We start from the raw sequence: 71,519 nt of genomic DNA, 5'->3' as shown, positions 1-71,519 counted from the left end.
TGAAAATTGGAAGAAAAATGAACAAAAATTCACAAGTTATATATGTATATGTAGGTAGGTGTACTTCTCATTCAGTAAGAAGAGTCCAAAATCAACGTTTTAAAGAGGAAGGTTGATTGATTATAAGAATAATGTGTTAGGTAATTAACCGATTACAACTGTAAGACCAATTGATAAAAGATGCAAACCGCACATCTTGCCAACTGGGTGCAATATGAACATTATTTGGGAAGGAAAAGAGAGAGAGAAGAATTTAACCAAAATCCAAGTATAGACTTAACATATCCTCATACATCACAGTCTAAATCTTGAATTGCCCCACTGCTCAGGCTAAGCCCAATGTCACAGTTCATCTCTGCAACCTTTCTCTTCTTCTTAAACTCAAACTCTATCCCCCACATCTTCACCAAGTGCATCTTCGCCGTCAAGCTAGCATGGCTGCTGAGCTTCAGACTCCCCGAACTGATCTCACTTCTCAGTTTTTCTGAAGCATCCGACCTTGCCGCCACGTTAGATTTCAGCTCCGTGGTCAGTCATTCTTTTCTTTTCCCTGGCATCAGCAGTCCCCTCCCAAATCACACTCTCCCCTACAATCAAACCATCATGGCTGAAACTCAGGGTGGTTTTCTCATACTTGTAGACTCAGTTTGTGTTCTTGATCATATAGTGGCGGCAAGGGTCATGTTGTAGGATGAAGTGCCTAGTTTCAGGTCTTCAACCGTGACTGCTCTAGTTTCGGAATGAAGCACAAACACCAGGACTGCAATGATTTGGAACAGAGCAAAGACTGCAATGTATGCATAAAATTTCTGCCTCTATTTCCGGCGAAGCTAATCTGATTCTGAAAAATTGGGTGGAACCTTTCTCATCCATGGTATCAATGCTAAGAGAGCTTTGGATGGTTTTGTGGGACATTGACTGAGGAAAGACTTGAAGATGGATCGATGATTTTTGGGCTTCTCCTGTCTTGTTCTTACAAAGACTTTTTTGACGATGCAATCAGGCCCGAATCTATAGGCAAATTGAATAGCTCATTGTCTCAGGGCCATAAAATATGCCAATTCAAGGGGTCCATAAATTTGAAAACAAAATTACTATTTTGCCCTTGTGTCAAAATGACCATTTTGCCCCATATAAATCTACCCCCCCCCAAAAAAAAAATCTGTAGAACACATTAATTTCTCTGGAAAATTCTCTCTCCTCCTTTCTTTCACTCCTCATCTCCCAAAAATTTAATTTTATAGTTTGAAATCAAGACCCAACAAACATATTTAATTGGGTTTAATTATTTATATTTTATTTGATAATTTAAATTTATAAACTCAATTATGATTAATTAGAATCTCTTGTAATGGGTTATAGGTAACTAGGATTTTATGCATTTATTGAGAAAAAAATACTCGAACAACTTGATTATATAAATTTGATTAATACTTTTGTCTCCAAAATTACAAGGAGAGTAGTTTTTAATTGGTTAGTTAGAAAATTTTTGATTTTATTTTAATATGGTATGAATATTTTTTTTATATTTTATTATAAAAAATAAAATTTGAATGTCTATTATGATTTGGGGGTTATTTTTATATTTCGACTCGGGGCTCCAAAATCTCAGATACAATACTGGAATCAATACCCCGTTGAATAGTGTTTCTTTCTTCAATACGGAGCCTGACAGGATTTTTTGGTTCAATAATGGTAATTACTATGACAATTAATGAGAGAAGTTTCTGTTAATTTGATGGGTAGAATTGGTGGAATCTGCATGAGACACTGTTGCTTCCTAAAATATTCTTACATGATTAGGGAGCATTGCAAGATAGGGTGGTATCAAAATAAAATTGAGATACTTTTTTTATCAAGATATGAAATGATCAAGATAAGGTCGGGAAGCATTCCAAAATTTTTATCAGATTGTTTGTTAAATTTTTTAAAATCCACTGATAATCGTATTTTTTTTTTCCATGTATTTATTAATACATATGATAAGCACCAAGATAAAGATTTTTTTACCAAAATATCTCTATTATCAAATTTATGATTAAAATAGTATTTTATGATTAATATGAATTGTCAAAAAAATTAAGATTAAAATTAAAAATAATATTTTATTTTTCAAATTCATTTCCAAAAATAAATTTAAAAAGAGTTGAAAAGAGTTAAATAAAATATATATAGAGAGAGAAATTTAAATTTTAAAAATCAATGAAATGAATAATATCATTTAAATTTTAAAAATTGTCAAAACATATAATAATTTAAAAATATATTAAAAATATTAATTATAAGAGTTAAATAAATAAGATTTTTTAATAAATTTAAATCTTTAAAATACACTAAATGGCATTAATTATCTTACAAGGGGCAGATAAGTAATTCAGTCTTATCTTGAAAGAGTAAGATAAATTTATCCGAGGGGGGAGGTCGGATAAATTTATCTTGAAAGGGGAAGATAAGAGGTCACGTGAGATCTTTTTCGGAAATGGTCAGATAAAGTTAACAAACACGTTGGAAATACCAAACATCCGAAATACTTCTCATATCTAACATTTTCTCCCTCTTATCTTGGTTAACAAACACCTCCTTAATAAACAATTTGTCTACACAATTTCTTTTTCTTATTTAAAGATTGAACATGCAAAGCACCATTAATTGTAAGTATACAAAAATTTATATATAAAGTTGACTTTGGCCAGACTTGAGTTCTGATGACGTAAAAGACTACTATAAACTCATATTACCAAACTAGTTATTGGAGTTAAATTTCTTTTTCCTCTTGCTCATGTTATCAGTATTCACTCGGTGAACTTGTTATGCAAGCATGGTAATCCACAAATTAGCCACGTCAACTAAGCACATTAAAATTTGCATGTAGAGGTTTATCACTCCCACTCCCGCCAAGGTTTAAAACTTAATTGTAAAAGAGACCACAACTTTTTACCACTATGTGAACCCTTAGATTGAGTCCTATTGTCCTTTTAGCATGTCGCAAAGCACTCACACCAATGATCAAGTCAATAAGAACACTTGCATCCAGAGCATCGGTCAAACGGTCAGATGAGTAATATGTCAGTGTCAATTAAGTGAGTTGTAAGTTTGATTCTCATCCTACATAAGCCCCTATAAGAAAAATAGTTTTGAACGACGGAATTTAGTAACGAAATTTTATCATCCTAATTAGTGACGGATATTAGTCGCTAATTTTTTCCGACAGATTTACGACGCTTTATTCCGTCGCTAATATTTTTTGAATTTAATGACTGAATTAGCAATAGAAACCCAATCACTAAATAATTTTTAATGTTTTTAATAAATTTTTAAATTTAGCGAAGGAATAAATTCATTGCTAAAAAATAAAAAAATAAATTAAACATTAAAAACTTTAGCGATGAAAATTATTCTTCGCTAAAAATGAAAAAATAAATAAATTAAAAATAAAAAACTTTAGCGATCTGTCGCTAAAAAAGAAAAAATAAAATAAAAATAAAAAACTTTAGCAACGGACAAAATCTATCTCTAAAAAAGAAAAAAAAATTAAAAATTAGAAACTTTGGCTACGAAAATTATTCATAGCTAAAAAATAAATTAAAAAGTTAAAACATGAGTGATGGAAGAAATTCGTAACTAAAAAAAGAAAAAAAAATTAAATTAAAAATTAAAAACTTTAGCGACAGAAATTATCCGTCGCTAAAAAAATAAATTAAAAATTAAAAAATTTAGCAACGGAACAAATTCGTCTCTAAAAATGAAAAATAAATAAAAATTAGAAACTTTAACGACAAAAATTGTCCGTTGCTAAAAAAAATTAAATTAAATAGTTAAAAGTTTAGTGACGAAAAAGTCCGTCGCTAAGAAAGAAAAAATAAACTAAAAATTAAAAACGTTAGTGACGAAATAAATCTGCTGTCAAAAGAAAATATATATATATATATTAGTGTCGACGTTTGATTTCGGCCGACCGTGATTCGTTTTGGGCCGCGGTGAGTCAATCCAAAAATACCGAGAAGGAAGGAAGAAAACCCCTCCCCCAAAGTTTCAAGCGTGTACACCAGAATCTTTTACGTGGTTCGGCCAGAACGATGCCTAATCCACGGCCGCCCTCTGATTATTCTCCCAGTGGCGGTATCTGATTATTCTCTTTCGTCTTTTTTTTTTGCCCCTCATGGTCTCTTTGATTTCCATTTATCTTGAGGGGCTTTTACAATCTAGATAATATATAAAAATACAGTGTTTGTATAATGGGGGACAGAAAGTTCTTACCCCCTTCGCAAGACCGGGAGTGGGATCCTCATTACGAGAGGCATGGGCTGTTACAGATAAAGTGATCGGACCCTACCTCTGACTTCTCAGCAGCTTTGCCACTCATGCGAGCTGGAGGTTTTGGGCGAGCGACCTGGATGGTCCAGTGATCTGGAGGATATTTCAGGAGCTCGTTAGTCGATTGCTCCGAGCTCGTTGGGGGATTACCGAGAACTCGCCATATGCTCGCTTTACGAGTTCCGGATCTTTGGTGGGGGCTGGACCTTCCTTGACGAGGTCGTCCGGGCCTTCTTGGCCTTGGGTGATTGGGCCGGTCTATCGGACCGAGTCTGGCCCATGCGGGGTGATGCGGGAAATACATATAACATAAGCCCCCCAGTTCGCGGTACGATCTTCGTGCTGGGAACTGACGCGTGCCAGCTGTTCTTCCATCCCTCCGACTTCTGTCCAATCACCTTAAGTCTCGTCGTTCCACGCAGCACGCTTTGTCGGCAGCACATTTAATGCGCGCCCCCTCCCCATTTCTGCGCATGATTACACTCGTGGGACCCACAAGCTGTTGTGCGGCCGCTGGATGCGGAGCATGTGATAAGTCGTCATTCGATCCGACGGTTGGGATGGACCAGGCCGTCAGTATAAATAGTGGGGAGTGTCCACCCGCTTCTTCTTTCACGCTATTTTGAAACTCCCTCAAACCTTTGCCTCCTTGCTTTCTCTTTCCTCTCTCGAGGCCTCCGTTATCGCCGTGCTTCCAGACGTCTGCCGTTCTTGTCCGGTGCTTGGTACGAGTCCCCATTCAGTCGTCAAGCGCAGCTTTTAGGTAAGTTTGTCGTGACTTTCTTCTTCTTCTTGTGAGGCCGTCCACCGTTGGTTAGCCGTCGGTGGTTTCTCTGGCTTCGTCGATCGATGTCGTTCTCATTTTTGGAGAAACGACATGATTCGGTTTGTCGTTTGCTGGGCCTTTGGGTCCAATGACCTTAGGATTAGCTTTTCATGGAACACCGGGCTTGCGGCTGCAGCCCCTCCGCCCTAGGCGGTACCCTTTTTGCGAAGCGCTCGGCCTGGAAGACCTAGGGGACGTTTTAGGGTTTTTTCTTCTAGTTTCTTGAGGTCTGGTTCGCGACTTGCGACCTGACTGTTCTCTCTTTTCCTTTGTAGATGTCCGACCAACACCGTGGAAATTCAGGTCAAAAGCGCTACAATTATATCGTAAGAGAAAACGACACTTCGAGCTCCGAAGATTGTCTCATTATGGAGGGCCAAAATCTTGGGGGTGCGAGCTCGGGATGCAGGGAGGTCGCCGTCCCGACCTCTCGGGAAACCGAGCTGAAGGTTTAAGATCAGATCGCTGGTGGGAGTGCTGATCTTGCGGTCTTCAAGAGATTCTCGTCCAAGGCCAAGCTTCACGAGGTGATGACTTGTGCTCAGGAGTTTTGTCTCCCCAGGACCTGCCGAATATATATCCCTGCATCGAGCTCCCATGCAGCCTACCCGCCAGTCAATTTCATAGCTATTAGCCCCCAACACCTCGAGTCTGGCTTTAGGTTCCCAATAGCTCAGTACCTTATCACCCTCTTGAACGACGTCAAGCTCGCCCCCTTCCAACTAACACCGAATTTGTATGCCCAACTTACTTCTTTGGCCGTTTTATTCCTTATAAATAAACTTCCTCTCCCTTCGCCAAAACTGATAAGATTTTTATTTTCTTTCAAAAACGCCAAGGACGGGCTGTATTACCTGGCGGCTCGTCCTTCTCCGTACAAGGCCGCCCTTCCTCAGGGTAAAGCAAAGGGGAAGTCCAACGTGGGCGATTACAAGTCTAGTTGGTTCTTCGTGTCTTGCCCTTCCCTTTCTCTACTTAGGAATTGTAGCTTCGCACTGACCCCTGGTAAGAGAAGATGAGCTCTCACAAATCTTTCCTTTGTTCCGAGAGTGCTTGTTTTAACTTGCTCATGCTTTGATGCAGATTTTGGGGGGAAGAAACTGATTTTATCGGCCGAGGAGACTGATATCCTTGGCAAACTTGTGGCTGCGGAGTCGAGCTCGGAGATTCTTGAACTTTCGGACGAGCTACTTCACGAATACGAGCTCGCCCCTCCTCTTGGCACCGAGACTATCGAGGGAGATCATTTCAAGGACTTGGGTGCGGAGGTTCTCTCTTCCGGCTTACAGCTCGCTGAGACGAACAGTTCAAGAGGGGAAGCCGACCAAGACGATAATATGGTTGATCTCGAGCACCTTCAACCGAAGCGTCATAGGGCGAGGTCGAGCACTACGTCCTCCATAACCCCGAGCTATAGCTCGCGGGATGGCAGGTCGGAGCAGCCGCAGCCGCAATCACGCCCCCAGCAGCAGCAAACCCAGCAGTCGTGGGGGGGGCAGCAGGAGCAGCGGCAAAGAACACTGCCCCGTCAGCCCCAACAGTCAAAGCAAGCTCATCTGCAGTTGGGGCATCGGCCCCCTGCCTCCCGAGACCATGGTTCGAGTGGAGCCCGTGGGAAGGAGGTCGCAGTGGAGGTTCGAGACGCTCCTGCTGCCAGCTCGAAACGGAGATCGGACCAGCTGCAACAGGGGGAGGATATCAGGGCCAAACGGGTCAGGGTCCGTGAGAAGGAGCTGGCCGTGGAGGCCCTGCCAGGAGGGGTCTTTGTTGGTCCCCTCCTGGATTCCGTGCCCGATTTCCTGGGTCCGAACTCGAAGCCCCTTGACGACCCGAAGTTAAAGGGAATCCCCCTTTGTGATTTTGTCGCCCGTCACAGCCTGGTGGTAAGTAGGAATTCTTCGTACCTTGGTTTCTTAACCTACTTTTTTAATGACCTAACATTTCTTCTTTTGCAGACTTCTCTTGCTGCCGTGAAGCTCCGAGCTCAGTACAAAGATTTTGAGGAGCAGCTTCAGTCGGTGAGCATGTCCCGTCAGGCCGAAATAGCGAAGCTTGAGGATGAGAAGAACGCCCAAAAGGCCGAAATAACGAAGCTCTCGGACGAGAAGAGAGATCTCCAGGTCGAGCTTCTTGCCACTCAAAAGGAGGTGGAGGGTTGCTTGACGCGTCTGAGGATGGAGATCCAGAAGAATAAAGATCTCGACGAGGAGCTTCGCAGGTCGAAGAACATGTGGGAGCAAGCCAACTCTGGGCTCACCGGCGAGCTAAATGGAGCGAAGGCGGAGTTGCGGAGAGCTGAGGAGCGACTCAAATCAACCGAGGCAGAGCTTAGGGCGGCGAAGGAGGAGCGGACACGGGCGGATGATCGTGCCGTCCGATGCGAGGAGCTTGCCAAGAGGACCATTGACGATATAAGGGCGGAGGTCGGAGAGCGGATGGACGCGGCTCGTAGGGAGACCAGATCCGACACCTGCTCGGCATTTCTGTACACCCTTTGGGTGAACCATCCTGAGATGGATTTCTCCTTCTTCGGTGCGCAGGCTGTCGAGGAGGTGGCTCGGTATGCTGCCGAGGCCGCGGAGGATGCTGATGATGCCAATACCCTTGACTCGTTTTTGGTCGCAGCGCAAGCTCCTCAGGTCGGGGCCGAGCTATCCGGGGTCGCCGCAGCTCAGCCTAGTGAGACTGCCAAGGAGCCTCCTGTGGAGGTTGCCGAGGTTTTCCCAGCCGGGACTGTCGAGGTCGATCTCCAGCCGACCATACCTACTGAAGCTCGCCCTGTCGAGGTTGATTCTGCAGAACCAAACGCCCCTCTTAGCTAGGATTCCCACATGTATTTTTTTTTTTTTTTTTTTTGTAATATGACCTTCATCTCATAATAAAAAATTGGCATTTTGTGCACGTTGCCTCAGATTTCTTCGCGAATTCAAATTATCTCTGATGACGATTCTTGAATCATGACTTGAAAGTAACTTCTTCACGGTATAACTTGAAATTTCTTCAACAAAGCTCCCGTATTTTTGAAAGGTCCACTGATAAGGAACTTTTGAGTATGTAACTTGATAATAAACTGTTCGAACATAGGTCCAGGTAGATCCGGAGTTTTATCAGCTCGTAGACTAACGCTCTTTAACTAGCTCGTTGATGATAGTTGTAATAATCAGCGCGAACACTCATACCTAGGCAATTTCCAGGAAATCCCGTTCGGCATATTTTGACGAAATAACGAGAGCCTTCCCGAGATATATGTAAAGTCGGACGGCCTTGTGATCTTGTTTAACATGCGGTGGCTGAGAAGCTCGTTATAGGGCGTGTGCCTGATAGGTCGCGAATGCTTTATTTTTAGCCAAGTTAAGACGGACCTCAGCTGATAGGGTCCAATACGCAAAGTTTGCTAGGGTATGAGCTTATGCCATGGCCTCGGCCGGCATGTTGAGGCTTTAATAAGTTTTCAATAAATTGGGAGCGAACACTCAGGTAGGTCGCAGACCATGGCTTTAAGCCAAGATAGGAGGACCCCAGCTAGTGAAAGCGCAGCCTGTAGCACCAAGTTATATGTTCAGGCGGGTCATAGAGTGACCCCAGCTAACACACCATGGCTTGTTATTTCGTTTGACTTGTACGGCCGGGATATGTGTCCAGGTAGGTCGCGTTACGTCCTCAGCTAACACCCAGTGGCTTCTACAAGTTTTATTTGAACTGAGAGGGAACACCCAGGTAGGTCGCAGACCATGGCTTTAAGCCAAGATAAAAGGACCTCGGCTAGCGAACCCAAGCTCGGGGTTACTTGTGGAAGTGGTTGCTCAGTAGGTTCCAAACCATGACATAAAGTCAAGATGATTGGTTCTCAGCTCGCAAACCATGACCTGAGGGAGGGACCAAGGTGAATGCTCGGTTAAGCCGTTGACCGTAGCGCCGCGGCTAGGTTATTTAGGCCTCAGCTCGCAAACCATGGCTTCTCGACCCCTCGTTACGGGGGCATTCAATCGAATACCAATAAGAATAAAGTGTAATGAAAGTTCATAAATTCTGACCAGAATCATGAAAGTCATTCGTAATGAAAAAGACGGAGCATGGGCAAGAACGATTACATTTATCTGAAGTAAGGACGAAGGTGTTCTGCGTTCCAAGCTCGTGGGAAAGGGAGACCGTCCATGTTTGCCAGATGATATGCTCCGTTATTCAAATTTTCTTTGATGATAAATGGACCTTCCCAGTTAGGCCCTAAGGTGCCATTGCTTGCCGCCCGTGCTCCTGGTAGTACTAGGCGTAGTACCGGATCTCCGACGTTGTAACGTCGGATTCGGACCTTCCTGTTATAGTATCGTGCCACTCTTTGTTGATAAATGGCGATCCTTACGCGAGCTACATCTCATGATTCCTCGAGCAGGTCCAGATTAGCCGCCAGTAGCTCGTTATTGCGATCTGAGCTGAAGGTGGCCCTTCGGTGGCTGGCCACTTTATTCTCAGCGGGGATCATAGCCTCCGACCCATACGCCATTGAGAATGGGGTTTCTCCAGTGCTGCTTCGGGCTGTTGTTCGATAGGTCCATAGCACTGTTTGCAGTTCATCCACCCAGGCCCCCTTTCTAGCCTCAAGCTTTGTCTTCAGGGTCTGCTTGATTATTTTGTTGACTGCTTCGACCTGCCCATTGGCCTGGGGGTGATCAACGGCGGTGAAACTCTTTTGAATCCCCATTGACTCGCAGAATTGGATGAATTGCTCGCTGGTAAATTGGGTTCCGTTGTCCGTTACTATTTGCTGTGGCACTCCAAATCTGCAGATTATGTTATCCCATGTAAAAGCTTGTGTCTTCGCACTGGTGATCTGTGCGAGCTCTTTGGCCTCTGCCCATTTGGTGAAGTAGTCAACTGCCACTATGGCATGTTTGCATCCTCCGCGAGCCGTGGGCAGCGGCCCGATTAGATCCATTCCCCAAATGGCAAAGGGCCAAGGGCTGCTCATCTGCTGCAGGTAAGCCGGCGGAGCTCGTGGAACCTTGGCGAACCTTTGGCACTTCTCGCATTTCTTGACCGTCTCTATGGCATCTTGCTTCACGATGGGCCAATAAAACCCTTGTCGGAGGGCCTTTTGTGCCAGAGAGAGTGCCCCTGCATGATTACCGCAGTGGCCTGCATGAATATCTTCTAGCACAGACTGGCAATCGGTGCCGTCAATGCACCTCAGGAGTGGGGCTGAGAATCCCCTCTTGTACAGTCTTTCATCGTAGATGCAATATCGGGCGGCTTGAGCTCGCAGGCGACGTGCTTCCAGCTTGTCTTCCGGTAGTTTCCCGTCTTGCAGATATTCCAAGATGGGGGTCATCCATGAGTTTTGGGGCACCGTGATCAGTAGCGTTTCATCTCGTTGTTCTGTGCTCGGGGTGGCCAAAAAATCGACAGGTATGTCCCCCAAGAATTCTGCGTCCCGGGCAGTTGCTAGGCGAGCCAGAGCGTCCGCATGAGAGTTCTGGGAACGGGGGATTTGATGCATTTCATATTTTTCGAAAGTGGCTAAAAGTTCGCGTGCCTTCTGTAAGTATGCTGCCATCTTCGTGTCTCTGGCCTGGTATTCTCCCCGTACCTGGTTGACAACTAGTTGAGAGTCGCTGAAGATCTCCAAGAATTCAGCTCGTATTTCCTTTGCCAGGCGGAGTCCTGCTAATAAGGCTTCATACTCGGATTCATTATTGGTGGCTAAAAAATCGAACCTCAGGGCGCAGAGGATTTTGTGACCTTCGGGGCTTATTAGCATAACCCCGGCTCCCGCTCCTTGTTCGTTCGATGATCCATCGACGTATAGTTCCCAGGACGGTCCTTTCAGGTTTTCCGGCTCTTCGTCAATTGGCCCAGTAAACTCGGCAATGAAGTCTGTCAACGCTTGACCCTTTATCGCCGTCCTTGGTTTGTACTTTATGTCGAACTGAGCGAGCTCAATAGACCATTTTAGTAAACGGCCTGAGGTATCCGGTTTTTGGAGGATTTGTTTCAATGGGTATTTGGTCAGGACTTCGATCTCATGAGCTTGAAAATAGGGTCGCAGCTTCCTTGACGCCACTATTAGACAGTAAGCTAATTTTTTGATTGGTGCGTACCTTGTTTCTGCATCGATTAGGCTTTTGGAGACGTAATAAATGGGGTGCTGCACCCCTTCTTCCCCCCGAACGAGGGCCGCGCTGAGAGCCTGTTGGGATACTCCTAAGTACAAGGTCAACCTCTCTCCCTCCTTAGGTTTGGCGAGCAGTGGGGCCCGTCCCATGTACTCCTTTAGTTGTTGGAATGCGAACTCGCATTCTTCTGTCCATCTGAAGTCTTTCTCCTTTTTTAGAAGCTCGAAGAACGGGGCACACTTGTCAGTTGCCTTTGAAACGAAACGGCTCAGAGCCGCGACCTGACCATTGAGGCTTTGCACCTCCTTCTTTCTTATAGGCGACCTCATGTCGAGCAGAGCCTTAATTTTGTCTGGGTTGGCTTCAATGCCTCTGTTGTTTACCATAAACCCAAGAAATTTTCCAAAGGCTACACCGAAGCCGCACTTGAGCGGGTTGAGCTTCATCCGATATTTCCTGAGGACTCCAAACGTTTCTCTTAGATCGGAAACGTGGTCCGTCACTTGCTCGGATTTTACCAGCATGTCGTCAACGTATACTTCCATGGTTTTTCCGATCAGTGTTTCGAACATCGTATTGACCAGCCTCTGGTAGGTCGCGCCAGCATTCTTCAATCCAAAGGGCATGACCTTGTAACAATAGAGCCCCCGATCGGTTATGAACGAGGTGTGCTCTTAGTCCGTTGGGTTCATGGGGATTTGGTTGTAGCCTGAATAGGCATCCATGAAACTGAGGAGGCGGTGACCAGCCGTTACATCCACGAGCTGATCGATTCTGGGGAGGGGAAAGCTGTCTTTAGGACAGGCCTTGTTCAGGTCGGTGAAGTCGATGCAGGTCCTCCACTTCCCGTTTTTCTTTTTTACTAGGACCGGGTTGGCCACCCAGACCGGATAGTGGGCTTCCTTGATGAAATTATTCGCCAAGAGTTTGTCCACTTCTTCTTTAAGAGCGGTATAACGCTCCGGAGTCATTGGCCTCCTCTTCTGGCGCGCTGGCCTGTAGCCTGGATCTACGTTGAGCCTGTGTGACATGACTTCTGGGGCGATTCCCACCATATCTTCGTGGTTCCATGCGAATACATCAAGGTTAGCTTTAAGGAAATCTGTAAGTTGGGATTTTACCTCGGGGGCTAGACTCTTGCCTAGCTTGAGGTGCCTTTCCTCGTCTGCCTCGCCAACTAAGATATCTTCGAGCTCTTCCATGGGACCGGTGGGCTTTTCGCAGTCAACCTCTCGTGGATCCAGGTCCTCTCATCGGCCGGTTGATCGCGGGCCGACTTTTGCGATGATATTTACTTTCTTTCCCTTTGCTCCCATTTTCAGGGCGTCCTCATAGCAACGTCTTGCGAGGTGCTGCTCGCCTCGTACACACCCTACACCGTCGGGGGTCGGGAATTTCACCGTAAGCGACCTGGTTGAGGTCACTAGATCCAGGTCGTTCATCGCCGGCCTTCCGAGTACGACGTTGTATGCTGAGGGGCAGTCAATTATTAGGAATTCTGCCAAAGTAGTGGCCTGGCGGTTCGCATCCCCGATGGTGAGGGGAAGGCTGATCCGACCGACGGGAATCACTGCGTCTCCCGTGAACCCATAGAGTGGCTCAGGGGACGAACTCAACTGTTCCGGTCCCAAACCCATCTGATCGAAGCATGCTCTGTACATTACATTTACCGAGCTGCCCGTGTCCACCATTATCCTCCGCACTTCGGAATTGCCGACCTGGGCTCGTATAACGAGTGCGTCGTTGTGCGGCCAATGGACGTCTCTGGCGTCTTCTTCCGAGAAAAACATCTTCTCTGGGATTGGGTTACCCCTAGGCTGCTTCGCGGGAACCGGCTGTTCGCTCGATCTCGCTAGCAAGACATGGTTGGCCTCTCGTATGTATTTGTCGCGGGATTTGTGGGAGGAACCAGCGAGGTGGGGCCCGCCATGGATCGTGTAGATGGTTCGTACAGCCGGTGCTTGGTCGTCATCGGTGGGAGGCTGCTGCTGTACCGGCGGCTGGCTTGGTTGATTAGTTGGCCGCACCACGTAATCTTTCAAGCGACCTCTTCTTATCAGATCTTCGATGGCGTCCCTTAGGGCCCAGCATTCCGAGGTGTTGTGACCCGCCTCGTTGTGGTACGCGCAAAATTTTTCTTTGTTTCGGAATTTGTTTGGGGTTCTTAACGGGTTGGGCTTCCCGAATTCCTCTTTGTTCTTTTCGATGGCGAAGATCCTTTCTTGGGGGTCTGACAGGGCACAGTAGCTGTCAAAGCGCTGTGATCTATGAGGTCGCTCATCTCCCTCTGCCTTCCGAGCTCGCTTGAACACTTCATTGCTCGAGCGCTCCCCCCGAGCTTCTCTTCCGGCGTCTCCGTTGTGCCTTCTCTTATTCTGGTTGGAGCCCCCAACTTCTTCTCTCGACCCGACGGGCTTCTTCGTCCCGAAGGCGTCTTCCCATCGGATTTCCTTGGAAGCTCGTTCATAGAATTCCCCCAGGTCTTTGACCGGGGTTCGGTAGATGCTCTCGTAGAGCTTTCCGTCTTTTCGGAGGCCGGCGGAGATCGCCGTTAGGATACTTTCATCCGAGGGATCCTCGACGTTGCTCACCTCGCGCCTGAACCTGGCGATGTAATCCCTTAATGGTTCGTTTGCTTTCTGGAATACGGTGGCGAGGTGGCAAGGTGGCGCAAGCTGCCTCCTTAGAGCCCTGTATTGGTTAAGGAACCTCTGTTGGCACTCCTCCCAGCTGTTGATGCTACGAGGCGGAAGGCTCCTGAACCAAGCTCGGGGGATGTCTCCTAAGATTGTTGGGAAGGCGCGACATTTAGCCAGCGAGCTGGTTGTCTGTAGATCCATTTGCACGTTGTACGCATCCAGGTAATCATAGGGGTCGCTGTCCCCATTATATTGTGGCATGCTCGGGACCTTAAACCTCCGGGGCAGGGGTTCGAGCTCAATTTCTCTGGCGAACGGCGTCCTATCCCCACGGCCATTATTCTGGCTGCGGACTCCTTGTTGTTCCTCCAGCTGTCGCACCCTCTGATACAGCTCTTCCACAGTTGAGTCCGGTCCTACTGATTGCTGGGCTTGCGATCGCCTGCTTCTTTCTCGGACTGGGGAACGGTGAATTGGGGACGGATAGTTATCCCCGATATCTTCTTCCGCGGGCGGGTGTCTCTCCTCCCGCGGTTGGCGGACCCTGCGAGGCGACGCCGGTGGGTCGTGGACAGCCCGTGCTTGAGCTTGGGCCAGAATTCTGACCGCGTCAGCGAGTTGCATTACCGTATTCTCCAATGCTTCCTGGCGCTGTTGCTAGTCCCGGATCGTCCCTGTCCCAGTGATTTGGACAGTAGGCTGGACAGGGACCCGTGGTGGTATGCCGGGAGCGTCTCCGGCGGGCGGCGGCAAAGGAGTATCGGCTGTCGGGGCAACGGGTCCTCCATTTGGTGGTAAGTCTCGTGGTCGGTCGTGGTGATTTTCAGGTGGGTCGACCGCCGCCTCGGAACTTCTAGTATGCCTTCCTCTAGCCATGGCTATTGATCAAAGCGGCCCCCTTCCTCTAGCGCCAAAATGTCGACGTTTGATTTCGGCCGACCGTGATTCGTTTTGGGCCGCGGTGAGTCAATCCAAAAATACCGAGAAGGAAGGAAGAAAACCCCTCCCCCCAAAGTTCCAAGCGTGTACACCAGAATTTTTTACGTGGTTCGGCCAGAACGATGCCTAATCCACGGCCGCCCTCTGATTATTCTCCCAGAGTGGCGGTATCTGATTATTCTCTTTCGTCTTTTTTTTTGCCCCTCATGGTCTCTTTGATTTCCATTTATCTTGAAGGGCTTTTACAATCTAGATAATATATAAAAATACAGTGTTTGTATAATGGGGAACAGAAAGTTCTTACCCCCTTCGCAAGACCGGGAGTGGGATCCTCATTACGAGGGGCATGGGCTGTTACAGATAAAGTGATCGGACCCTACCTCTGACTTCTCAGCAGCTTTGCCACTCATGCGAGCTGGAGGTTTTGGGCGAGCGACCTGGATGGTCCAGCGATCTGGAGGATATTTCAGGAGCTCGTTAGTCGATTGCTCCGAGCTCGTTGGGGGATTACCGGGAACTCGCCATATGCTCGCTTTACGAGTTCCGGATCTTTGGTGGGGGCTGGACCTTCCTTGACGAGGTCGTCCGGGCCTTCTTAGCCTTGGGTGATTGGGCCGGTCTATCGGACCAAGTCTGGCCCATGCGGGATGATGCGAGAAATACATATAACAATTAGCAACTAAAATTATAAAATGTGAAATTCATACTTTAATTTCACATTTTAGCAACTAAATTTATATTTTTGACTCAATTTAATTAAATATATTTTTTTTTGTGACAACTTAAATTTTTCATTATTTTGATTACATCTATGTAGTTGTATTTATCTTTCTTATTTTTTACACATTAAAGTAAAGTGGTTAAATTGATTAAAAAATATAGATATAAAAATTAAATTAACTTAAAAATATAAATAAAGAAGTGTAATTAAATAACAAAAAATTCAAGTGATTATACAAAGAAAACATAAAAGTACATAAATAAAAATCTAGATTTGCCTCATATACGCATATATTTTTTAAATATATTGATCTTCATTATTTAGTAATATGTTGTCCTTTAGCTAATACCCGTCTTTTTAATTGAATAATATACAAATAGAATTTTTAATATCCACGATGTTGAGATGATACGTTTCACTTGTTTTAAATTTAATCATTAATTAGATGATATCATGCTATATAATTCAAGAGTTTATATAGAAACTTAGTAATGTTACTGAAAATAACCTTTAACAAAATATTTATAAAAATTTAATATGAAATTCATAATATATTTAAATTAAATTTAAAATCTGATTTGATAATAAAAATTTTCATAGTTAAATGTAGAATTTATAAAAATTTTAATTAAATTTAAAATTAGTAACAAAATATTCCGTTATTAAGTTACAAATTAATAAAACATCAAATTACAAATTAAATTCAAAATGAGTGATAGAATATTTGAAAATAAGTTTGAAAAATTTTGGGGTGCAATTGTAATTATGAAAAGTTTAAACAAAAATACTATAAAAATATTTTATGTGTATAATAAATCAAGAAGACTTACAAATCACGCGCGCGGGGGTAAGGCTTTGGGGATTGGGAGGTCCAGGGTTCAATCCCTGGAAAAAGCAAGATCATTGGGAAAATAATTCCCAACCCCGTTATGTGGCTACTAGTGGGCTCACCAAGTGGCGAGTAAAGGCGAGGCTGTACGGTGGGTGCACAAGCCTTTTTTTTTTTTTTTCCTTGTTGCTGATTGAATGACGAAAAAAATTTCATCGCTAATTCCATCACTAAATTGTTCTGTCACAAAAATTTAGCGATATCAATTTTAGCGACGAATTTATGTCCATCACTTGAAGCTTTAGCGACGAATTTTTCCATCACTAAATGTTAGAATTTTTGTAGTGATGGTCAAAAGTCTAACTTGTGATTTATCTCGCCTAACATAATCGATGGCACAAATACCAAAAACTATGCAAGAGCAATCATCCCAAGTGAATAAGAACACTTTTTTAAGGGATAGGGAGTGGGTTGTGGGGTTGCCAACTAATCTATTCCTATCCATGCACACTAACCCACATAATATAGAAAAGTAAGACCACAAAATCAACAAAACACCGACACTATTTACCACTACATCAAGGTTGGCTCAACAGTGAAGCCATATATGCGGCAGCATAAGGCCCCCAAAATTGGAAGGGCCTTAATTTTAAAAAATTGTAATATATATATGTATTTGTTTTTTAATAATAAATATTTTATTAAAAAAATTAAATACAAAACATTATAATTCTTTTTAATTTCCCTTCTCCATTTTCAAATTTTTTATCGTTGCTACCTATTGTTCCCAAATCCCATAATGTGAATATTCCATAAAACCCACTTTTCCTTCTCAATTTTTCTTTCTTTACATAAAATATTATCTATTAAAATAATTTATTAGATAAACTTGATTATAGAGATTTAATCAATAATTTTGTATCTCAAAAGGTAAGAAAAAATAATTTTACATAAAGGTGAACATAGTTCAACACATATTTGTAAAATGAAAAATTGCACATTTTGGTAAATTTTATTTTTTTTAATACTATCAGTTTAATATTTTGTTTTGTTCTTTCTATAAGAGAATTAGGAATATATAGTTTTTTTGTTCGCACTGAATTTTTTAGAATTTCAAGAAAAATTAATTTTATTTTTCTATATTTTAATAAGTTGTTTGGCTTTTTTTTTTTTTTATCTCTGAAACATTATATTTTAATTAAAAATTTATTATTGTTAAAAGATTATTATATTTTGTAAGTGATTGAATTTTAATTTTTTTATTTAATAAAATGATAAAATATTTATATAAAAATACGTATTATTTAATTTTTATTAAAAAAAATTAATACTCTCAACAAGACTCTTTTTCGCCCAAACCCCCAACTTCATTGGGGGGCTCTGCACTACACACACACCCTGAATTCAAAGAAGCTGGCATGCATGCAGCCAAATCAAAGATCCAGTTGAACAATTATTTCATTTTGAAGCACATCTATTATTCCATTTTAAAAGCACATTAGATGCCGAAATTCTAAAACAGAGTGAGCATAAGTTGTATTCATCAGCTAATAGATGGGTGAGAATGGTACTTGTAGGGCTGGACATTGACTAGTACTCATCTTAAATTACTCTTTAGAGTCACTGTTCCACCAGTCAGAGAGCGTTGGCAGCTTGACCTCGCCCATGGTGGAGAGGGGAATGGTGAAGTTTCCGACCACCGGAAGGTCAATGATGAGGCGCAATTCCAGTTCATAGTCTATGTCCCAATCTGTAGCTATGTCTCTCACCAAGCTCACCAGTATGCTGTGGGAAACCTTCACCGGCACGTCCAGCAACGTCTTGCCGTTCGCCTTCAGTGATCCTGGATCCGGAATCGTCCCCGACGCTATCACCCTGTTGCAGTTCACAAATTAACACCTTCAGAATTTTAAATATAGATGTATGTGAAATTTGTGAATTCATTTTCTATGCAGAAAAAATCTTTGTCTTTGCTACTGGAATTATGAAATGTCAAACTATTTCGTTCTTCATATATTACAAATTTTTTATATCTGTTTTTGTTAGATAATCTTGCAGGAATGGTGTTTTCTGTAAAAATCTTTTGTGAATCATAACATGACTAATTGCAGCTTATTTGTTGAAAATGAAAGCATCCACATGATCTTGATAATAAGTTGTCTATACAACACATCGATTCCTTTCTAATTTGTTTAAATTGAGTTACTCCATCGATTTCAATTGAGCACTTCAATATATTCAGTTTATACATTTTGTGTTTTAGAACTGACACAGCATATAGCGTGTGTGTAAAAAAATACACTAAAATAAACCCTTGAAAGAGCAAATTTCAATGGCCGAATCTTGACTTTCAAGAAAACGTAAAAATAAGACTATTTTGTTAAGAAAATCCAAATAAATTGTTGAAATTTGATTAAGAAAAATTTGATTACAAACTCTGAATCCTAGACATATTTATAGTATTTCGCTAATCCAAATCCATCTAATATTTGTAAACAAAATCCAACTAAAATCCTAATAGAAATAAATCATAATCCAACATGAAGTAGAATCTTAAATTAAATCAAGTAGAAACATTAAATTGAATTCTAAATCAAGTAAAATTTTAAAACTTAAGAAGTATTAAAATAATATAAAATAAAATCCTAAATCAAGTAAAATTTTAAAAGTTAAGAAATATAAAATATTGTTCTGACATGACCGGGTCAGCTTTGGACTGAGTCTTAATTGGTGACCACATCATGAACACATGCATAATTTCGTAATCTGCAAATGAAATTAAAAAGGGAATTCCCAGTGTGAGAGAAATTTCAAAAGACTGCGGTATCGCCTTAATGAGATCTTAAAGTATAATAGCATTGATTAACTCCTGTATAATTCTCCGAATAATGATGCTCGTTGAAGCTCCATAAAATTTCACAAATCCTCAATTTGCAGCGGTTGCCATACGAGTAATTGCGGAATTAAATCTCATCAGAGTTTCATCTTCCTCGTAGATATTGAATTAGTACTAGAAGAAGAATCGCGGTTTAATTATGTATGTATATAGGAGACAGATCGAGATAGATCTACCTGCCGGAGCTTTTGAGGACGAAAGAGATCTCGCAGATGGGGATCGGGACAATGTAGGGGTTATTGACGTCGACCTTGGCGGCGTAGGTGACGCCGGAGCGGTCGATGTCTTTGAAATCGAGGTCGTTGATGGTGGCCTCCGGCATCGGAATGTTGGCCACCTTCTCCGCCACGAACTGCTTCGCCTTGTCGACCAAATCGGCCATGGCTAATGGACGTAGCTTAGTTTCCCTTGGACCTGGAAAGGATGGAGAGAATCTGAAGAAAGAGAGAAGAAGAATAGTGAAAATAAGAATTGTGTGGATGAAGAGATGGGGAGAAGGAGAATATGCTTTGTATATAGAACAGAATGGATTGAATTGGAATTGGAATTGGAATTGGAATTGGGATAAGATTAGACGCGGAGCATGGGTGGGCTTTAATTCTGGTGGGTCATATTCCCGATGGACCACGCGTTATTCGAGATCGCCGCCCCCGCCTCCCTCCCGCGTTCTTAAATCTCTGTTTTATTTTTTATTTTTTATTTTTTCTAAAATAATACTATTTATCTGAAAATCTGTCATTAGTGTAGGGGTGTTCAAAAAAATCAGTACACCACAAAAATCGGTCAAATCGAACCAAAACAAACCGAACCGATCAATTTTTTTTTTTGGCAATTGAAAACAGTTTGAATTCTGTTCAAACTGCACGATTTGTGGTTTGGACAGTTGACGGTTCTCTTTTAAATCGAACCATCCAAAAAATAAAAAAAAATTATAAAAAAATTATTATTATAAAAATCTAATAATTGGCAGCCACATCCTATTTATTTTTTACACTATTTTATTTTTATTTTTTACTCTTATTTATTTATATTTAATTGTCTTTATTTACCAATATTTGTGTCTTTATTTACTATTTTTAAATATCTTTTTTAGTGATTTTAAGTAGCATTTCAAATTACGGTTTAGCCGAACCCAAACCAGACCGCGGTCTGATTTGGTTGAAAAACCGCACTAGCAGTTTGACGTGCTGAAAATGATTCAGATCGACCAAACCGCACCGCGAACACCCCTACTTTAGTATCACCTTTTCATTGTTCAACAAAAAAGTCTCACATTTTTATTGTTCAATAAAAAAGTTTCATTTAGACTAAAAATCTATTTCTAATCTAAATGAATAGTATTATTTTTTTTTCTAAATCTTCTACCATATTTGTTCAAATATTCAAAAATTATTCTAGATTCGCTGCCACCTCCACAAATTATTAAGTCTATCTCAAATTGCATTCTCTATTTTACTCATCAATTTATTTTTTATTATTTTTTTATTTCAAAAATTATGTTTACTCCCAAGACACTTCATATCACATTCTCTATTTGATTTACTATTTTATTTATTTATTAATAAATTTTAATTCTATTTTTTTTTACCTAACATATCATTTTCACTACTATAAAAATTTAATATTTATTTTTTAATTTAATAATAAATATTATTGTATTAAATTTTAATATTATTTAATATACTCTTAGAATCAATTAACTAATATTTTTAAAATAAAATTATTTAACAAATTTTTTCAAATTAATTACAAAATAATAATTTTAAAATATTAATATGTTAAAAGTAATATTTCAACAATTTGTTCTCCTTATTCGATCTATTCTCCCCTCGTCTCCTCCTGCGATTTGTTTTCCCCATTCAACTTATTCTTCATCTTTTCTAGCCATAATTCTTTTTCGTTCATGTCATATCGCCTTCAATAGTTGTCTTCATAGCCGACGACAATCATGTTTGTCTTTTTCACCGGAGCTTCGTGCTTCAACAATGATATTTGCAATTACAATGACTACAACGATGGCAATGCCTCTCGCGATGACTATTGTGGAAAGAGATGGCGAGGGCTGCAGTGAACAATGGGATTGCCAAAAAAAGATGAGGGATGTGGCTTTTGCTAGTTAGATAAAAAGCGATTTCAAGGATGGCAAGCTACATTGGAACAACTTCGGTCATCCCCATTGTTAAAATTTTGACTTAGTGAGGGAAATTTAACTACATTGGAGACAACCTAACATACTTAACTTCTTTCTCTATCTTTTTTTTTATTAAAAAGGTACATCTCGATACCCAACAAATACTTCAATTCAATAAATTCTGATAATTTCATAACTAAAGATTGAGCCCATGCTTAACATTTCAAAGAGTATTCATAAGCCTTCTTGGATAACATGATCGACTCCAACTAACATGTCTCTTAAATCTAAACTAGTGGTAAACCCGTGCGATGCACGAGAGAGTTTAATTTAAAAATAAATGTCAACTCCTGCTCCTAAATTTTTCCACTAGCATAGGAAATCCGAGAGAATGTCCATTCAAAATGAATACAGATACAAAAATACTCAAAATTTTCAAAAAATAATTTTCATTTCTATATTTACTCTATATTAATAGGAGCCATAATAAATATTACAACATTCTTTACATCATCATCTCGGCCTTACCACCCATATATTTTCAAAATAAAAGGGTACTATGACTTTAAATACAAAATGAAACACTCTACTCGTGCCCTCAAAATTACATTCATAAATCTTGAGGCTGGGACATCTCTGTACACATCTAACCAAAACTCACCCCAAATATCTATTTTCCACTTTCCTGGAATGACAAAAGAAACAAACTGAGCCACAAGGCTCAGTAATATATAGCAAAGGGAAACATCCATAGAATGATATATGAAGGCATAAATAACTCAGAGCCAAAAGAAAATCATTACTCGACATCTAGACAACCATTGGGTTCGTGCCTTCTACACTGGACAACAACATCCCTAAAGAAATACACTTTCTTATGTTTCATCAAAACACATTTTTCAAAGTAAGCCATAAGGTTTGGCAAATGCATAAAAACAACAAAAAATGGATATGACCAGACTTTTCCTGAACATCATGCATATCATGTCGAATATGGAAACACACGTCAGTCTCATATACATAAACGACATATGATCCATACCATGTGGTTATATAACACAATACCTAGCCATCACATAAATGCATAGATACACACATAGGATCCTTCGAGCCCACATAAAATACAGACACTGGCACCCAATAACCGTTATACAAACCTACTAGAAGCCAAGAGTAGGCTACCAAGGACTCCTGAGGTATATGCCAAATCATTCCCCGGAGTCTCAAGAATACCCGTGAAATATACACCAGATCACTCCCCACCGGCCCAAACAATTTCAGTGTCCCCGATCCAGTACCCCCAGCCTTTGGCTAGTACACGATTCCCGATCCAGTACCCCCATCTTTTGGCTAGTACACAATACCCAGTCTAGTACTCCCAACTTTTGGATAGTAGATGGTTCCCGATTCTAATATCCCCTCATGCAATGCAATATATAAGAAATGCAATGGCTCTTGCAGCAATAACGTGATAGCAAGGCCCCCATAAACCAAGCATCAGGCCATGCTACGCTCACATAGGAATTCACACACACAATAACTCTAATGCATATGCTCGCCTAACATACACAAGTAAGCACTCATAGGCCAACCGTTCCATGCCAATGCTCACGTTCCCAACACATACAAAGCATGACCCCCCTCCAATGAATGCAACCCAAGACCCACCATCATAATGCAAAGCAATATAGTATCACAATGCCACGCGACATAACCACAAATAATGCTATAACAAGTGACATTCACACACCCGCAGTTATTGCCCATTAAGGTTCTTAGCCATTTTACACAATTCACATTTAAATAGGTTCAACCACATCAATTGAGGGAAATTATTTGATAATATTGGTAATCGAGTCAAGGTGGAAGTATTCGTTTCCAAAATTAAAGATTGAACGAAGTTTAAGGAAGGAAAAAGCTACGAATCAAGCATACAATTCAAAGGAATCCCAAAGGCTCAATAGTTTTTCAATTGGATCAAATCCTATTCCAAATCGAATCTTATCGAGTTGGGGTTGCAACAAAAAAAAACGGATCTTAATTCCAATATCGAGACAAAAAGTTATGGTCTAAAGAGTATAAGGTGCGCAGAGTTGAAAGAAATGAAATAGTTGACTAAGGAAATTCTTAGTCGACTAATGCTTAGTCGACTGAGCAAATTGATTAGTCGACTGGGCCGAGAACTGGTACAAAAATATGAGAAAATAGGCATCTGTTGAGTCGACTAAACCCCAAAATTAGTCGACTCGAACCACACAGAACGCTCGAGATGGACCCGAAACACCCCAAAACAACCACCACTAACTTCCTAACCCACAAATGTCATTCCTTGAATGAAAAATGGGGTGAACATGCCCCAACGAGACCAACAACAAGACCCAACCAAAATTTTGACATGAAATATGGTTCAAAGAAAATATACAACCAATACCAAAAATAATTTTTAATAATGAGAAGATGAAGAACCATGAAGCATTTCGACGTCGCAATGAAAAAGAAAGAAAGCTTTCACAAATTAAAATAAAAGTGTAAAGAGAACTTGCCTTTGATGATGCTTGGAAGAAGAAGCTTGCCCCCAAAAATTTGAAAATTCTACCTCTTGAAGCTTTAATTTAAGAAAATGAAGAAAAGAATAGAAGAAGAATAATAAGATCTCTCGAGAATGAGCAAGGAGATGGAGAGAAAGAAGAGAAGTTGGAAGGGAAAGAAAGGCATGGAGGAGAATGGGCTACATGTCCCTTCTCCAACCACTCTCTCTCCAAATTTCAATTTTTCCCCTTATATGCACACATACACCATTAAATATCCATGCCCCTATTGGTAATTTGCTTCATTTCCCATTTCTTTCCTTTTTTCTTTAATCTCTCCAATTATGAATTTTTTCATTTGTCCTCACTTTTTTTCATAAAGCATGCCTCTTTTTGTCATTTGCCACAAATTCTCATTTTTATTTAATTATAATGTCACCTTTTATACATATGGCCCAAGCCCAAATCAATGGCCCCATTTAAATAAAATGACCAACTTCCATCTTAGAGCCCAATGGGCCTTACAACTTCATTTTCCATAAATCACAACAAAATTTACACTTAATCTCAACCCAATTTCAAATCTCAATCCATTAAATTAAACACATAATTTACTTACATGCATTTAGCCACCTAAAAATATTTTTCACATTTAATTTAATAGAGGCAAAATTTCAAATGCCTATAAATAAAATATTAATAAACTCCTAGACCCACTAACGGATTATTACAATAAAAGATTAAACTCATTATTTTAAATAACTCTAACAGATAATTACATTTTTTTTCTTTTAATACTCAGTTTTTTATCAAAATTTAAGTTTAATTAATTATTCACTATTCAATATGCTAATGAAAAATACTCTTAATTCAATGTGTTAAAGAATAATTAACACATTTAGTAAGTCATTTGACAAAGTACTTATAAATTTTTTTATTTATTATATTATATTTATTTATAAACAAATATTATAAAATTTATAATATATTCCCTCAAAGACATTCGTTATTTTCTATTTATTCTTAAAAATCAAAGATAACAAAACTTTAAAATTATAAATTTCGATTTCTTCCATAGTCTTAAGAATGTGATACCTTAAATATTAATTAGTATTGAAAAACCCAAGCATTTGACAATGTTAAATAATTTTTTATGAATTTGTTAAAGGATCACAGTTTCAAAACTATAATATAATTATTAAAGTAAAATTAATAATTAATTAATCACTACTTTGATTTAATGTAAGTTTTGGAGAGAGAAAATTCACTATTGATTAACACTTGACAAAATACTTTGGCTGACTATCCTACTTTAATATATTATATATATAAGATAAAGATATAAATATAAGATTTGATATAAATGAACAATTTTCTCTGACTTAATTAATATTTTAAGTTATCTATTAATATTTATCAGAAAATTCATGCAATTTTAATACAAATTTTAAAGGTAAAAAACAGCTTAGCAGATTTTTGGAAGAAAAAAAAAATTGCAAACTATTCTACTTTAATATATTAATATATATATATATTATATAAAGATAATATTTTATATAAATGGATAATTTTTGTAACTTAATTAATAGTTTAAATATCTATTCATATTTCTCATAAATAGTATTTGTTTTTTATTGATTGATAGATTAATTAATAAGAATATCTGACAGAAAATATTTATTTTTTATTATTTTTTACTTTTTCCTAATAACTATCCTTCTTATATATATGTAATGATAAATATTATATTAAGATTAAGATATAAAGATAAAATTTTATATAAATAGATGATTTTCTATAACTTAATTAATAATTTAAGTTGTTTATTTATATTTCTTTAAAATAATATTTAATTTTGATTGATGGATTGATTAATTGATGAGAAGATGACAAAAAAATATTTATTTTTCATTAATTAATAGCATTGAAAAATGCATACAAATTTTAGAGACAAAAAATAGTTTATCAGAAAAAGTTGTTGACTTTTTCTGATAATTATCTTTCTTATATATATATATAATGATATTAACTTAATATTTAATATACACATAATAATGTATTGAAAAACCTATCATTAGCATTGAAAAACTCATGTATTCAAAAATTCATTATTAATTTTACAGTAAATATTAATTACTGCTACTTTTAGTAATAATAATTTAATTATTATTAATACAAATTTTGAAAAAAAAAATTCTTTTGCTTTTATATATATATATATATGTGTGGGGGGGGGGGGGGGGGGCAGTTCCCAGACTACTCCTTATGGGCTGGACTCGACCCAACGTACTGGCTCAATCGTCTCAAGCCTAATAGGCCCAAGCCGAGCTCGTCAAAGTAAGCTCACACGTCGTTGAGATCAGAGCTCAGATCGCAGAATCAAGCAAGCTCCCGGCGAGCTCTCAGCAATATACTCAACGAGCTCCCAGCAATACTTCTAACTCGCTGGCCTAACCATATAGTTCGTGTAACGACCCGATCGAGCGATAAGAAGGACCGGAACAACTTACCTTGATGGGCCTACGCGAACTTCCCAGGGAGGTCACCCATCCCTGGATTACCCCAGGTTAAGCACGCTTAACTTGGGAGTTCTTTGCCAACATTCAGCCTAAAAGGTATCCAGCTAGTGTTGTTTCCTTTCTTACACTATTCTCGATATATACTAATTTTTTCTGGGCTCTCGGGGTATTACAGTTCGCGCGGTCAAACTATTCAGCTCGCATAGGAACAAGATTGCTAAATAATCGGAGGTAGGGACCCACCTACTTTATCTGATGCAAACCGGATCCTTGGTAATACAGAGCCCACTCTCGATTTTATGGAATTGATAAGGACATTCTGTCTCCATGATGTCATTTTTCCACTTTGGGAAATTATGTAATTGTAAACACCCCAAAAACACCATTGTAAAGGAGGATAACAAAAAAAAAAAAAATGCTATTTTGTTACTCTACCGGAATAACCAGATGACAGTTGTGGAGTAGGCATCGTTCTGGCCGAACCACATTAAAATTCCTTGTGTTCGTTATATTTTGTTCCTCCTCCTTGCATTTCGGCTTATTTAATCATTGCAGGCCTACGAATCACGGTCGGCTAATTCTGAACGTTAACATTTTGGCGCTAGAGAAATGGGCCACTTTGATCACTAGCCATGGTAAGAGGAAGGAACACACGAAGCTTTGATCCGGTAGCAGATTTTTCAGAAAATCACCGCCTTCAACCGCATGATGTTCCCTTAGCCGTAGAACCTGTTGTTTCTACCGTGGATGCCTCCATCCTACTGCCGATTGGAGCTACCGCCGGCATGCCCCCATGGGTTCGTGTCCAACCTGTCATTCCGACCGTCGGGGTGGAAACGATCCAGGACGCCAGGAGGCGTTAGAGAATACGGTTATGCAGCTCGCTGACGCAGTTAAGGTCTTGGCACAAGCTTAGGCGCAGGCTGTCCAGAGACCACCAAAAATCCCTTCACCTTAGAGGCCTCGACAGGAGAGACCTCCACTGGGTGAGGAAGATATTGGAGATAACTATCCACCTCCAAATTGTCATTCTCTATAGCGAGATAGTAAGCGATCACAGGCTCAGCGATCTTGAGACCCGAACTCTACCATCAAGGAGTTATTTCAAAGGGTCCGGTAGTTGGAGGCGCAACAAGAAGTTCGCAGCCAGAATAATGGCCGTGGAGACAGGACGCCATTCACTAGGGAAGTTGAACACAAACCTTTCCCTCGTAGGTTTAAAGTCCCAAGTATGCCCCAGTACAATGGGGATAGTGACCCTTATAACCACCTAGACGCGTTCAATGTCCAGATGAATCTGCAAATGACCAGCTCGCTGGTCAAGTGTCGCGTCTTTCCAACGACCTTAGGCGACATTCCTCGAGCTTGGTTCAGGAGCCTTCCACGTCGCAGCATTGGCAGTTGGGAAGAATGTCAGCAAAGGTTTCTTAATCAATACAGGGCGTTGAGAAAGTAGCTCTCCCCGCCGTGTCACCTCACCACAGTGTTCTAGAGGGCAAACGAATCCTTTTAAGGACTACATTACCAGGTTCAAACGCGAGGTAAGCAATATCGAAGACCCCTCCGATGAAAGCGTCCTAACTGCGATCTCAGCAGGTCTTCGCAAGGATGGGAAGCTTTATGAGAGTATCTATCGGACCCCTATTAAAGATTTGGGGGAATTCTATGAACGAGCTGCCAAGGAAATCCGATGAAAAGAGGCTTTTGGCTCAAAGAAGCCCGCTGGACAGAAAGAAGAGGCTAGGGGTTCCAACCAGAACAAGAAAAGAAACAATGGAGACAATAGAAGAGAAGCTTGGGGAGAACGCTCAAACAACCAAGTTTCCAAGCGAGCTCGTAAGGCGGAGAGGGAAGAGCGACCTCCGGGATCAAGTCGCTTTAACAGTTACAGTGCCCTGTTAGAACCCCAAGAAATAATCTTCGCCATGGAAAGAAGCAGGAAGGAGTTCGAGAAGCCCAACCCGATAAAAACTCCCAACAAATTCAGAAACTAGGAGAAAATTTTTGCATACCACAATGAGGCGGGTCATAACACTTCTAAATGTTGGGCTTTAAGGGATGTTATTGAGGACCTGATCAAAAGAGGTCGGTTGAGAGACTATGTGGTGCGACCACCCAATCAGTCGTCCCAACAACCAGCACAGCAGCGACCTCCTCCAGATGACGAGCATACACCGGCTGTTCGAACAATCTACACAATTCATGGCGAACCCCACCTCATTGGGACTTCCCACAGATCCCATGAAAGGTACATACGTGAGGCCAACCATGTCTTGTTGACAGGATCAGGTAGGCAGGCCGGACCTATGAAGCGAGCTAGGGTGACGACGTAGGAGACCACTTTCTTGGAGGAAAAATCCAGTTATGTCCAATGGCCACACAATGATGCCCTCGTTATTCGGGCCCGGGTCGACAATGTTGAAGTACGAAGGATAATGGTGGATACAGGCAGCTCGGTGAATGTAATGTACAGAATTTGCTTTAATCAAATGGGACTAGAGCCAGAGTATTTGAGCTCATCCCCGGAGCCACTTTATGGGTTTACAAGAGATTCGGTGGTCCCTGTTGGGTGGGTTACTTTCCCTTTTACCATCGGAGATGCAAATCGCCAGGCCACCACATTGACAAAATTCCTCATAGTATACTGTCTCTCGGCATACAACGTCGTACTCGGGAGGCCGACAATGAATGATCTAGATTTAGTCACTTCCACCAGCTCGCTCACTATTAAGTTCCCGACCCCTAATGGAGTAGGGTGTGTATAAGGTGAGCAACACCTCGCAAGGCGCTGCTATGAAGATGTTGTCAAAATAGGGGCCAAAGGGAAGAAAGTGAATGTCATTGTAAGAAACAACCCGCAACCTTCCAACCAGAGGGGTGTTAGCCACGATTTGGACCCCCGCGAAGTAGACTGTGACAAGCCCACTAGCCCAGTGAAAGAGCTCGAGGATATCCCAGTCAATAAGGCAGATGAAGAAAGATGCCTCAGGCTGGGAAAGAGTCTGGCTCCTAAGGTAAACTCCCAACTTACCAATTTCCTTAAAGCTAACCTTGATGTGTTTGCATGGAATCACGAGGATATGGTAAGGATAGCCCCAGAGGTTATGTCGCACAGGTTTAATGTAGACCCTAGCTACAACCTAGTGAGTCAAAAGAGGAGACTAGTGACTCCTGAGCGATATGGCGCACCTAAAAAAGAAGTAGACAAGCTCTTGGCAAACGAGTTCATTAGAGAAGCCCACTACCCGATCTGGGTAGCTAACCCAATCCTGGTAAAAAAGAAGAATGAGAAGTATATGACTTGCGTCGACTTCACCGACTTAAACAAGGCTTGCCCAAAAAATAGCTTTGCTCTCCCCAGAATCGATCAGTTCGTGGATGCAACAACTGGTCATCAGCTCCTCAACTTCATGGATGCTTATTCGGGCTACAATCAGATCCCCATGAACCCCAGCAATAAAGAGCACACCTTGTTTATTACCGACCAGGGGCTTTATTGTTATAAGGAGATGCCTTTTGGGTTAAAAAACGCTGGTGCAACCAATCAGAGGCTGGTGAATATGATGTTTGAAGCATTGATCGGCAAGACCATGGAGGTCTACGTTGATAACATGCTGGTAAAGTCAGAACGGGTAGCCGATCATGTTTTTGATTTGGGGGAGATGTTTAAGGTCCTCGGAAGCTATCAAATGAAACTTAAGCTGCTTAAGTGTGCTTTTGGGGTGGCCTTAGGAAAATTCTTGGGTTTCATGGTGAATAATAGGGGCATTGAGGCCAATCCAAAGAAAATAAGGGCCTTACTCGATATGAGGTCGCCCATACGGAAAAAAGATGTACAAAGTCTCAATGGCCAAGTCGCGGCCCTAAGCTAATTCATTTTCAAGGAAACTGATAAATGTGCCCCATTCTTCGAGCTGCTAAAAAAGACGCAAAATTTCCAGTAGACAGAAGAATGTGAGTCTGCATTCCAGCAGCTGAAGGAATATATGGGACGAGCTCTGCTCCTCGCCAAGCCTAAAGATGGAGAAAAGCTGACCCTATATTTGGGAGTGTCTCAACATGCTCTCAGCGCGGATCTCGTTCGAGAGAATAAAGGGGTGCAACACCCCGTGTATTATGTCAGTAAGAGCTTGGTTGATGCGGAAACAAGGTATACGCCGATGGAAAAGCTTGTATATTGCCTAGTAATGGCATCAAGGAAACTAAGACCTTATTTTCAAACTCATTAGATTGAAGTCCTGACCAAGTACCCGCTAAGGCCGATCTTGCAAAAGCCAGACACCTCAGGTCGCCTACTAAAGTAGGCTGTCGAGTTTGCTTAGTTCAATATAGAGTACCAACCAAAGACAGCTATAAAGGGGCAAGTTTTGGCGGATTTCATTGCTAACTTCACTGGGTTAGTTGAAAAAGAGGCCAAGAACTTGGAAGGACCGTCCTAAGAGTTATATGTGGACGGATCATCAAGCGAACAAGGGACTGGAGCTGGGGTCATGTTGATAAGCCCCAAGGGCCACACGATCCTCTGCGCCCTGAGATTCGATTTCCCAACCACTAATAATGAAGCTGAGTACGAGGCACTTTTGGCAGGACTTCGCTTAGCAAATGAAGTATGAGCTGAGGCCCTGATAATTTTCAGCAATTCTCAGCTCATTGTTAACCAGATACGGGGCGAATATCAAGCCAGGGGCACAAAAATAGTAGCTACCTGAAGAAATTACGTGAGCTTTTAGCTACTTTCGACAAGTATGAGATTCGCCAGATTCCCCGTTCTCAGAACTCTCATACCGATGCACTGGCCTGCCTAGCAACTGCCCGAGATGCAGAGTTTTTGGGTGCCATACCGGTAGAATTCTTGGCTACCCCGAGCACAGAGTAGTGAGCTGAAACGATGATAATTGATGTGCCCCAAGGTTCATGGATGAATCTCATACTAGATTATCTACAAAATAAGAAGCTACCGGAAGATAAGTTGAGGCACGTCGGCTGCGAGCTCGAGCAGCTCGGTATTGTATCTATCATGATAGACTATACAAGAGGGGGTTTTTAGCCCCGCTTTTGAGATGCATCGATGGCATTGACTGTCAAACCGTGCTGAAAGAGATTCACGCAGGCTATTGCGGTAATCATGCTGGAGCACTTTCATTGGCACAGAAAACGCTTCGACAAGGGTTTTATTGGCCCACCATAAAGCAAGATGCAATAGAGCTGCTCAAAAAGTGTGACAAATGTCAAAGATTTGCTAAAGTGCCACGAGCTCCACCAACCTATCTGCAGTAGATGAGTAGCACATGGCCATTTGCTATCTGGGGCATGGATCTGATTGGGACACTTCTAACAGCCCGCAGAAGGTGTAACTATGTCATAGTGGCATTGACTACTTCACCAAGTGGGTAGAAGCCAAAGAACTCGCACAGATCTCCAACTCGAAGGTATAATACTTTATATGGGATAAAATTATTTGCAGGTTTGGAGTTCCACGGCAAATAGTTACGGACAATGGAACCCAGTTTACCAGCGAGCAATTCATCCAGTTCTGTGAATCGCTGGGGATCCAGAAAAGTTTCACTACCATGGACCACCCCCAAGCTAACGGATAGGTCAAGACTATGAACAAAATAATCAACCAGCTCTTAAAGACCAAGCTGGAGGCCAGAAATGAGGCTTGGGTGGATGAATTGCAAACGATACTCTGGGCCTACTAAACAACAACTCGAAGCACAACGGGGGAAACTCTATTCTCAATGGTGTATGGGTCTAAGGCTATGATCCTAGTAGAAAACAAGGTGACCAGCCACTGGAAGGCCACCTTTAATCCAGATGACAACGACAAGTTGCTAACTGCAAACCTATACCTACTTGAGGAAGCAAGAGATACAGCTCGGATGAGGGTCGTCATCTATCAACAAAGAGTGGCGCAGTATTACAACAGAAAGGTCTAGATTCGACGCTACAATATCGGGGATCTTGTATTACGCCTAATACTTCCCGGAGCTCGCAAGGCAAGTGATGGCATACTAGGTCCTAACTGGGAATGACCCTTCATCATCAAAGAAAACTTGGACAACGGCACGTATCATTTGGTAAATATGGATGGAGCCATTCTCCCGTGAGCTTGGAATGCGGAGCACCTCCGTCCTTACTTCTAGTGAATGTAATTGCTTTAACCTATGCTCCAAATTTCTATTACAATTAATTTTCATAATTCTGATTGAAACTTATGAATTTTCGTGCATTACGCCTTATCTTTATTGAATATCTTCAAAATAAGGGATTAAGAAGCCATGGTTTGTGAGCTGGGGCCCATTCATCTTAGCCATCGTGCTATGGTTTGCGGCTTAACTGAGCATTCATCTTGGTCCTCCCTCAGGTCGTGGTCTGCGAGCTGAGACCCATTCCTCTTGATTTAATTTCATGATTTGGCACCTACTGAGCAACCACTTCCATTATTTAAGATAAATGTTCATTAGTTGGGGTCCTTTCATCTTGACTCAAGTCATGGTCTACAACCTACCTAGATGTTTCTTCTTAGCTCATTAAATTTGTAATAAGTCATGGTATGCTAGCTAGGACCAACCCATGATCCACCTGGGCATATAGCTCGGCAACGCAAGTTGAAGGTTCACTAGCTGGGGTCCTTTCATCTTGACTCAATTCATAGTCTGCGACCTACCTAGGTGTTCCTTCTTGATTAGTCCAGCTTATGAAAAACCATAGTATGTTAGCCGAGATCAACCTATGATCCGCCTGGACATATAACTTGGTAGTACAAGTCAGCCAAACGCAAGCCATAGAGAGTTAGCTGAGGTCGCAGTGCAATTTAATGGGACACATGTCTTGGCAAGGTCTTCATTATGACCTATATGTTATTTATTTAGGACGTGTTAGCCGAGGTTTGCCTTAATTTGCCTAAGTATAGCTGTTTGCGACCTATCGGACACGCATCTTGATTGTCAATTATTATGTTCATCGATCACGAGCTATTCAACCGTGATATATTAGCTGAGATCGCAAGACGATCTACCTGGACATACATCTCAGCAAGGTTTTTAATATGACCCTGTCAAGACATGTTATCTAAGGGTTATCTCAATTTGCCTAAGTATGGCTAACCGCACCTTACTAGACACACATTAATTAATGGTTATTACGTCTATTATTGATGAACTATTTTAAGCCTACTAAGCCACGAGCTGGGAATTCTCTGAGTCTATCGAGACTTAATATTCACTCTCAAGTTATATTCTTGAAGACCTCTTCCAAGTAATACTTTCGAGCTTATCCTAATATACAGAAGCTTTTTGGAGCTCGTTTCAAGTTAAATCATAAAGATCGATTCAAGTTGTATCATGGAAGTTGTCTCAAGTTATCTTATTTAAACTTCAAATTTGCTTGACTTGAGTTCGCAGCAAAATTAAAGCAGAAAAAACACGAGTTCAGAAATCACTAACTTCATTGAATGGATACTTGTATTACAAAGTGAAAGAAAAACGAAAATGAGCCTAGATAAGGGGAACGACAGCTTCGGTGAGCTGGACCTCGACAGCTTCCGTTGGCTGAACCTCGGTAGTTTTCGTTAGCTGAACCTTGGTAGCTTCAGCTAGCTGGACCTCGGCGTTGGCAGTTGATGGAGCGACCTCGGTTGAATCCAGTAGCGTAGGAGCCTCGACATCCTTAGCAGCTTCAGCCAGATACTGCTTCACCTCCTCAACGGTCTCTCCACCAAAGAAAGAGAAGTCCATCTCTGGATGGTTCAACCACAAGGTGTAGAGGAACCCCGAGCAAGTGTCGGACATAGCTTCTGCGCGTGTTTGAGCCATCCATGCTTCCACACCCGCCTTAATCTCATCAATGGTGGCGTTCGCCATCTACTCGCACTTTTCAAATCAGTCATCAACCAGTTTCTGCTCATCTTTAGCCTTCTACAGCTCCTCATTGGCCTTTTGCAACTTCTCCTTGGCCTTATTTAGCTCGCCGATGAGCTTGGAGCTGGTAGACTCTCGCATATTTTTCTCCCGACAAACCTCCTCGTCGAGGTCTTTATTTCGTTGATGTGCCTGTCTTAGCTGCATCTCGAGGCCCTTGACCTTCCGTTAGGCTTCATGGAGCTCGACGAATTGGGACTTCTTCTCCTCCTCGAGCTTCTTTATCTTGCCTTGGAAGGACACGTTCACCGCATCGAGCTATCCCTCAAAATCCTACTGCTGCCCTTTAAGCTTCGTGGCAGCAAGGGAAGTTTATAAAACAAAAAGGGTCAACTCGAGAAAAGGAAAACTAAGAAATTAAGGAATGAAAGAGTAACTTACCACGAAGTTGTGGCGAGTGATGAAATCATATAGGGCCACCCCTTTCATCCCCTTGTTTTCCAGGGGCTTGGCACCCGCGCCCAAGAGTACGGGCATTTTGCCTAGAAGGGCGCCGAAGAAAGTCCCTCCAAGCATTGCCTCAAGAGCGGCCTCTTTCTCAGGGACGCAGGCCTTTTTACCCCTGTCATCCTCCCGCTGCTACTAGTCTAGTCCTTTCTTCAACCCAGCAGCGAGAGCATTCTGAGCCTCCCTGGCAATCTCCTTCCTACGAACTCGACCGGACCTGCGATCATGACGAACAAGAGCTCGTTGCTCCTATCGTGGTTGGGACCGTTGTTGTTATTGTGGTTGTTGTTCTTATTGTTGTTGGTGACGCTGCTGTTGTTGAGGCCGTGGCCGCGGTTGTGGTTGTTCCGACCTTCCGTCCCGCAAGCTAAAGCTCCAAACCATAGATGAAGTAGCACCCGACCTAGACCCGGACTTCTTTGGTATGGTGAGGCTGAGGTTCACCATGTCTGCGACTTGACTTTCTTCCCCTCTGCTCTTGCTAGCTTCAACAATCTCAAATACGGACAAAACGTGCCCTGTCCCCCGAACTTGAATAAACTTTTCGTTTATGATCTCAGATTCAAGGGGAGGGGCAAGCTGGTACCCCCTGAGCAATTCATCCGTGATCTCGAGATCTTTCGAGCCTGACCCCGCAGCAACAAGATTGTCAAGGACTTCGGTCTCATCAGCCGACAAATTTGACCTCTTGCCTCCGAAGCCTACACAACAAAATAAAGACATCAGGACATAAAAAATGCAAAGTAAAATGATCTATGTGAGCTAATATGCCCTTACTCAAGGTCAGTGCGAAATTGAAGTTTTTGAGTGACGAAAGCGAGGGGCAGGAAACAAAGAACCAACTAGACTTGTAATCGCCCACATTGGATTTCTCCTTTACCTTGCCTTGAGGAATGATGGCCTTATATGGTGAATGACGAGCTTTCAAGTAGTACAGCCCATCCTTGGCACTCTTGAAAGAAAAAAAGAATTTGATGAGTTTCAGAGAAGGGGGAGAAAGCTCATTCCTAAGAAATAAGATGGTTAGGGAAGTGAGTTGTGTATACAAGTTCGAGGTCAGTTAAAAGGGTGCGAGCTTGAGCTCGTTTAGAAGCTTGAGAAGGTATGGTGCAATGGGAAACCTAAACCCAAACTCGAAGTGCTGGGGGCTAATGGCAATAAAGTCGGTTGGGGGGTAGGAGAGAGGATAGACACTCGACAACCCTCTGGGAGACGAAATTCTTGGGCACAGGTTGTCACCTCGTGGAACTTAACTTTGGAAATGAGTTGTTTGAAGACCTCTCGCCCCTCACTTCCCGCAGCGACCTGTCCGCTGATAGTCGGAGCAGATTCTAAAGACGTCCTTGATGCGACCTCCTTAACTCGCGAACTCGCTCCCTTAGGATTATGCATCTCTATCACAAGGCAATCTCCAGAGTTCGAGGTGTCGTCTTCTCCTATGGTATAGTTGCAGCGCCTTTGACCCGAGTTCCTTTGAACAGAATCGGACATCTATAAAGAAAGAGAAAACAGTTAGGCCGCAGCTCGCGGACCAAACCTCAAAAAACTGGAAAAAAAAAACCCTATAGGTCATGCGCTTTGCAATGGGGGCCGCCTAAGGCGAATGAGCTAAGACTACGAGCTCAGTACTCCATGGAAGACTAATCCTAAGATCATTGAGCCCGAAGGCTCAGTGAATGAATACCTAACAAATCGGTTCAAATCGATGCCCTAGAAAATGGAGGTGACACCGACAGAATCTGGGAGGCCAACGAAGGAAAACCAACAATGAATGGCCCAAATAAAAGAAACCTCAAGAAAGAGATACAGATTGCGAAGGACTTACCAAACAGTGGATTCCTTACCGGTAAGAAAGTCTGGAACAAGCCTCGAGCGGTGGTCAGCACCTGAACAATTGCCGTCGGAAGAACTTGGTCGCAATGAAAGTCTCGAGAGCGAGGGAAAAAACAAAGAGAAATTTCAAAGTAGCATGAAGAAGGAAAAGGTAAGACCCTTTGGCTATTTATACGCCTAACTCGAATGATCTCAGCCATTGGATCAAAACGGCTTATGGCATGCCCTGTATCATCTGGTTGCAAAACGGCTCATGGGTCCCATAGGCATAATCATATGCAGTAATAGGGGAACGTGCGCATTAAATACACTACAAACAAGACGTGCTGCACGAAACAGCATGATTTGATGCGATTAGGCAGAAGTCTGAAAGACGAATTGACAGTTGGAATCGCTAGCATCCATCAGCTACCAATCCGAAGATCGCACCGTGAGTTGGGGGCTTGTGTTATGGGCAGTTCCCAAACTATTCCTTATGGGCTGGACTCAATCCAGCGTACTGGCCCAATCACCTCAAGCCTAGTAGGCCCAAGCCGAACTCGTCAAAGCAAGCTCACACGTCGCTGAGATCCGAGCTCAGATTACGAAACCAAGCGAGCTCCCAGCAAAGTTTCCAGCGAGCTCTCAACAATATACTCAACGAGCTCCCAACAATGCTTCTAGCTCGTTGGTCTAACCATACAGCTCGCCGGTCAAACTATTCAACTCACATAGTAACAAGATTGCTGAATAACAAGAGGCAGGGACCCACCTACTTTATCTAATGCAAACTGGATCCCTGGTAATACGGAGTCCACCCCCGATTTTATGGAATTGATAAGGACATTTTGTCCACATGATGTCATTTTTCCACTTTGAGAAATTATATAATTGTAAACATCATTTACTATAAATAAAGGTTAAAAACACCATTATAAAGGAGGATAACAAAAGAAAAATTGATATACTGTTACTCTGCCGGAATAACCAGAGGACAGTCGTGGAGTAAGCATCATTTTGGCTGAACCACGTAAAAATTTCATATGTTCGTTCTATTTTGTTCTTTCTCCTTACATTTTGGTTTATTTATTCATTGCGGGCCTACGGATCACAGTCGACTAATTCTGAATGTCGACAATATATATATATATATATAAAGATATAAAGATTACTATGACAAGAAATCATGCGGACTTTAACAACGGCAACATTTGAAATCAAGAGATTTGAACTCAAGAGACTTTCCTCTCACCAAGTATTTTTTTCAGCCATTAGATCCCACTTTAGTGGTAACACATGTTTTTCAATAAAAAATAAAGTTGGGATTTTGATGGATATTCAAGGCTTGTTTAGGATTTATAAAACCAATCACATTAATTTAAATGTGATTTTATAAGGGTGTTAACAATATTTCATCAAATTAATTTTGATAGCAATACAATTAATCTCTTTACCGACTAATTAATATGGTGAGAGATCATATAAAATTTTTCATAAAATTTAAACTCTAAGACTTTAAATTCATTAATATTAGACAAGTCATGCATGTTTTTTTTCCTGTCAATTTAAATTTATGATTATTACATTTTATATATATTGAATAAGTTTTAATTTATAATATTTGCATAAAAACTTATAAATTATGAAGACGAGATAAGACATAAAATTTTTTATTTTATTTGAATTTTATTTTTTTCAATTTGTCTGATAGCAGATTTTCTTTTTTTTATTTTTTTTATTGTTCATGATTTTATAAGATCCCTTTAAATGTTTCCTTTTATCCCAGGCCAGGGGGCTGGCAAACAAGACCGATCGAAACCCGACCGCTTGACTGACTTCGCATGAGGTTCTTCTTTAAAGAATCCATCCTTGGAGATAATTATTCTAAAAACGATGCATCACACGATCGAGGTGATAGGTTCCGGGGACCCATCGAACCCCAGGGTTCAGCGGGTCCCCAGGTTCCCCTCGGCAACGATGGCGGCATCGCAGCCGCCGTTAGCCACAATGGTGGCAGCCACGATCGCACCAGGCACTAGCCTGGTGCGATGATCGCAGTGGGTCGGCCGCCATGGCGACTCACCTTGGCAATTCATATCACATCTCTCTGCGTTAAAAGGAACAACCAGAAAACAATGAAATATATCCTCGCTTGCCAACTCAACAACGGACGCAACAATGGCATGTGTATATATATATATGTGTGTGTGTGTGTGTGTTTGTGTGTGTATATGGTGCGAGAGAAAAAGAAAGAGGTGAGGTTGCCGCCAATAGTCGGAGATGGTTGGAGGAGAAAGTGGACTGTGGGGGTAAAATAAAAATTTTAAAATTATTAAAGAATTTGGTTGGGTGTGAACTGGACAGAGCAAATTTATAAATTGTGAATAGAATTTCCCCAGTTGAGATTGTCATTGTGGGGAGTTGCAATTGATAACTTGATTTTCAAATCTGGCAAGCGATGGCAGCTCGCTATTGATTTGGCGAAAAAAATTGACAATAACGAATATCGTTAGTCTTGAAATTCAACAGCCTCCCTAAAAATTTGGCCTGTCGAGAGAAATGGCAGCCGGTCGAAGACACCTCAGTCCTTTATCCTTATCTTTTATTCTCTTTTTTTATTCCTTTTGCTATTTCCGGAAGCCATGCCAATGCCATCGCACGCTCGCCTCATCATCGCATGCTCCTTATCAGCCCGCCAAGACGCGCCCAGGAGGGGGTGTCACGTGCCCCCACCGTCTCTGACACGAAATCTTGTGGTGGGTGCACCTATTTCATCTAGTTTTAGCATCAATAGATTTTTTTTTGGCTTTTAAGTAGTACTGTATTAAAGAGGAGAAAAATATAGAGCTTGGGGGTCAAAGAATCACCCTAGGACATACCTGAGGGGCAACAAATAAAGAAGAAGCAAATTAAGGCCATATACAAGAATTTGAGAGCATCTACTTATATATACCATCATCATATTTTGAATATAATTCTTAAATAATAGAAGCATTAAATAATAATTAACAGTATTTGTTGTTGAAATCATCCAAGAATATCCAATTATTTCGGTCTCGCCAAATAGTATTTAAGAAAGTTGTCAGTAGAAAACACAATTGATTAATGATAGCAAATAGGGATGGAATGGCCACCCCTATTCCCATGCCCACATCTCCATTCTCATTCATATCCTTGTACTAATAACCTTCTAGGATATTTTGCTTACTCTCTAATCCTCATATATTTTATTGTTACTACGATTACATATAGTTACTATTTTGTTTACCCATCATACAGAACTGATGTTTATTCATCATACATGTGTATTTTTTAGTATATATATTATTATGTAAACATATAAGTGCAAAATTTATCTTGAGATTTGACTTGGAAGTTTATTCAACTTAGAAATTATATTTTTCAAATACAGTGTTGCTTCGACTTAGAAGGATACCTTAAAAGACCAAGTTTTTTTAGATATTTTTCAATTTTCAGTTTTCTATTATTCCATTTTTCAATTTTAAGATACTACACACACACACACACACACACAGACCCTGAATTCAAAGAAGCTGGCATGCATGCAGCCAAATCAAAGATCCAGTTGAACAATTATTTCATTTTGAAGCACATCTATTATTCCATTTTAAAAGCACATTAGATGCCGAAATTCTAAAACAGAGTGAGCATAAGTTGTATTCATCAGCTAATAGATGGGTGAGAATGGTACTTGTACGGCTGGACATTGACAAGTACTCTAATTAAATTACTCTTTAGAGTCACTGTTCCACCAGTCAGAGAGGGTTGGCAGCTTGACCTCGCCCTTGGTGGAGAGGGGAATGGTGAAGTTTCCGACCACCGGAAGGTCAATGATGAGGCGCAATTCCAGTTCATAATCTATGTCCCAATCTGTAGTTATGTCTCTCACCAAGGTCGCCAGTATGCTGTGGGAGACCTTCGCCGGCACGTCCAGCAACGTCTTGCCGTTCGCCTTCAGTGATCCCGGATCCGGAATCGTCCCCGACGCTATCATCCTGTTGCAGTTCACAAATTAACACCTTCAGAATTTTAAATATAGATGTATGTGAAATTTGTGAATTCATTTTCTATGCAGAAAAAATCTTTGCCTTTGCTACTGGAATTATGAAATGTCAAATTATATCGTTCTTCATATATTTAAAATTTCTTATATCTGTTTTTGTTAGATAATCTTGCAGGAATGGTGTCTTCTGTTCAACATGATCTTATTTGTTGAAAATGAAAGCATCCACATGATCTTGATAATAAGTTGTCTATATAACATCGATTCCTTTCTAATTTGTTTAAATCGAGTTACTCAATCGATTTCAATTGAGCACTTCAATATATTCAGTTTATAGATTTTGTGTTTTAGAACACATGCATAATTTCGTAATGTGCAAATGAAATTAAAAAGGGAATTCCGAGTGTGAGAGAAATTTCAAATGACTGCGACATCGCCTTAATGAGATCTTAAAGTATAATAACATTGATTAACTCCTGTATAATTCTCCGAATAATGATGCTCGTTGAAGCTCCATAAAATTTCACAAATCCTCAATTTACAGCGGTTTCCATACGAGTAATTGCGGAATTAAATCTCATCAGAGTTTCATCTTCCTCATAGATTTTGAATTATGTATGTATATACGAGACAGATCGAGATAGATCTACCTGCCGGAGCTTTTGAGGACGTAAGAGATCTCGCAGATGGGGATCGTGACACTGTAGGGGTTATTGACGTCGACCGTGGCGGCGTAGGTGACGCCGGAGCGGTTGATGTCTTTGAAATCGAGGTCGTTGACGGTGGCCTCCGGCATCGGAATGTTGGCCACCTTCTCCGCCGCGAACTGCTTCGCCTTCTCGAGCAAATCGGCCATGGCTTCTGGACGTAGCTTAGTTTCCCTTGGACCTGGCAAGGATGGAGAGAATCTAAAGAAAGAGAGAAGAAGAGTAGCAAAAATAAGAATTGTGTAGATGAAGAGATTGGGAGGAGAAAGTAGTTGTATATAAAACAGAATGGATTGAGAAGGAACTGGAATTGGGATAAGATTAGACAAGGAGCACGACGGGTTTTAATTCTGGTGGGTCATATTCCCGATGGCCACGCGTCATTCGAGCTCGCCGCCCCCGGCCTTCCTCCCGAGTCCCGCCCGCGTTAAGATCTTTGTTTTATTTTTTTTCTAAATCTTCTACCATATTTGTTCAAATATTCAAAAATTATTCTAGACTCTCCACCACCTCCGCAAATTATTAAGTCTATCTCTAATTGCATTCTTTATTTTATTTTTAATTCATTTTTTTATTTTTTATTTTAAAAATTATATTCATCCTAACCATAATTCATATTCTATTATCTATTTAATTCATTATTTTATTTATTTATTGATAAACTTTAATGTCCTACTATCTTCAATAGTTGTCTTTAAAGTTAACGATAAATCAATTGTAACATGTTTTGTCTTGATTGTCTTTTTTAATAGAGTTTCGTACTTTGACAGTGATGATTATAATTATAATTATAATTATAATTACAATTACAATTACAATTATAATTACGATGATAACAGATATCTCTAATAATGATCATTACGAGAAACGATGATGAAAGCTGCGGTTGACAACGAAATTGTCAAAAAAGACGAGAGAGACTTGCCTTTTGATAGTTAGATAGACAGCAATTTCAAGGATGGCAAGCTACATTGGAACAGCTTCGAACATCCCTTTTCCAAAAAATTTGACTTAGCGAGGAGAATTTAGCTACGCTGGAGACAACCTTATATACTTAACTTCTTTTTTTATTTTTTATTTTTTTATTAAAAGGGTACGTCTCGGTACCCAACAAATAGTTCAATTTAATAAATTCTGATAATTTGATAACTAAAGGTTGAGGCCATGCTTAACACGAGAGTATTCATAAGCCTAGCCATGCACCCTATTCTTACTTAGATAACATGATCTACTCCGACTAACTAACGTGTAATACTTCGAGAGTCCAGAGAAGTTAGTATATATCGAGGATAGTGTAAGAAAGGAAACAACATCACTTAGATATCTTTTGAACTGAATGTTGGCAAAGAACTCCCAAATTAAGCGTGCTTGACCTGAGGTAATTCAGGGATGGGTGATCTCCCTGGGAAGTTCGTGTAGGCCATCAGAGTAAGTTGTTCCGGTCCTTCCTATCGCTCGAACGGGATGTTACAAATGGTATCAGAGCCGACCCCCGAGCCTCTGAGCGCGGTGGTGGGGCAAATCTCAGCGAGGAGGCTGAGTCCCGATGAGAGCGTGAGGCCCCTATGGGGGTGCGTGTAGGCACCTTAGGCGAATCCCACATCGGCCATGCAAGGGGGGAGAGATCTGGGACTGGTTGTAAGGTAACATGATGGGGACGTCATGTGCTCAAGGGGGGAGAATGTAATACCCCGAGAGCCCAGAGAAGTTAGTATATATCGAGGATAGTGTAAGAAAGGAAACAACACCAGCTGGATACCTTTTGAGCTGAATGTTGGCAAAGAACTCCCAAGTTAAGCGTGCTTGACCTGGGGTAATCCAGGGATGGATGACCCCCCTGAGAAGTTCGTGTAGGCCCATCAGAGTAAGTTGTTCCAATCCTTCATATTGCTCGAACGGGATGTTACATAAGGTGTCTTTTAAAAGTTTAAATGATACTAATCTAATCTTTTAAATATAAATTACTATGACAAGAAATCATACGGACTTTAACACCGGCAACATTCGAAACTAAGAGATTTGAACTCAAAAGACTTTCCTCTCACCAATTATTTTTTTCAACCATTAGACCACCACTTTAGTGGTTAACACATGTTTTTCAATAAAAATAAAGTTGGGATTTTGATGGATATTCAGGGCTTGTTTAGGATTTATAAAACCAATCACATTAATTTAAATCTGATTTTATAAGGGTGTTGACGGTATTTTATTAAATTAATTTTGATAGTAATACAATTAGTCTCTTTACCGACTAATTAATATGGTGGGAGATCGTATAAATTTTTTTATAAAATTTAAACTCAAGACTTTAAATTCATTAATATTAGACAAGTGATGCACGCTTTTTTTTTCTCTGTCAATTTAAATTTATGATTATTACATTTTATATATATATATTGAATAAGTTTTAATTTATAATATCTGCATAAAAACTTATAAATTATGAAGACGAGATAAGACATAAAAAATCTTATTTTTTTGAATTTTTTTTTTTTTCAATTTGTCTGGTAGCAGATTTTTTTTTTTTTTTTATTGTTCATGATTTTATAAGAGCCCTTTAGATGTTTCCTTGTATCCTAGGCCACGGGGCTGGCAAATGGAAACCGACCGAAACCCGAACCACTTGATTGAATCCGCGTGGGGTTCTTCTTTAAAGAATCCATCCTTGGGGATAACTATTCTAAAAACGATCACATTTTTTATTGGACTTCTTATTATATTATTATTTTTTATTTTAAAAATTATATTTATTCCAACCATATTGTCTATTTAACTCTCTATTTTATTTATTTATTAATAAATTTTAAATTTTTTACATTAGCTATAATTTTTATTACTATAAAAATTTAATATTTATTTTATAATTTCATAATAAATATTATTGTATTAAACTTTAATGTTATTTAATATATTTTTTATATCAATTTACTAATATTTTTTAAATAAAATTATTTAGCAAAAATTTTCAAATAAGTCTTCTCTCTCTTCACCCCGTAATCCCCTCCTCCGCTACGATCTCATCTTTTATTATTGTGTCTGTTTATCTTTCAACGCTCTTTTATTGTTGACTCTTTATCTTCTTTAACTACATATCTTTTTCAATTCGTCTCTTCTGATTTCTTAGACTCTCTTGTCTCTAAAGCGAACAATAAATTGACTATAATCATGATGGCAACAGCTAGGTGATGATCGTTGCGAGGGCATCGATTGTTAAGATTGTGGTCGTGGGGAGATCTGATGAGGGCTGTAGTTGATGACTTGATCACGAGGCGATGACAGCTCGCTTTAGATTTGGCGAGAAAATTTGGCAATGACAAACATCGTTGGAGCCCGAAATTCAACAGTCTCCCTAATAATTTGGCCTGCCGACAGACATGGCTACGGATCGAAAAGACCTTAGTCCTTTATCCTTAATCTTTTATTCTTTTTTTTTTTTATTCCTTTTGCTATTTCCGGATGCCATGCCAGTGCCATCGCACGCTCGCCTCATCGCACGCTCGCCTCATCATCGCATGCTCCTTATCATCCCGCCAAGACGTACGCGCCCGGGAGGGGGTGTCACGTGCCCCCCACCGTCACTGACACGAAATCTTATGGTGGGTGCACCTATTTCATCTAGTCTTAGCATCAATAGATTTTTTTATTTTTTTTTGGCTTTAAAGTATAAAGAGGAGAAAAATATAGAGATTGGGTCAAAGAATCACCCTAGCTAGGACATACCCGAGGGGCAACAAATAAAGAAGAAGCAAATTAAGGCCACATATATACAAGAATTTGAGAGGATCTACTTATATATACCATCATCATATTTTGAATATAATTCTTAAATAATAGAAGCAATATTAAATAATAATGACTAGTGTTTCTTGTTGAAATCATCCAAGAATATCCAATTATTTCGCCAAATAGTATTTAAGAAAGTAGTCGGTAGAAAACACAATTGACTAATGATAGCAATAGGGATGGAATGGCCACCCCTATTCCTATCCCCACACACATCTCCATTTTCATTCATGTCTTTGTAGTACTCATAACCTTCTTGGATATCTTGTTTACTCTCTAATCCTCATACATTTTATTGTTACTACGGTTACAAAAGTTACTATTTTGTTTACTAACTAATGTTTATTCATCATACATATGTGCATTTTTTAGTATATATATATTATTATATGTTTATTGTTATGTAAATATATAAGTGCAAAATTTATTTCGAGATTTGACTTGGAAATTTATTCAACTTAGAAATTATATTTTTAAAATACCTTGCTTCGACTTAGAAGGATACCTTAAAAGACCAAGTTTTTTAGTTATATAGTAGACTAGATATGGTTTCTTAGTTCATACATATATATATTTTAAATCACATGAACCAATGCAACCCTACACTCTATCACACTTAAAACCTTTGTTATTGAGACTTCGATATTATGATCATAAGAGCCTTACACTACGTAATGGTTTGATGATTGTCCTGTTTCAATATGAACTGTTTCTTTGAACAAGGTTTTGGACTAAAATGTTTTAAATATGCGATAACTAAAGTTTATTCAACTCAAGAGTAATTTTTTTAAATAAATCTTTTAATAAAACATTAAACTTCAATTAGTGTTGCCTAATTAAGTGGGAAAATGTTGGAATTTTTCTATAAATGGGGTACCACTAATTAAAATTTTGAATCATAAAAAATGAGTTTATCAAACATGTACCCACTTAAAGTGACTGAATTAGGGTTGTAGGTATTACTATATTTCAACATTTATTTATGTGTGATAAAAAAAGGTGTAAAAAACCCGTAAATTATTATCTCGCTTAATGAGGAAGACCCATTTAGAAAACTCTAAGGGTAGGTCTCTCTTTCCCATTCAAAATATAATTTTTTATATAAATAAAATTGTGATGGTTCGCTCCGTTGAAAATTACTATATAATTATTGGAAAAGAAGAAGGTGTATTAGTTTGATCTATGAATTTTTGCCAACAACTTACTAAAAGAAGATTCAAATTATTATTACATCGATCGACACATATATAGGCCTATATATAGACATGATCATCAAGTCTTGGGTTATTGACGCATGCAAGACTTGTTCATTGCAAGTGAAGGAAATTAATTAAGTAGAGAGGAAGCAGTAGGAGTAGTGGTAGCAGGAGAGCATATGTTGAGGTGGAGATTGAGAAGAGGGGTGAGAGATTGGATGAGGGTGTGGGTGGGATGGTTATGGATGCCCTCGTACGTTGTCACCACAATGCTAGTGTCCTTGGACAACCTCTGCACCTGTTTCTTCACCCCGCACGTGTGATGCGTGCACCGGTAGTAGCTCCTTCCATCCATCAAATCAAATATATATATATATATATATCATGCCCATGCATATTCATCAACACGCAAAAAATCAATCCAAATAATATTATTATACATATACTGTATACATGCTAAAGCAATTTAATTTGTCCTTTAACTTCCATTTTTGTTTATCAAAACATACATTAACATTATTGTCATTTCATCATTGTGATTTGTTTAAAATTTACTGTCTTAAAGTTTTGATCTCCTAAACAACTATCACTTTATTTTTAAAAATAATTCTGACTTCTTTTCAACTTTATATATAGGGAGTGTTTTAATTTTTTATACGACGATGCTTAATTTATACTCAAACAACGTTGTTGTGTCAATTCAAATATAATAATATAGATCATACTCTATCAAATTATTGTATTAAAAGAATTAAATGGGTAGATCTCATATAATCATTACATTTGAATTGTTATATCAACGTTGTTTAAGAGATCAAAATTATATATATATATATTTATATATTGTGTAATACTTTCACTTTACCATTATTTTGACATTGTTAAAAAATTTTAATTCCGAAAACACCTTCAATGCTCTCTTATTTTGACATGGTTAAAATTTTTTAATTCTGAAAACACCTTCAATGCTCTCTCTCTCTCTCTCTCTCTCTCTCATTAAACTAAACTCAATAAATTATAACATACAGTAGTACTGATACGATAATTGCAAATGAAATTGTTGAAATCTCTAATTAAGTATTTGAAGTAAATTCATTTGAAATTTTATCATACCTTGGATAGAGGCTGTTCTTGACACCTTTCTGTCCATACTTCCTCCATTTGTACCCATCATCCAGTACATCATCAGCACTCTTGGTCTGGAAGGCGAAGCGAGGTCGACTACCACTGCTACGGCTTTGGCTTGGGCTTGCTTTTCTCACCCTTACCCTGCTGCTGCTGCTGCTACCAGAGTTGGATGATCCCCTCCTTAATCCTTCTCCTCCAATATTATCATCCTTCAACCCAATTTCCTCAGATATTATTGTTGATGATGCCATAGAAGAAGCACCTTCTTCTGCTGTTGATTTTATATTAATATTATCTATGTCACCGCCGAGCCCAGTAATTGGGCCGCCGGAGAGAAGAGTACTAAACAAATCAAGGTCCCGGAGGAGGAGTTGGGGAGGCGGAGGAGAGTGGGGCGAGGTCGGCGGAGGTGCTTGGTTTTCATCCATGGCTCCGAATGAGATCATCGATCAGAGGGAAATGGAGAAGGTTTGGGACTCTGATTATATATATATATATATTTGTATAGACAATTGGAAGGTAAAAATGGTGATGGAAGGTGAGAGACAAAGAGAGACATATATGTAAAATTAAGGGGCTAGTAAGTACAACATCTCACCTATACTTGATCAGTTCAACCGCCCCCACCCCCTTCCCCTCGCTGTCGTTACCACCAAAGCAAAACTTTTTATATATTCATTTGCATGGCTACGTATGGCATGCATCCATGTCCACCATGCATGCCTCCTATCTTATCTTTTCTTTTCTTTTTCTTTTTTTTCTTTGTGGGTGGTGACTAGTAGAGCCATCTATATCTTTAATCAATTCAAAACTTAAACGCAGGCAAGGGTGTACACGGCTTGGTCTGGTCAATTTTTTGCCAATTTATTACACCAAACCCAGGGCCGGACCTTTCATAAGGCCCGTGAGGCAGTTGCCTCAGGGCCCATGAAAATTTATGTATTTAGGGGCACATAAATTGGAACCCCCTATTTTTGCTAAGGGTCCAGCCGCCCAGCCTACCCACCACGGTTTACCCCCTCCCCCTCGAAGCTTCGTGGTCGCCCTTGCCCTTCTTCCCCTCTCGCTCTCGCTCTCCCTTTCGCTGCCCTCTCTCGCTCAATCACTCTATAACTCCCTCTGTCGTCCTCATCCTCGCGCCTCACCTTCGCCAGCTTGCCCTCGCCGTCGGTCGGTGGCTTGGCTTCGCTCTCGCCTCTCGCTGCCTCTCTCTCCTTTCGCTGCTCCGTTAGATCGTCGCCCTTCGCCCTCGCTTTCTCGCCTCTTGCTGCTTGGTCGGCGGTCGCTAGCCCTCGTGGCCAGTCACCGGTGGCTCACTGCCTCACTCTTTCTCAGTCGCTCCAGGTCAGGTGGCTTGCCTTCGCTCTTCTCTCTCATTTCGCTGCTCAGTGGCGTCGGATCGTCGTCTTTTACCCTCGCTTTCTCACCTCTTGCTGCTCGGTCGGTGATCGCTCCCCCTCGTGGCCGGTCACCAGTGGGCCGTGGCTCGCTGCCTCGCTCTCAGTCGCTCTAGCCTCTAGATCTTACTGCCTCAGATTCGGTCCTTGAAACAGATATGCTTCTCCAGAATCCAGATCTACTTAGTGCTTAGCTTTAACCGGTTAGTTTCTCCTTCATGAATCATTTTCATTTTGTTTCGTTTGTGATACATTGGGAGGTTTAGATTATTTGATAGGTTGCCTATGTCTATTTTATTGATGTTGGCTCTATTGATGTTGCCTGAATCTGGCAAAAGAAAATTTAATTTTATTGATGTCTCATTTTGTTTATATACGTGATAATTGTTTTATTCTTAGAAATTGTAATTAGAGTATAGAGATGTCTAGTTCATTTTATTCTTCTTCTTATTATTACAAGTCTAGATAAAAATTAAGTTTAACATTATTATTGCTTAAGTGTGTCATGTAATGTCATAATATTTTTTTCCTTTTGACTTTTGTTAGGTTTAGGCAATAATCACAAATCATGCCTCCTAAACATATGTCTGGAGCTCAAAAAAGCAAAAGGAAACAAAAGGAAAAAGCATTAGTTCAACATCAAGCCGGTGATATGTTTAAATACTTTAATAGCAGCAAAATAACACAAAGAGAAGAAATAGTTGAAAACTTAGGTGAAACTTCAGTAGAGGAACAAGAAACTTGGAATGAGAATGTCAATGAACAAGGAGACTTAGTTGATGAATTGAATGAAGACAAAGATGATCACGTTGATGTCAATAAATTAAACGAGAAAGAAGAAGACAAAATGTGAGATCTAGGGTGTTGGGATAAAATTGACTAAAATATGAGAGATTTGTTAGTAGAGAAGGGTCCAAAAAGAGTTGATGGAGTCTTGTTTCCTAAAGATAGTAGTGGTAGGCATTTTGAATTATCACAATATAAGCGAGTATTGCTCAATGGAGAAACAAATGATAAGAGATGGCTAGTATATTCAGTTCATTTGGACAAGGTTTTTTGCTTTTGTTATAAGTTGTTCAAGACTCAAAAAACAATGAGTAAAATTGGTCCGTTGGGAAATGAAGGATACAGAGATTGGCATAATATGGGTCGGGGCCTTAAAAATCATGAAGCAAGTAAGGAGCATATAGATTGCATGACTAGTTGGATTGAATTAGAAATAAGACTAAGTAAAAATAAAACAATTGATCAAAGTGTGCAGATTGAAATCAATAAAGAAAGAGAACACTGGAAACAAGTGCTGAAGAGGATAATAGCTGTTGTGCAAAGATTGGCAAAAAATAACTTGGCATTTAGAGGAGATTGTGAGAAGCTTTATGTGGAAAATAATGGTCTTTTTTTGCAAATGATTGAAATGATTGTTGAGTTTGATCCGATTATGAAAGAGCACATTCGACGTATTCAAGCACATGAGACTCATTATACATATTTGGGCCCTAAAATTCAAAATGAATTGATACAAATGTTGGCAAATGAGGTAAAAAGTTCAATTCTTAGAAAAGTTAAACAAGCAAAATATTTTTTGGTCATATTAAATTGTACGTCATATGCTAGTCATGAGGAGCAAATGTCTCTTATAATATGATGTGTGGATTATTCAACAAACTCTGTAATGGTAGAAGAATATTAGATAGAATTTTTGAAGGTTGATGATACATCAGGGCTTGGATTTTTTACTGAGCTTAAAAATATGTTGACCAATCTTGAGCTGGACATTGATGATATAAGAGGTCAGTGGTATGACAATGGGTCAACATGAAAGGGAAGCATAAAGGTGTATAGATAAGATTACTTGAAATAAATCCGAGGGCTTTTTATACTCCATGTGGTTGTCATAGTCTTAATTTGACTTTATGTGATATGGCAAATTGTTGTCCTAAAGCTGTGTCATTTTTTGGAGTGATACAACGCATCTATACATTGTTTTCTTCATCTACTAAGCGATCGAAAATTTTCAAAGATCGTGTGAAATGTCTTACATTTAAGCCATTGTCACAAACACGTTGGGAAAGTCATGTTGAAAGTGTTAGGAAGAGTAAACTGTACAAATAATAGATGCTTTATTTGACTTGATAGATACTAGTGAAGATCCTAAAACAAAGAGCAAAGCTGAGTCCTTAGCAACATATGAACTTCAGAATTTTGAGTTCTTGCTTGGCATGGTAATTTGGTACAAGTTATTGCATGCAATCAACACTGTAAGTAAATTCCTTCAAGCTGAAAATATGGATATTGATGTTGCTATCAGTCTTTTAGAAGGACTTATTTTGTTTCTCGATGACTATAGAGAATCTGGGTTTGATAAAGCCATGGTTGAAGCGAAACAAATAGCAAATGAAATGGGAGTTGAAGCTGTATTTCTAGAAAAACGCATGATTCAAAGAAAGAAACAGTTTGATGAGGATGACAGTGATGAGATAACACAATCAGCAGAAAATTCTTTTAGAGTAAATTATTTCCTCTTCATAATTGATCGAGCTCGTTCTTCATTTCAAACTAGATTTGAACAATTTAAAAAATATGAGGAAACATTTGGATTTCTGTTTAATTTGGAGAGGTTGAAGTGTGCTGATGATGATACTTTATTGGGGTCTTGTAAGAATCTTGAAAAATCCTTAACGCATAATGGTCATTCTGATATTGATGGAGATTATTTGTTTTTAGAGTTGACAATCTTAAAATACTCTTTACCTAAAGAAATAAAAAAAGAAATTGATGTAGTGAACTATTTGAAGAGAATGGATGGATGTTTCCCAAATGCTTGTGTAGCCTACAGAATTTTGTTAACTATACCAATTACAGTTGCATCTGTAGAAAGAAGTTTCTCTAAGTTGAAGTTGATCAAGACTTATCTCCGCTCAATTATGTCAAAAGACAGATTGAATGAATTGGCTATGTTGTCTATTGAGAAAAAAATGCTCGAACAACTTGATTATGTAAACTTGATTGATATTTTTGCCTCTAAAACTGCAAGGAGAGTAGTTTTTAATTGATAATTTAGAAAAAAAAATTAATTTTATTCTTTGATATGGTATAAATATTTATTTATTTATTTATTTTATATTTTATTATAAAAAATAAAATTTAAATGTACTCTACGATTCGGGGGCCCATTTTTGCATTTCGCCTCAGAGCCCCCAAATCTCAGGTACGGCACTGACTGAACCTCATATGCAATTTTCACATATAGTCAAACCAACTGATTTGATTTGGTGCAGTTTCCACGGTTTGCAAATAAATCCCATTAACCCCAATCAATATACAATAAATCCAAATTCAAATATCTTAATCAGACAGTGTCCACCAAAGATCTCAAGCTTCCACACCAAACCATCTTATTAACAAAACATTCAGGAATGGAAGTGCAAATGGAAGAGATACCTTGTCACAAATGGAGTTGGTATCGTTGAATCTACTGATCTAGGATGAAAGGGAAAACATATTTGAGTCATCCATGGACTGGTGCGGCAGGCGGCGGGGGATGGGTCGTCGCAACTCTCTGTCGCTCGTGCATGGACTAGTGTGGCTAGCAGCGAGGATCGTCGCAACTCTTCATTGCTCGTGCCTCGTGGTCTAGTGCGGCGACCAACGGGGGATGAGTCAAGTGGTCTGGTACGACGGCTGACAGAGGATAGGCGGGTGCAAAACTGGTGCTGCAACCGGCGAGGATGGGTGTGCACGAGAGCTTTGAGAGACGAAGAAGAGGAGAGGAGATAACTATCGTTTAGGGTTACCCCCACCCCCTTTTATTTTTTACATTTTATTTTTATGTTTTTCATTATTATACTTATGTGGGGTGGTTCAGTTTGAAACCGAACCATGAAACCCCCAAATCGTGCAGTGTGCAGTTTGGGAACCATGTAGTGTGCGGTTTGGGGGTTTCTCAAATCGCACCAGACTGCCACTCTAAAAAAATCGCTCAATCTGGTGCGGTTCGGTTCGATGCGGTCAGTTTTCGCAGTGTGTCAATTTTTTTAAACACCCCTAAACGCAGTAACTTCCATTGTGTCTCCAGTAATATTTCCTCAATTCTGATCAGGCACCCATTGTGGGTGGTGACTGGTTTTGTTTTTCTAGATGACAATATATACTACTAGTCTTATGAAAGTTGACCTAGGAAAGCTTGTGATTATGCAGAATAGGATTTCCTTTTTATGGCTCTCTGTTTGATAAATTTTCCTCCCCAATTTTGTAGCTAAATTAAAGAGTATATTACAACTCTGTTATTTTGTTAAGATTAATGGGAATTTGTATGGTTTTTTTCTAGGGTTCAAGGTTTAAGGCATGGGGATTCTTTGTCACCCTACTTATTTGTTTTGGTTATGTAAGTTTTGCAGGGCATTGTGCATCAATGTACACAAGATGCTGACTTCCAATTTCATTGAAGGTGTGAGTAGACGTGTATGGTGATGCTAATGTTTGCAAATGACTTCTTGTTATTTTCTCATGGGGACCCTTCCTCTATGCTCTATGTGCATTTTGAAGTCCTCTATAGAGAGGTTCTCTTTATTATCAAGTCCACAATCTAATCCCTCAAAGAAAATTTGCTTTGTCTCTTGTGCTAATAAGACTTTGATGGAAGAGCTTTATTCTCTTTCAGGATTTAGGAAGGGTTCATTGCCCATGAGATATTTGGGGTTTTCTTTGTTATCCACCAAGCTCTCATATGGAGACTGCAAACCCATTATGGATAAAGTGAAGAACATAGTGCATTCATGGTGAAGTTGATTACTATCTTTTGGTGGTCATCTTTAGTTTGTCCACTCGATACTTATTACTATTCATTTATATTGGGTTTCTGTTTTTTATTTTGCCCAAGCGAGTGATAAAGAAGCTTGAGCAATTAGTACGTAATTTCTTATGGAGTCAAATTCCCATAAGGCAAATGTCACCTAAAGCAATGTATGTTGTTATCCTAAGGAGTAAGGGGGGATTCGGTATCAAACCTTTATTTGTTTGGAACCAATCTCTTATTGCTAAATTAATTTTGAAGCTTTTTTGGGGTGATAGAGAATCTTTATGGGTGAAATGGGTACATACCTATTGGGTGAAAGATAGGTGTTTTTGGTTACTTCTAGTGTTATATTCATGCCCTTGGTATTGGAGAAAACTTCTATCAGTCCATAATGTAGTTAGAATTCATTTTGGATAGAAGATAGGAGATGGTAAGACAGCCTTTTTGTGACATGATTAATGGCATTCCCTTGGGGTGCTTGTTGATATATTTTCCTGTCGATTGCCTAGGCAATTAACAATTTCTATTACTATTCATGTCTCTAATATCTGTTAGGGATAAAGAGAGTATAGATGCGTACGTAATACAAAAGTAACTTGCTTGATACAAGAAAGTAGTTCTAACCGGCTACGATACAAGAAACATATACTATATACTTGACCACTATTATAACAGCTGATATTTATGGTAACAAGAGCTTATAATTAAATGAACAACAACAGAGGTTACCAGACTAAAACAGCAAATCAGAGAAGATGGTTGAACAGCACTGCTCCCAGCTGGAACGACAAGGAATCAGGAATAAACTTCTGGATTGTGGAAGAAGCAGGAACAGAAGTAGGTCGAGTCGCGCTTTGCGCTGTCCTGAAGACAGTTAGCGCCCTGCACCGGCGGCAAGCAGACTACGGCGACTGTCTCAGCAGGATGAAACGACCTCTCCGGTGAACGGCAGCCACGAACGACCGGAGCTAGCAGAACTCAGGACGGGCTTGCTCTCAATGATGTAAAACTCGAGAAAATCAAACTCTTCAAAACTTCTATCAAGCTTAGGGAGCTTAGCAAATATATATAGGCTTGATGAACTTGGGAACCAAGAAAAGCTTGAACTTGGAGACCAAGTAAGACTAGAACTTGGAGACCAAGTAAAGAAGAACTTGGTAGGAAAGTCACCAAGCTTCTAGGGGAAGAAAAGCAAGACTTGGAAGGAAAGTCACCAAGCTTCTAAAGGAAGGAAAATAAAGCTTGGTAAGAAAGCCACACACACACACACTCACTTCCAACAATCCCCCACATGAGTGTGTGTGCTCAAAAAATTATCAAAACGACATGGATTCACTGAGAGCAAATAGACAAGTTATGCATCAACAAGGTGTCTTTTGGACTTGAACCTTCCTTAGTGAATGTCTATCGAATTTACCGAAGAAATAGTGAGACTAGCTCTTGAACTATCCTTTTGAGGGTAAATCGAGACAATAGACATCACACACAACATGTCTTAACCCATTGAGTTCTATATGATTGTGTCCATTTTGGTCCTGGACAGCATCCTGGATTTCATGAGAGCTCTAGAGAACCCAAGCCATTGAACAGTTCTCATAGAAGCGACCCCACTTCTACTCTCATATAGGGAAGCATTGACTAAGAGTACCCTGTCACTACTCATCTTATATCAAGATATCAACATTCCCTTTAACATCGACAGGACACACTCTTCAATTTCTGAGACATGGGGAGAAACTAAAAGTTTCATAGTGTGTCAATTATGACTTATTCCAGCCAGTTGGCCAATTTAACCTAGATCTTGGGATCTCCAGTCAACTAGGTTTGGTTACCACCGGAAAAGTCATTTAAAAGGCTTTAACCCCATTCCCTTCGATGTAAATTTGACTTGCTCACTAGTCACTCCTTTCGTCAAAGGATCAGCTAGATTTTCTTTCGATTTTACATAATCAATGGAAATTATTCCATTTGTGAGCAATTCTCTGACAGTGTTATGCCTGCGCCTAATATGTCTTGACTTTCCATTGTAGACACTGTTCTTAGCCCTCATTGAGGCAGCTAAGTTGTCACAATATATGCAAATGGCGTTAACAGGCTTTGGCCATAATGGAATGTCTTCGAGGAAATGGCGAAGCCACTCAGCTTCTTCGCCTGCTTTGTCTAGAGCTATAAACTCTGACTCCATGGTTGACCGTGCTATACACGTCTGCTTTGAAGATTTCCACGACACAGCAGCACCACCTAGGGTGAACACATACCCACTGGTTGATTTAGTCTCTAAGCTATCGGAGATCCAATTAGCATCACTAAATCCTTCCAGTACATGTGGATATTTTGTATATTGCAATCCATAGTCCAGGGTGTACTTCAAGTACCTAAGTACCCTGACCAATGCACCCCAATGGTCATGCCCAGGATTGCTCGTGTATCTCGCTAGTCTGCCTACGGAGTAGGCGATATCAGGTCTAGTACAATTCATGATGTACATCAGACTCCCAATAATTCTGGCATATTCCAGAGAAGATACACCTTCATCATGGTTTTTCTTCAACTTTGAATTTGGATCAAACGGAGTAACTGCTGGCTTACTCTCGAAGTGACCAAATCTTCTCAACACTTTCTCTATGTAATGCGATTGAGAAAGAGCATACCCTTCGGAATTCCTTATTATTCGAATTCCAAGAATGACATCAGCAAGACCAAGATCTTTCATGTCAAAGTGCGAGTTCAACATTTGTTTTGTGGACTGTATGACACTTCGATTCGTGCCCATTATCAACATGTCATCCACATACAGGCACACAATGACACATTCTTGGTTTATGATTTTCACATAAACACATTTATCACACTCATTTATCTTAAACCCATTTGATAACATTGTGTGATCAAACTTCTCATGCCATTGTTTAGGCGCTTGTTTCAACCCGTAAAGAGACTTTACTAGTTTACAAACTTTCATTTCATGTCCCTTTACAACAAACCCTTCAGGTTGTTCCATATAGACTTCTTCTTCTAAATCTCCATTCAGGAATGCTGTTTTTACATCCATTTGATGTATCTCCAAATTATATAATGCTGCAATAGCAATCAGCATCCTGATAGACGTGATTCTCGTCACTGGAGAATACGTGTCAAAGAAGTCTTGTCCTTCTTTTTGACGATAGCCTTTAGCTACCAGCCGAGCTTTGTACTTATCAATAGTACCATCAGCCTTTAATTTCTTTCTGAAAATCCATCTGCACCCAACTGGTTTACACCCAGGTGGCAAATTGACCAATACCCAAGTATTGTTTTGCAAGATGGAATCCATTTCACTATTAATAGCCTCTTTCCAATAAGGAGAATCAGGAGATGACATTGCATCACCATATGTTTGCGGCTCATCTTCTAACACAAAGGTTAGGAAATCTGGGCCAAAGGAAGAGGCCTTCCTTGCCCTTTTGCTTCTTCGAGGCTCGATGTCAATTTTCTGCCCATCTTGGCCTTTTGAAGAACTTGCTTCACGAGTTCTCTTGGAACCACTTGCACAGGGTTTATCTCCTTTAAAAGGGAAAATGTTCTCAAAGAACTCCACTTCTATAGATTCCAGAACAGTATTAACATTAATGTCAGGAATTTCTGACTTTGTTACCAGGAACCTATAGGCAGCACTATGCGAGGCATAGCCTATAAAGACACAATCAATAGTTTTTGGACCAAGTTTAGTTCTCTTAGGTAAAGGAACCTGCACCTTGGCCAAACACCCCCACACTTTCAGGATTTTGTAAGAGGGTTGTCTACTATTCGACACTTCATAAGGCGACTTACCAGACTTTTTATGTGGAATTCTATTTAATATAAAGTTTGCAGTAAGCAACGCTTCCCCCCACAAATTATGGGGTAAACCCGAACTATTTAACATGCAATTTATCATGTCCTTCAAGGTTCGGTTCTTCCTTTCAGCTACACCATTTTGTTGTGGTGTATAAGGTGCTGTCGTCTGATGGATTATACCATGAGATTCACAAAACTCAGACAGAACCGATGATTCATACTCACCACCCCTATCTGATCTGAGTACCTTAATTTTCTTTCCCAGTTGATTTTCAACTTCTGCCTTAAATGTTTTAAAAACATCAAAGGTCTCATCTTTACTGCGTAGTAAATATACATAGCAATATTTACTGCAGTCGTCAATAAATGTGACAAAATAATTCTTTCCACCTCTAGTGGGAGTACTTTTCATATCACAAACATCACTGTGAATTAGGTCGAGTAATTCACTATTCCTTTCCACAGATGGAAACGGCTTTCTTGTAAACTTTGATTCAACACAAACTTCGCATTTGTGTCCCTTATCAATGTTAAAACTAGGTAATAACCCTAGATTAACCATTCTTTGGAGGGAACGATAATTAACATGTCCTAATCTTGAATGCCAAACATCACACGACTCAACAATATAAGTAGAAGAGTCATTCTTATTAATCTTCTTAGGCACTTGGGCCTGTACATTCAACTTGAACATGCCATCATCTAGATATCCTCGACCCACATACATTCCCCCCTTGGTAAGAGTAAATTTATCAGATTCAAAAACGAGTTTAAACCCATTTTTGTTCAATAGTGTTCCAGAAACCAGATTTTTGCGAATCTCAGGCACATGCCATACATCTGTGAGGGTCAGGATCTTCCCAGATGTCCACTTTAGCAGTACCTTGCCCTTGCCTTCCACAGTTGAGGCTGCGGCATTTCCCATGTACACCTTTTCGGTGCCATCCATTTTCTCATAAGTTGAGAACAAGGATATATCCTTGCAAATGTGCCTTGAAGCACCTGTATCGATCCACCAGCCTTTGGCGTTATCAATCATGCAAACTTCAGTGATGACTGCAATGAGCTCATCATCTTCCACCATATTGGCATAAGAAGGCTTAGACTTGCGCTGGTTGCTACCAGAGCTTTGACCCTTCTTGTGTCTGCAATCCATAGCCCTATGGCCTGTCTTACCGCACACCCAACAGGTGCCTTGAATGCGTTTGTTGGTAATAGACTTCTTCGGACCCAGCGATCCGCTTACTCTCTTACCTTGCTGCTTCTTAGGCTGAGATTTGAGAGCCTCAGCTAAGTGAGCCTTAGCTTCAAATCTGTCTGAGACTTTATCTCCTTTGCGATTGTCTTCTTCAATACGAAGACGAAGAGCCAGATCTTCCATAGACAGCTCCTTGCGCTTGTGCTTGAGATAGTTTTTGAAATCCTTCCATGAAGGTGGCAGCTTCTCAATCACAACAGCAACTTGGAATGGCTCATTGATGACCAATCCCTCGCTATGCAAATCACTAATGATGATTTGCAGTTCCTCCATCTGGTTGACCACCAATTTGGTATCAACCATCTTGTAATCCAAGAACTTGCCCACTAGAAATTTCTTGGTGCCAGCATCCTCAAGCTTATATTTCTTTTCCAAGACCTCCCACAATTGCTTGGAAGTAGCATATGCTGTGCAGTAAACATTATACAGCGGGTCGACCAAGCCACTCAGAATATAATTTTTACAGAGAAAATCTGAGTGCATCCATGCCTCCCTCGCAGCCACAGTCTCTGTTGTCATATTCTCCTCCGAGACAACGGGGCAATCCTCTTTGAGGATGTGGGCTAGATTCAGTGTGGTCAGATAGAATAACATCTTCTGTTGCCACCTTTTAAAATCTTCACCATTAAATGGTGGTGGCTTTTCCACATGTGGGGTTGGCTTGGCCACGGCTGAACCGAGCCCTTGCATAGAAGCTGTTGCAGAAACAATGGTAGTTGGCGGGCGAAGACCCGAGACATCAACATGGGATGGGTTTGAACCCGAGGCAACACCAGCAGCACCAGAACCATCAGCAAGAATAGGGGCATCCATCTTTCCTAGACTCTCTTACTAACTGTCTTCAGAATGTTAGGGATAAAGAGAGTATAGATGCGTACGTAATACAAAAGTAACTTGCTTGATACAAGAAAGTAGTTCTAACCGGCTACGATACAAGAAACATATACTATATACTTGACCACTATTATAACAGCTGATATTTATGGTAACAAGAGCTTATAATTAAATGAACAACAACAGAGGTTACCAGACTAAAACAGCAAATCAGAGAAGATGGTTGAACAGCACTGCTCCCAGCTGGAACGACAAGGAATCAGGAATAAACTTCTGGATTGTGGAAGAGGCAGGAACAGAAGTAGGTCGAGTCGCGCTTTGCGCTGTCCTGAAGACAGTTAGCGCCCTGCACCGGCGGCAAGCAGACTACGGCGACTGTCTCAGCAGGATGAAACGACCTTTCCGGTGAACGGCAGCCACGAACGACCGGAGCTAGCAGAACTCAGGACGGGCTTGCTCTCAATGATGTAAAACTCGAGAAAATCAAACTCTTCAAAACTTCTATCAAGCTTAGGGAGCTTAGCAAATATATATAGGCTTGATGAACTTGGGAACCAAGAAAAGCTTGAACTTGGAGACCAAGTAAGACTAGAACTTGGAGACCAAGTAAAGAAGAACTTGGTAGGAAAGTCACCAAGCTTCTAGGGGAAGAAAAGCAAGACTTGGAAGGAAAGTCACCAAGCTTCTAAAGGAAGGAAAATAAAGCTTGGTAAGAAAGCCACACACACACACACTCACTTCCAACAATATCATCGTTGATAGTTCTTGGGTTTGGCCAGAGATGGCTTCATCATCATATTTGGCCCTTATCCTGGAACATATGCCTGGTCCACCAAGAGTTGGACGTAGGGATGAGGTGAGATGGCTACCAGCCTCAAACAAGATGTTCTTTATATGGTCTGCCTTTTAGAGTTTATCAGTGCAATGCCCTTATGTTACTTGACATCGTTCGGTATGACATAGTTTTGGTATCCCTTCACATGCTTTTATTTTTTTATTAGCAATTAAATAATATTTATTTACTCTTGATCATATTAACTTGTATTTGTCTTTTTCGAACAAATGTTTTCTTTATAAGGAAATGGCAAAACAATACAATTACTTGTTTTTTTATTGTTCTTATTCTCGTCAAGTATTATCCTTTTTTTCATCATTCTAAGAAATTTGAATAGCCTTGACATAGATAAGAGACGGGTATTTTATGGGCAGCGCTAGATGGAGTGGTAAAGGTCCTTGACAAATAGCTAACCGTCTTGTTCTACAGGCGATGGTCTATTTTATATGGAGGCAGCGTGATAATTGTTGCTTCCATGAGCAAGAGCGATTTGTGACCCAATTGACGCACTAGATTTGCAATCTATGCATGATCGTCCACCATTTCCTTTCATCAGACTTTGCAAAGTCAAGCATTACGACATTTTTGGCAAGTTCTAGCTAACTAAACTTCTGTTACTCTATTATTTAGAATTATTTGATAACTGAGGATTGGTATCACAAATATCAATTTTTATATAAAACGGTGATTTGAAATACGAGTATATTTTTACACTTTAAGTATTTATTTGAAAAGTAACCTCGTATTAGTATCCCAAATGTCAGCATTCTCATCGAAAGTTAAATAATGCTTAGGAAACTTTATCTATTTGATGTCTTCTCGAAATTTTTTAAGTGAGTAACCAAATATTTTCATTACAAATATTGACATTCACATCAAAACCGTATTAATGTTTAAAGAAGTGTGAAAAGTGCTGATCATCAATTCAAAACTTCAAGGGGAACCTTATTGGAAGAAATCCTCTAGCATGTTGTAGATATATATTTTAATTTTATGTTAGGAAGATTGAGTCATCCATTTTGTAAGTTTTGCTGATGTTTCTTTGCCTTTTGTTTAGTTTTCCTTGTGTTCTCATTTTTTGGATTTTGGCTACTTAATTAATATTTTTTGTTTTTTATTAAGGTTAAAAAGTAAAAATTCCCCCAAATTTTACATATGCATAATAAAGAAAATTTCAATAATGTCAATTGACTCCATTCAATTAATACATACACATTATGCTAGTTACAAGTCATGTGAGATAGTTTTATTGGTTCTCCCACCTTTAAACTCGTAAATTATATAACAGATAACCATCCAAATAACAATTAAACACTATAATCCAACCTCAAATAGCAAATCTTGAGTTTTTAATTATCCTTAACTTTTTGAGTATTTTGTTTTTATTTTTAAAATTCTATAAACAAAAATTTTAGGGGGAAAAAAAAACAAAAACACCTTTTCTTTTTGTGGTTTTCTCCCGGCAATAAAGAAATTAGTAACACCTAGAAGGTTGGTTAAATTCAAGAGTCGCCCCTCTATTTCAAAGAATTACAATAATCCCTCCTCCATTACGGTTTCAGGTCAATACTAAATTATGGGTTTTACTGAAAAGTATAAATAAAGTAATATCCAAATAACATGTTATTGACAAGAGAGATGATTACAGTGGTTTATGAATATCATTATCAACTTTCTCCAATGAGCGGAGATAACTTTATGAATGTTGGTGAGATACTGTTTACCAAACCAACAAAATATGTGACACGTTGTTCACCAAGGTTGGTTGGTTGGGTTAAGTGATCTTTCCACATAACAACACAACCGAATTGATTCGCAGCCGCCAGCCGACTTGTTTGTTTACCTTCATTCACCTTCCCATATTGCAATGATTAATTAATAATTAACTCATTTTTACTAAAGAACATGATCTGCAAGCCTTTTAAATGCAAATTGAACAGCAAGACAAATGCAACGAAGATGGGATGCAAAGTCAAGATCAAGACTAAAAACCTATAAGGTAAGAGAATCATAACAAGAATTCAGAAAAAGCAACATACGTCATAGCATTTGAATTATTTAAAACAAAATTTATAACAAGGAAAATCTGTGTGGCTTACTGTTGCCTAATCTTTCTCTAACCAGCTTCAACTTTCTTCTACGACCCACAAAACAGGTTCTATGATTGGAATACAAGCACAAAATTTTCAATTAATTAACAGAGATGTACCATCTAAAATAATTTTTAGCTCTTAGAAAGGTACTATTGGAACATTTTCCGCAAAACTGATAGCTGCATCAGCTGATGATCATCTTGTTAAGGAATTCAGCATGCTCGGGAAAGTATTGCAGCAGTTCATCCTTGGTCACCCAAACAAAATCCTGACACTCCCCAATCTTAAACTTGTTGGTTGCAATAACTTGAGATTTAAAGAAGAAGCGCTGACCAAATGCCCAGAATTAACAGGGGGTTAACAAAATAAGCAACAGCTTTTGTGATTTTTCTCAATGTTATGCATTTATAATGTCAAACTATAAATTCCATGTGAAACAATGTTATAGTTAGCCAAAAAAACAAAGAAAATTAAACATCTACATTAGCCAAAGCCTACATAAAGTGAACACTGCGGAGGATGATACCTTAAAAGTAGGAAGATTGTGTGTATTCTCTGTAGGCTGTGTGGTCATATGGCCCATTGGAGCATTTCCAACAAAATATGTGTGGGAAAGATCACCGATGACAGATTTTAATGCAGACTCTGCACACTGCAAACATTTGTTGTCCATAAATTACAGGAGCAGAACAATTGGGGCACAAGCTATGGAACAAATATCACCTTTCTCAGTGTCTCTTCAGAATCATACACTTTTTCAGGAAAATGCCACACAGGCTTCTCATTTGGAGCACCAAATGTGTTACCATATACAAGAAGATAAAGCCTTTTGTCAAGAGCTCTCTGTAATGACCTTCAAGAAATGAAAGGAAAAATTGCATTGAACATAAAAATATTACAACACTTGCGCACATAAACCCGGGGAGTGAGAGAGTGCAGTCATAAAGAGTTAATGAATAATAAAAAATATTAGTCATAGAATCAGTCCCACCAAGGTTTAAACCTATCCTTGGTCCCACAAGGTTACATACTAGGAATTCTTTAATTTATCCTTATTTTCCAAAGAGAAGCATCGTGAATAACTATGCCTCCAAAAACCCCAAAGGCCCCCTACATCATGAGACTCAGATGTGAGATGCCAGTCGAATGCTTGTTTTAGAGGCTAAGGCTTCTGTCAGTATATTCCATTGCCATGTATCAACACTGCAAACTCAGTCCCTAATTATAAATATTATGCTGCCACGGAATCTAGTAATGCCTTATTCATTAATAATGCCACATCAAACAAACAGCCTGCCATATTGACTGCTCAGAATACACCGATCAAACAAGGTTGCACACAAGAAAAAAATCAACACAAAAGCTTATCCCAAACTCAATCCTAGTCCTACAAAATGAATCCAGCGTACAACACAATATATTATGTTAAAATGTTGAATGTGCTATATTACAAATGAAACTGAGTGGCCTGTGATTGTGGAGCGCCAGGGAAACAGAGAGAGTATATGTGTCAATATAATAAAGAAAGAATAAGAAGAAACATAGAAGTTTAAGTTTTATATCAAATTAACAAAACTAACAGATGATTGAACTAGAATTACCAGTAATCAAACAAATGTCATCACCTTTAAGAAAGAAGAAAGAAAGCGCAACTCTAATTTTAAAAACTATCTCAAAACCTTGGATTGTTAATGCTTATTATAGATGATTAACAAAACAAATTAATTCTCAAGATAATGATGTTGGCAGGGGCATAATGATGGAGCATGTCCTCTTCAAATTAACTCAAGAATTAATGCTGAGTGATAAGATTTTTTAAGTAGCAAAGCACCCCTCCAGAAATAAATGAAATAAATACATAAAATAAGATAATGAGGAAAATGTATAGCACAAAATTCTGTGTACCTTTTATCATTATTTTTGTCTGCTTCGGTGATTCGAGGAGCTGGTACATAGTCAATCTGGTAATCACCTTTTCCCCTGATTGCAGCATTAATGTTACATTATAATACTTAAGACCAGCTAAAAATCTTAAACACGCAATCTTGCATATATAAACATAGGCTGTTAGTGCAAGTAGTAAATTGCTTCATATTTCAAAGGATATTAACACCTAATCTAAACACATCTAGAATTAGAGAACAAGAGAGACAGGATTAATAAAGAATGCACCATGCATCACCATAGAATCTAATGCACGCTATGCAGTGAATAATCTAGTCTTGTTCACTTGCATAACCCAAAGTATAATTTCATAACAATGTGCCTTTTTTATTCATAAGTGAAAAAACTAGGTTAAAAAGATCCACAGAAGTGGGATAAGCCTTAACCCAATTTGGTTGATAGCAGGTAAGCTGAAGGTTGTTCCCATCCCCAATTTGGTTGATGCCTTCTGTAATGGATCCAAGAACTTCCCTACACACCCTATGACTTTGTTAATCATACCACAACTATAAGTGATGCTCTCTAACACTTTGATCAAGCACATCAACTCTGGTCCACTGTTTTAAAAAATACACTTTAATGCAAAGCACAACTTGCTCAGAGCTTTTTGAGGTCAAAGCTCAGCGACTTTAGTTGAACGCAGTCAAAGTGCACTTAAGTTGCATTTTCATCTGAGCCGTGAAGTGCTAAAAAGCTCGCTTTTAATATGGACTGTTGGATTTGTTTAAATTTGTGCTATGATGTGGTTGCTTGTATGGAATCCTTACTACAAAACAATTGCTGTCATCAGACCTTAAAAATATTTGAATAAATCATATATACATATTAAAAAAAAAAAAACTCCAGATTCCTAGAAATGCCTAGACTTCTAATGGAAGATAAAGAGTTTAGACATTTCATCTTTTCAGTGAAGAGTCCAATTTATTCGGCTTAAGAGATCTTTTCTTTTTAGTGATTGCTTTTTAATAGTCTATAGTTTTTATGTTTTGCAAAAGTTTATAGCCTTTATTTCACTTATGTGCGCTTCACTTTGCTTAACCGTGCATTTTGCGCTTAAGCTCCATAGGCTTTCTGTGCTTAAATGGGCTTAGCACTTTTGCGAACACTGCTCTTGTCACAATCTCTAAAAGATATACACCTTTCAGATTCACTTAGTGCATTTCTCTTTCCATACAAAATAGAGTAAATTATATGAAAGCCCTTGCACTTAGGGTCATGTGCAACTTACCCCTCCTGTGCTTTTGATTACATCAAAAAACTCCCTTACACTTTCAAAATGTTGCAATCAGCCATAATCTATTGTTATTTTACATAATTTTATGTAATCCACTGGTTGATTAATGCAAAATTATGTATTTTTTTGATATACTAAAATTCTTTATGTAGAATTATGTATTTTATATGTAGATTATTGTACAAAATTATGTAAAATAACAATAGATTGTAGCTGATTGCAACATTTTGAAAGTGTAAGGGGGATTTTTTATGCAATCGAAAGCCCAGGGGGTAAGTTGCACATGACTCTAAGTACAGAGGGGTTTCATATAATTTACCCTACAAAATATGTAATACACTGAATTGGAAATAATAACAAAATAAAAACTAAACTTGAAGTGCATGGACGTATGGATAAACACGTATAAGAAAACAGAAATTGAGAAAGCTGTATTCTTTTAACCACAGAAATATGTGTCATAAGTTGTAAGGATTTGAAAGGCAACAGTCAAAGAATTGCTGATGCATTTAAAACAAACTATATAGATGAGGGCCTAATTCAGAACCTCAAAATAGATGAATGTAGGTAGGGAATTGGAAGATTTTATCACTTTACTTTCAGTCAGTTGATAAACAAAAGATAAACGTATTTAGCAATAAATATTTGCAAAAGTTCTCCACGTTGTAGTTTAGCGACCTAAAACCTAGAGGAAACTAATAGCATAGAAACAATCTGCCAAAACAGGAATTAACTATATATGTTTACCTAGCATCGGATTTTTTCAAGAATTCATCAGGATATTGCACTCGATATTGTTGTCTCCAACGGAACCTAAATACATCGAGAAAATAAATTAATAAAAAGGTCACCAGCTTGAGATAACAAATGAAAACCGCACCCATTAATCAGCTGCATTATCCATAGTAATTGATAAAAATTGCAATCTAATTTCTCCAGAAACCCCCCGCCCGGGAGGGGGGGGGGGGGGTGGCGTATAAAGCTAAACGCTGCTAAAACCAGTTAATTCAACTCTTGCTAAGCCCAGAATCCAGGCTCCAGTCCGGAATTTCATATACATTTTGTTTGCTAGCTGAGAAAACAGCGGGAAAGTCGTTAATTAGAGAGCTTTGCGTGATGTTAACAGCTAGCACTCGCAGTATTATAATGTTTGGGAAGTAAATGAAGGGATTGAAGGTCAGAAAATGAGGGGAAAAGGTACACATTTGCCAAAATTTCATTTCTAGGAGTGGTGGTTACCCACTGAAAAAGTACCAACGATAAGTAATTTTGTTTCTCCTTTCCCAGTCCCAAATATGGCATCAAAAGATTAATAAACCGCAGTATCTACCCAATGGAAACTTACGAAAACTCCTGAAAAGCGTAAACGACTGGATCGATTTTGGGAATGACGACAGGAAGCCTCTCGAAGAGGACAGATGCGACGATCTTATCGCTCTTCGCAGTGCAAAACCTTCGCGTGGCTATCAGAGATCTCTGCATTTCTGTAACCTAAAGAATAAATGAAACCCTAGCGTGGGGCGAGGGTGTTGAAAGAGGAAGAAGACGAGAGAGCATGAAACAGAGAGAGAGAGAGAGCAGCGATGTGATGCGTTTTACCAGTCACCGGCTGTGGAAACCACTGAAGTCGGGATTTTCTGCTCTCTCTTCCCCGTTTCAAACCGGACACCTTGGTTTCAGGTTGTAGAGCAATTCGCCTACGTGGAAAATTATATCCAACATTTTTAAGATTATGTATATCTCTCGTGGAACGGATCGAGTAGTTAATAATTGAATTATAATAAATTAAAATTTATACTAATAAATCATAAATTTAATTTATTGTCATCTATAATGAGTCAAAGTCTACACTTATAATTTATCTCCTCTATCAAAATTAAGAACACGAGTAACAGAAGACTGCACAAAAACGATAATCTAATATCATTTTAATAATTAAAAAATATAATATTTAATAATAAAAAATATTTAATTGTTAAAATTATATATATTATTATTTTTAATTATTAAATTATATACATCATTTTTAAGACTTAATGTATACAGTGTTACTTCATCAGCTTTAGACGACCTGAAAATAAAATTTGTTTCAGCAGCTTTCTTTATGTTTTTAAACTTCTAGTTTTATGAGAGCACTTCTGTATTAAGAACAAGAAAATTGAGGTTGTTTTGTTGGAAATTAGATTTGCAGCAAAACAGAAACAAGAACAGAAGCTGATTTTGTAAAAGCATGGTAAGTGAGAATCAAAGCCATCAAAGCACAAAAAAACGACCACGTAACACAATAATTTATAATGGTTCACTCAACAAGTTTACTTTATTATTTAACTTCTTACTAACGGAGTGTTTGTTAAAATGAGCAAGATAAAGTTATATCAAGATAAAGTTAGAATATTTTTTAGATTAAGATATGAAATGATTAAAATAAGACTAAAAATTATTTTAAAATTTCTATCAGACTATTTGTTAATTTTTTTAAAATTCATTGACAACTATACTTTTTTTTTATATGTTTGTTAATCCATATGATAAGTATTAAAATAAGAGTTTTTTATCAAAATATATTTATTACTAAATTCATTCAAAACTGTTTGTTAACATCATAAGTTTTTTAAGAATAAATATCACACTTTATTATAATAATGTAACAAAATCAACAATAAGAGAAAAAAAATAGAAATATAAAATAAATTTTTTTATTAAGAATTCAATGTTTAATAATAAACCAAAATAGCCATTGCAGTAAATATTCCAATTCAATGTTTAACAATAAACCAAAATAATCATTACGTGCTTTTGCCAAATAATTAATATCTCAATCCTATTACAAATAACTAAGAATATGATTAATCATATCAATCCTCGCAACATGAGCAATAATGCAAAAATGATCTAGTAACTCTCGCTTTCTTCTAATTTCATTAACAACCATGAATCTCTCATTTATGTTTGCAAATGGGACAATATCCAGAAATTTGGCCAATTCTTCTCTCTGTTGTGATCTCTTTCTTAATTTGTCACCAATTGAGCATAAACTTTTCTCCATTATCTCTGACAGTTTGTTAATAGAATCACTAATAATTAAAAGCCCATTTGAAGAGTTATATGCTCCTCATCCTCATCTTCTTTTTATTCCAACTCTTGTTGGAATTAGGGATAGTCTCAGTTGATGCAGCTTACTCTCCTTGCTCTTCCAGATTATTAACCTCATCCTCCCTTGATTATTATTCCTGATGATTGTTCAAGTCTTTGAGTATTTCAGCAAGTGACTACACATACTCCCCAATGGCTTTTATCCTTTTCTCAAAAATTTTCCAGTCATCATAGTATGGCATAGATTTACCTCTCACATACTTCACATATTTGTCTTTTAGCAAATTTAAAATTAAATATTTGTCACCAATATGAAATTTTTTTCCAAATCAAATAAATAATAACAAAACTAGTAAAATAAAATTTAATAAATTAATCATTATCTTTTCAAATTCGCCCCATACCTCCTCACTGTCACACTCAGTTATCTTAAGTCTATCATTATAGCCAAATCCAGTGTTATTCATCAAAGTTTGAAGACAATTGTAGAATCTCTTCCAAGTATCCATTTTTGAAGTGATATGCGGCACAGCTTTTTGGTATGTATCGGAAAAAATAGCCTTTAGCCTAACTTGTAGTTCATCTAAGTAACCATCTCTCAACTAGTTATCCTGCTTAAACCTAGGATCTTGACTTAACTTCTTTAACAATTCCACCAGAGTTCGTTCTTCATTTATCATCCACTACCTCCTAAACCTAATGCCTTCTCCACCATCATTAGTATGAAAGTACCTCTAGATTTTCTTATATTTTTTTCTTTAGATTTGTTTCAGTTATCTATGTTTTTCATCTCTGATTAAAGCAATAATTAAAGAAACGCTTATAAATTTTATGATTAAAAAATACAAAAAGATAGAAACAAATAAATTATATTATAAATAAGTCAAAAATTCAAATGTGACAAACATAAAATTATAAGAATAACAATGAGTTTTTTTAGTACATACATAATTTAATTCTACACTTCACAAATAACAAAACTTACACAAAAAATTCAATTCTATAGTTCATTACAAAACACTCCACATTTACATGGTATACATAAAAAAAAATTGTTCAATTATGCATGTCACACAATACATAATTCATTAAACAATAGAAAAATTACTAAATTTTGCCTAGTTGTGTACTCATTCCACATTTATTTTGCTTTATGCAACCGCTGTCCACTTTACAGTTGGTTTAACAACATTTATACTATCATCAATGTTAGCATTCCAGTTATTGTAGTTATCCTCTACATATTTTTATCAACTAATATTCACATCTCCTTAAAAATGAAATTTTATAAAATATAACAAGCAACAATAATTTTGTTCATTGTTTCGGTAGAGTAGTAAGATCCATAGCGGCATAGCCTAATATTTTTTAACTAGTCTTTAAACTACCGAAAGCTCTTTCAACTACACTGCATACTTAAAAGTGTCTCCAATTGAAGTACTCTTCATGATTTGAAAAAGAATGATATCCACTTTCGAAGGTTCCTAAGTAATATCAGTGGCACTTAAATGGTGACAAAAAATTAGGTCCATTTGTGTAGCCAAAATCAACTAAATAATATTTTCCTATAAATGTTAAAAAATTAATTAATTAGTTAAATATCTAATAACTTACAAGATTTAAAAATAAATTTTTACGTAATTTACTAATTGGAACTTTGAAACCATTAGATTTTGTTATTGCATCTCTCAAATTAAATCTCTAATAAGATTTCTTACCTTACAGGAAGTAGGTTTATCTAAACTAAGTTTTGATATTTTTGTAATAACTGCAACAATACTTTTTATAGATCTAAACAACCAACATATTACAATTATCAACCATAACAACCTCTCAAGATCACCAATAATGGCCCAAGAGTCCTCATCCCATTCAATATCGAACTCCTCAATATTCATATTACCCATTATGACTAGAAACGAAAAAAAAAAAAAAAGAACAAAGAGTAAATAAGAACTTGGCAAATGATTTTTCTTAAACAATTAAATACTAAAAAAAAGATCGCATACTAAAAAAGAGATCGCATTGTGGATTGGGAATGCTACATAAATTAATGGATTGGGAATGCTACATAAATTAATTGATACTGACTAAAAAAGAGATTATTCTTAAACAATGATTATTTTCAACACAAATGATTATTCTTAAACAATCAAATACTAAAAAAGAGATCGCATTGTGGATTGGGAATGCTACATAAATTGATTGATATTGACTAATTTTTAGACTTTCATCCTAAACACCTCATAAAATATAAGATTTAAATTTTGTTAAATAGATCTCTATATGATGTGGCACCAACTAAAATTACTAGAATACCCCTACGCGCTAATAGTCTCACCTGCCACGTGGATCACCTGAGAGACCGACACGTGGCCAGTCAACATTCCAGAGCGGAGCCCAAGAAATCCGGGTCGAATCGCAAGACCCGTTCCAACTTGACCGAGACCCTCGGGAGTTGTGCCCGCTCATCTCGGATACCCCAAAACGGGTTTGCCTATAAAGGACAAGGACTCTCGCCAGGTATACCCAAGCTCTACAGCTCTCTCATTTACTTCTACTTGCATTTACTCTACTGATTTGAGCGTCGGAGTCCACCCCGGGGGATCCTAGCCCCGGCCTTCCATTGTCTTGCAGGTTCTACACCCGAGATCCGACATCACCAAGTCCGAGGTACCATTCCCGAGGTCCAGTCACAGAGGTGGCACGTGGTGGTCGGTCCCAAATACCATCATCATTTGGCGCCCAC

The 71,519-nt window shown here is 39.1% G+C and overlaps 6 protein-coding genes across 6 annotated transcripts; 2 read left to right on the top strand and 4 right to left on the bottom strand.

Moving 5' to 3' along the window:
- Positions 1 to 17,818: 17,818 nt before the first annotated feature.
- On the bottom strand, positions 17,819 to 19,860 carry LOC127802678 (desiccation protectant protein Lea14 homolog). The gene is made up of 2 exons (XM_052338635.1): positions 19,451 to 19,860; positions 17,819 to 18,253 (listed from the first exon to the last, which is right to left on the bottom strand). Exons 1-2 carry the CDS (start codon positions 19,654 to 19,656, stop codon positions 17,986 to 17,988), a joined length of 474 nt encoding a protein of 157 aa, XP_052194595.1. The 5' UTR covers positions 19,657 to 19,860; the 3' UTR covers positions 17,819 to 17,985.
- Positions 19,861 to 28,887: 9,027 nt separating this feature from the next.
- LOC127802133 (uncharacterized) lies at positions 28,888 to 31,328 on the top strand. Its single transcript, XM_052337827.1, has 3 exons — positions 28,888 to 29,098; positions 29,219 to 30,163; positions 31,114 to 31,328. Exons 1-3 carry the CDS (start codon positions 28,888 to 28,890, stop codon positions 31,326 to 31,328), a joined length of 1,371 nt encoding a protein of 456 aa, XP_052193787.1.
- Positions 31,329 to 40,177: 8,849 nt separating this feature from the next.
- On the bottom strand, positions 40,178 to 41,686 carry LOC127802677 (desiccation protectant protein Lea14 homolog). The gene is made up of 2 exons (XM_052338634.1): positions 41,308 to 41,686; positions 40,178 to 40,649 (listed from the first exon to the last, which is right to left on the bottom strand). Exons 1-2 carry the CDS (start codon positions 41,511 to 41,513, stop codon positions 40,382 to 40,384), a joined length of 474 nt encoding a protein of 157 aa, XP_052194594.1. The 5' UTR covers positions 41,514 to 41,686; the 3' UTR covers positions 40,178 to 40,381.
- Positions 41,687 to 46,288: 4,602 nt separating this feature from the next.
- On the bottom strand, positions 46,289 to 48,104 carry LOC127802434 (probable WRKY transcription factor 56). Its single transcript, XM_052338242.1, has 2 exons — positions 47,457 to 48,104; positions 46,289 to 46,687 (listed from the first exon to the last, which is right to left on the bottom strand). Exons 1-2 carry the CDS (start codon positions 47,915 to 47,917, stop codon positions 46,474 to 46,476), a joined length of 675 nt encoding a protein of 224 aa, XP_052194202.1. The 5' UTR covers positions 47,918 to 48,104; the 3' UTR covers positions 46,289 to 46,473.
- Positions 48,105 to 49,961: 1,857 nt separating this feature from the next.
- On the top strand, positions 49,962 to 52,645 carry LOC127802132 (uncharacterized). Its single transcript, XM_052337826.1, has 4 exons — positions 49,962 to 50,405; positions 50,574 to 50,658; positions 51,005 to 51,375; positions 52,400 to 52,645. Exons 1-4 carry the CDS (start codon positions 49,962 to 49,964, stop codon positions 52,643 to 52,645), a joined length of 1,146 nt encoding a protein of 381 aa, XP_052193786.1.
- Positions 52,646 to 62,426: 9,781 nt separating this feature from the next.
- On the bottom strand, positions 62,427 to 67,323 carry LOC127801093 (uncharacterized). Its single transcript, XM_052335946.1, has 6 exons — positions 67,023 to 67,323; positions 66,425 to 66,490; positions 64,405 to 64,479; positions 63,223 to 63,352; positions 63,026 to 63,151; positions 62,427 to 62,827 (listed from the first exon to the last, which is right to left on the bottom strand). Exons 1-6 carry the CDS (start codon positions 67,157 to 67,159, stop codon positions 62,684 to 62,686), a joined length of 678 nt encoding a protein of 225 aa, XP_052191906.1. The 5' UTR covers positions 67,160 to 67,323; the 3' UTR covers positions 62,427 to 62,683.
- Between the last annotated feature and the right edge of the window lie 4,196 nt (positions 67,324 to 71,519).

This window comes from Diospyros lotus, chromosome 5, assembly GCF_014633365.1.
Source record: "Diospyros lotus cultivar Yz01 chromosome 5, ASM1463336v1, whole genome shotgun sequence".
Lineage (NCBI taxonomy): Eukaryota > Viridiplantae > Streptophyta > Magnoliopsida > Ericales > Ebenaceae > Diospyros > Diospyros lotus.
The sequence above is the reverse complement of the archived record's forward strand: the minus strand, read 5'-3'. Positions and strand labels throughout refer to the sequence as shown.

Coding starts and splice junctions, on each gene's coding strand:
- LOC127802132 (XM_052337826.1), top strand. CDS start 49,962: ATGAGTAAAATTGGTCCGTTGGGAAATGAAGGATACAGAGATTGGCAT. Junction 50,406..50,573: donor TACAAATGTTGGCAAATGAG/GTAAAAAGTTCA, acceptor GAATTTTTGAAG/GTTGATGATACATCAGGGCT. Junction 50,659..51,004: donor GGACATTGATGATATAAGAG/GTCAGTGGTATG, acceptor TTGACTTGATAG/ATACTAGTGAAGATCCTAAA.
- LOC127802133 (XM_052337827.1), top strand. CDS start 28,888: ATGGTGGATACAGGCAGCTCGGTGAATGTAATGTACAGAATTTGCTTT. Junction 29,099..29,218: donor AAAATTCCTCATAGTATACT/GTCTCTCGGCAT, acceptor GGTGTGTATAAG/GTGAGCAACACCTCGCAAGG. Junction 30,164..31,113: donor GAAACTTAAGCTGCTTAAGT/GTGCTTTTGGGG, acceptor ATTGTTAACCAG/ATACGGGGCGAATATCAAGC.
- LOC127802434 (XM_052338242.1), bottom strand. CDS start 47,917: ATGATCTCATTCGGAGCCATGGATGAAAACCAAGCACCTCCGCCGACC. Junction 46,688..47,456: donor AAGAACAGCCTCTATCCAAG/GTATGATAAAAT, acceptor GATGGATGGAAG/GAGCTACTACCGGTGCACGC.
- LOC127802678 (XM_052338635.1), bottom strand. CDS start 19,656: ATGGCCGATTTGGTCGACAAGGCGAAGCAGTTCGTGGCGGAGAAGGTG. Junction 18,254..19,450: donor GTCCTCAAAAGCTCCGGCAG/GTAGATCTATCT, acceptor GAACTGCAACAG/GGTGATAGCGTCGGGGACGA.
- LOC127802677 (XM_052338634.1), bottom strand. CDS start 41,513: ATGGCCGATTTGCTCGAGAAGGCGAAGCAGTTCGCGGCGGAGAAGGTG. Junction 40,650..41,307: donor GTCCTCAAAAGCTCCGGCAG/GTAGATCTATCT, acceptor GAACTGCAACAG/GATGATAGCGTCGGGGACGA.
- LOC127801093 (XM_052335946.1), bottom strand. CDS start 67,159: ATGCAGAGATCTCTGATAGCCACGCGAAGGTTTTGCACTGCGAAGAGC. Junction 66,491..67,022: donor TACGCTTTTCAGGAGTTTTC/GTAAGTTTCCAT, acceptor CGATGTATTTAG/GTTCCGTTGGAGACAACAAT. Junction 63,353..64,404: donor GACAAAAATAATGATAAAAG/GTACACAGAATT, acceptor CATTTCTTGAAG/GTCATTACAGAGAGCTCTTG.